Below are 65,660 nucleotides of genomic sequence, written 5' to 3' on the forward strand. Positions count from 1 at the left end.
TGACACTTCCGGCAAATGACGGATAAAACCTAATCGACGATCCCGGTTCAATGGACAAAGCCAATGCAATGTTACGCGACTCGGGTTCGCATACTTATTTTTTTTTGTTTTGGTAATCGATCTATTTCCAGTATCATGTAATATTTATCGTCATGAACATTGATGTTTTTACTTGCTGAACATTGGTTTCTCTTACATAAATTAAACATCTCTATACGTTTTGAAATTAATTTTATCTTTTGTTGGATTTGAACTTTGTCTTGTGTATTTTTTTACTTGTCCACGGGCAACCAAGACAAAAATAATTACTTGTCCGGTTGTTCAAATGTACGAGTCGGGCATAGCATTTCCACACCCCTGCCATGAGTACAGTAAATCTGTTAAAGAGAAAACCCCTCCTATCCCCCCCTCATTAAATGTAGGTCATTTATACACACCAGAATTGTACAAAAAACTTATGTCATGTTTCTGTATACCAAATTATCATGAAATTGAGCTGTTTCCTTCAACATATACAAATATGTAGAAATAATGTACATCGTTTTCATTAAGATACCAGATACGACTAAACATGTAAACAACCCCTGAACTACAATGTTATACGGAATCGTCCATAATGTAAACCCCTAATATACAATGTTGTATGGAATCGTCCAGGCGAAAGACAGAATTCGCGAATACACGGTTTCCGCTGTTAATGCCAGTGTTATCATGACTGACATTAGGGGATGAAATGCATATAGATGACTATAAACAGCTGATAAAGTATATTCAATAGTAACTTTTTTGTTCGTTGAAATGTGTGGGATTGTGCAGCACGTGTCATCATGACATGTGTCCCTTCGCGGCCTTTGTGTAAATGAAATGTGGAACTGTTTTAAAACAACAATAACAAAAGCAGTGAAAGATCACATCCCACATAAAACAGCAAAAACAAAGGACGGTCACCCATGGGTCACAATGGAAACAAAACGGCTCATTAGAAAAAGAGATAGACTCTATAAAAAATCAAAAAAATCTGGTAATACATCAATTGCTAAAAAATACAAAGAGGTTAAACACCAGGTGCAAAAAAGTATACGAAAATCATACTGGGAATACATTGAAAGCATCATATTACCACCACAAGATGAAACAAATTTTGGCACTATGAAAAAATTTTGGACCTACATTAAACATAAAAAAACTGATTATAGTGGAATTACTGAAATCAAACAAGATGGCAAACTCCTAACTGATCCACTACAAAAAGCTGGGGCACTTAATGCACAATTCCAGTCTGTATTCACACCAGCATCTAATATTTCTCATACAGAATTTGTCAAACAGTGTAATATGCCACAGAATACTCCTTTTCCACCCATATCAAAATTAATAATTAAAACAGAAGGTATACAAAAACTCTTACATAACTTAAATCCGAACAAAGCAGCAGGACCCGATGAAATTAAACCAAGATTTTTAAAAGAACTTTCACATGAAATTGCACCCATACTTACTATTATCTTTGAGAAGTCAATTAAAACAGGCGTTGTTCCAGATGACTGGAAAACTGCCCATGTCTCTCCTGTATACAAAAAAGGCCAAAAATATAACCCTGAAAACTACCGTTCTATATCACTTACATGTATTTGTTGCAAACTTTTAGAACATATTGTAGTTAAACACATCATGAACCATGCAGATAATCACAACATTTTATATCCCCTTCAGCATGGATTTCGCAGAGGTCGATCCTGCGAAACACAACTACTAGAATTTATAGACGATGTCTCACTAAACATGGAAAACGGTAAACAAACAGATATTTTGGTCATGGATTTTTCTAAAGCATTCGATAAGGTTTCACATTCTTTTTTAACTAATAAGCTTCATCATTACGGGATACAAGGGGAATTAAATTACTGGATACAAAATTTTCTTAGCAATCGCAAACAGGCAGTAGTTCTAGAGGGGGAAAAATCTGAGTATGTTGCAGTTGAGTCAGGGGTTCCACAGGGGTCAGTTCTTGGACCAAGTCTCTTCTTGTACTATATAAATGACATTCCAACTGGTCTAACATCTACAGTACGTTTATTTGCAGACGACACAATAGTTTATTTGGCAATAAAATCAAACTCCGATGCATTAACATTACAAAAAGATCTAGACAAACTGGCATCGTGGGAAACTACTTGGAAAATGGCATTCCACCCAGATAAGTGTAATGTAATTTCAGTCACCAGAAATAAAAAACCAATCACATTTAACTACACATTACACAATCATTCATTAGAACATGTAACAACAGCAAAATATCTGGGGGTCACCATCAGTTCCAACCTTAAATGGGATGTGCATATTAACAACATATGCAAGAAAGCTAATAGCACACTAGGCTTTCTAAGGAGGAACCTGAACATAAGTTCAACATCCATTAAAGAGCAAGCATATAAGTCCCTAGTAAGACCATCACTAGAGTATGCTTGCTCTGTTTGGGATCCATACTTACAACAAGACATAGATAGCATTGAAAAAGTTCAAAGGAGGGCTGCACGTTTTGTTACCAACAAATACAGAAACACCTCAAGCGTTGGTAACATGTTACAACATCTTGAATGGCGCAGTCTCTCTGACAGAAGAAAAGACTCCAGATTGGTAATGCTTTACAAAATTGAACACGAAAAGGTTGCAATTCCTAAAAATAATAAATTAATTCCTCAAAAAAGACAAACAAGACATTCTAATTCGAACAGCTTCCAAATTCCATCCTGCAAAACACAGTACAGAAAAGAATCATATTTTCCAAGAACTATTACCGACTGGAACAAACTACCAGATAACATTGTAAATTGCACTTCAGTAGACTCTTTCAAATCTTCAATCTCAAAGCATCAATATTAATTACAACATCTTACTTTATTATACAAAACACTTTATATTTTTAATTTTTCATATTTTTTTAAAAACTTGTACATTTTTTCAATCTATGTCTTGTTGTAAGTTTTCTCCTGTGACATAATCTTCAATTTGTTGAAGGCGGTCACTATATGGTAGAAGTAGAAGAAGTTCAGTTTAGATTATAGACTAGAGAAGAGACTAAATGCGTACAAACCTGATGTCAAATGAAGATATACGGAATTTAAATAACGTTGATCTTTTAAATGTACGAAACACAAACACATATGACAATTGTTCACATAAAATAGATAGTAATTTTTTTTCCAAATGAACGTCCATTAAAATTAAGTCTGTGATGAATATTTCCCGCGCAAATGTCATGGAATAGACCAAAACGAATTTTCGGTGTGTGTTGTCATTAAAACATTCGGGTCAATGAACACAGTTAGATTAAATATATAAATATGTTAACTATATTTATATTGGTTTTTCAGAAAAGTGACTTTACCAGATTTTTTTGGGTGGCAAACAACGGTAAATAGCCTATATCATCTTACATGACATATGAAAACCCCTTAAGCATAATGGTGTGTGTATGGAATAGTCCATGGAATTGTCCAAACCGATACAGGTGAAATACGTAGAATAATATTGCTGTGTCTATTGTGGGCACAGCAATAAAATCAGATATAAGATCCTTATGAGGCCGTAGTAAAGTAAAAAAACTGTAAAAAGCCTTATTTAATAAAATTTGCTCGATTAACCTTGAAGTGAAGACTAATAAAAATTGCGTGTATAGTGAACCCCCTAAATAAAATAATACTGTGTTCTAGACCACTTCCCCTTTCGGTGATCTACAGAAATGATTTTTTACTATATAGTATGTTAATAATGGTCTGTTTAATATTGAAATGTATTCATTTTTCATACAGAGATTTTTAATGTTAAACATAACATAAAACGATAACACTCCATGACAGGACTACAGAAAAAATAAATGCAAGAACATTACGGACAGAGAAATACACAAATAAACATAACAATAGGACATTTTGATATGCTAATAGTTATCAAAGGTACAAAGCTTATAATTTAATATACCATACTTGCGTTTCATTTAAATAAGACTCACCAGCGACGCCAAGATGAAAATAATTAAGAAAGCCAAACAAGTACAAAGTTGAAAGGCACTGATGACCCAAATTTACAAAAAGTTGCGCAAATACGGCTATGGTTATTTATGCCGTGGATTAAAAAATCCTTAGTAATTATAATAATTCGTACGTTTGCAAACAGTAAATATATAAAAATGACTATATAATTTATGTTCATGTCAACACCGATATAACGCAGTCATCTTGATTTCAAATATTTATTAAGCTTTGTTTATATTCCACCTGTCATTAATTTCGGTTGTGATTTACTAGTAGATAGAAAAAGGCCAAATCATTATAATAAATATGACCCATCGAAACAACATTTGGTACAAAAAATTTAACAATACTTTTAGATATTTAGATGATATATTGGCTCTCAATAATAACGACTTCAGTATGTATACTTAAGAAATTTATCCTTAAATACATTTGTAAAGCAAATACTAACAATGACCACAGCCCTTTCCTCGATCTTGATATATATATATATCACTAACGGGAAGCGCAATACAAAAATTTATGATAAAAGAGATGATTTTTCATTTCCTATCGTTAATTATTCATTTTCAGATGGTGACGTTCCCTTGTCACCATCTCATGGTGTTTATATATCTCAACTTGTACGATTCGCTCATGTATGTAACAACGTATTATGTTTAAGCGAGAGAATTTATGTATTACTGAAAAAATATTACACCAGGGTTTTCGATATCACAATCTAGTCAAAACATTTACTAAATGTTATCATCGGTACAAGGAACTCATTCGTAAATATAACTCAACATGCAGACATCTTATACGTTCAGGTATTTCACATCCACTCTTTTATGGTAATATTCTATAAAAAGCACAAAATTGTCAGTATTCACCTCAAAAGTTAACAAAACCTTTAAACAGATTTATTAAGAAGGGATATAGTTACAATACTGTTGTCAGGTCATTAAAGATTGCATATTTTGGCTTTAATATTGATTCCCTTATAGGGTCTTTTCATCGGAATTAAACACATTTATTCTAAAACCAGTTGTTGGCATGACACGGGTAATGTTCTTCTCATATATGTCATGATGGTATAATACTAATCCACTAACAAGCGGGATTGTGCCTGATATTCATATGACGAAGACATGATCTTTCAATCAGTTTAATTGAGGTCTGGAGCTGGCATGTCAGTAACTGCTAGTAGTCTGTTGTTATCTATGTATTATTGTCATTTGGTTTATTTTCTTTTGTTTCATATTCGGACATTGGACTCGGACTGAGTTTTACTGTTCGTATTGTTGTGCGTTTGTTTTTCCACATTGGCTAGAGGTATAGGGGTAGGGTTGAGATTTCAACATGTTTAACCCCGCCGCAATTTTGCGCCTGTCCCAAGTCAGGAGCCTCTGGCCTTTGTTAGTCTGGTATGATTTTTCATTTTAGTTTCTTGTGTATAAATCGGAGTTTAGTATGACGTTCATTATCACTGAACTAGAATGAATATTTGTTTAGGCAAGCTGAAGGACGCCTCCGGGTGCAGGAGTTTCTCGCTTTATTGAAGACTCATTTGTAGCCTTAGGCTTTTGTCTACTCTATGGTCGGGTTATTTTTCGCTTTGACACATTCTCCATTTCCATTCTAAATTTAATAAGATAAGGGGATACTTGATGTGCAATTAAACATAAACTAAGAATGATTTGTGAATCAGAAATGTATATAATTAAACAAGAAAATAGATATTTAATAGGCATATTTTAATTGAAAGAGAACAAATAATGTCATAGAATTGTGAAACTTTCAAGTCAAATAGAAAGTATTTGATCAAGATTCTTTGATAGACAGTCATTAAAATTAGCAATTAAAATGGAGAGAACATAATTTCAAAAATAAAATATCTCCATTTTATTGCAAAAGAGGTAACTTGTTTGGATCTAATCAACCTTACACAATCCTCAAACGAGAGCTCACTTTTGAAGTATATTTATAATTGGCTCCGTGTTGAAGACCGTTGTTTGACCGATAATGGTTTACTTTTACGGTCCATTGTTTTACGTACAAATGGCAGGTTTTTTATTATATGGTCAGTGCTTCCAAAGGCTATAATTATCAATATAGTCTTGATTTTCTAACACTGAATTGCAAAGGTACAACAAATAGTGTGTTAAATGTAGCTTTGAAACGGGTTAACTGAGTGTACACCAAGGAAGTGGTAGTTTAACATGCAAGATGGATGGATTTCTACAACAATGTTGTCTATATCGTACGCTCTCTCATATACCATACTTGACTGCATATAAATACATCCTCAAGACAAGCAGTCAATGTAGCCACATCTCATTGTTTTAACTAGCCCGGGGTTATCATATTTAAGAATAAATTACGTCATACACTTTTTGTACAAGATACTGCAAGAACTAGCTTAAAATCTAATATAGTATATAAGACCAGATTACCACTATAAACATGAGCCACATTATCAAGCTGAACATCTATTCCATTCATTTACTTTCAATCTTTACCTGTTTTTATTTGTCTCCTCAATGTTTATTTAAATTAACACACATTAGAGTAAATCATAATATCAGTAATGGGCTATATGTATAGCAAAAATAAGACGGTAAAAAATTGTCAGTAAGATTAAATTCAACCATAGAAATTCAAAAAAAAATGTACTACTAGTCAGCTGATTATCCCTCAAAAAAGGAAAGTTATTATCATTAAGCAATTTGCATATACAAAATTATATAATAGCAACGGATCACTTAAAATTTATTAAATAACCTAATGTTTCATCGTACATAATACATTTTGTTGACAATGGCATTTAGAGCTTCAGCAAAATTAAAATCGGATGTAGAGAGGATTTTGAGTAGAATAAACGATATTTCATTTATAATTTGTTAAGGTTTTAGGTTTAACATTGATTTAAACTAACTTGATAATAAATTTCCATTTTTACTGCAAACGAAAGATGTTCATTTACAGCATCAAGCTCTTATTTACGGAAATCAATTATGTTTGGCCTTATAGATTGTCAGATGATTTAACAAGGTCCACTCACCAATAACTCTATGTCGGGAAATCAAACGATCAAAACGAGCACCAGAAGGGATCTCAAATTGGACGAGTATTAAAATCATAGGAATGTTAAAGAATGAATCTGAGGCTAAATTAAGTTATACAAAATTATGATCCTAGTAACTATGATTAGTTTATTATATGTTTTTTGGAAAATTATACTTTGACATAGTAGATATATAATTATGTTGATAGGATATTCAGGAGCTAGCATTTCCTATCGGGATCTTCTTGATAGATGGTTGATGCTTTATACAAAAAAACTTTTAAATTAAGTTGTGAAGCTGAAGTTATTCCTTTTGAAAAAGTTTAGGACGCGAGTTTGGTGGCCGTAATGGAATATCTCTTCACAGAAGACGAAACATTTGTTTAAATTATCGTTACCACAATACGTCATATTTTCCTCAATTGTGACCAACCGAATATTAGACTTTAATTTCGTGTGTGTACATACATGAGCGACACTAAGTGACCATCATTACACATAACACCATAACACTACAACAAAAAATTCAAATCATTACAACATATACCATACACATAATTGATTAGTTTGTCGGGATCGTAGTAGTTCGAAAATGTTATCTCGTTTTTATACTGAATGCCATAAGAAACGTAACATCTACATGTATTTGCACTTAATAAATCTTTACCTGAAGGCTTGTGTTTGGATACTGACCAATCGTTATGAGATTATGAATACTTCTTAAAATATTCATTCAGAATTTATTTGCAGCAATATCAATAGCTTTTCTATTTTGTCAGAATTTATAAAGATTACAATAACAGGCTAGTGATAAAGTAGATGGTCAACGAAGACCGCTCGGCCACCGATGCCCTAACTAAACTCGTCGGTGAAAGACCAAACGGATACAGTAACTGGCATCCAAATATATGAAAATGCATCGAAAGAACATTTGTGTATTTTTATGAAAACATGTTCAAAATAGTTTGGAATACGACATGTTACGTTTCTATATACACTTAGTATATGGTATCATTCCAATAATGTGATGAACTTAAAAAAATCAGTTAGTTCCTTTTATTTTACACCCCAATTTTTTTATTGTTTCGTTTGTATTATTTAAGTCATTTTATCCCAATAAAAGGTAATTACTTGTTTTATAACTGCTGTGTAATTTTATTTACACACGACGAGCATTGAATTTTCTAAAAATAAATATTTGAAAAAGAATTTTATTTTCATTACCACAATCTTGTATCTGTTCGAGTTTGTCAGGTATATATAATGTATAAGTAACATTTTATGTACCAAGCATTAAAGGTCGTTGACGTAACTTATACATCAGCAAGCAGTCGAGTAAGGCTTCAGTCACATTCACTCTGCGTGAACTGTTTCCTTCACTTTAAACGCTCTAAAAAGTGTTGACTGCTTCCTGATGCTTACATCACCGACCTTTAATGCTTTAAATGTAATACTGTCCTCTATATTTTTTCTAATTAGGAAATGCCTGTAAGGAATACAACTGTTGGTTTGCAGCTGTTTTCCATTTGTTTGAATTTTAAATTGTAAAATAACAAAAATACCATCTCCGAGGAAAAGTCTAAACGGAAATTCCCTAGGGAAATGACAAAATCAAAAGCCTAAACACAGCAAACGAATGGATAACAATTTGTCATATTCCTGGTTTGATACAACCATTTTCTTATGTAGAAAACGGTAGATTAAAGCTGGTTTTAAAGCTAATTACACCTTTCCTTGTATGACAATTTTTGATCATTTAATGTTGCTACTTTTATTTTGATTTTTTCCATCTCCAAAACCGTCATCATAATATAGTTTGGAGAAACTAAAAACAAATATATTAAACCAGTTTGTGAAAAGCACAATTATAGAATGAATTGTAAGATGCTAACTTAAAGTTAATGTATTATATCCGTACTTCAGTGACGTTTGAAATCAAACACTGGAAATACGTTTTCAATTTGGTAGATGAATAAAGACTTAACTCCGAAACAGTGCTGACGTTGCTTTGCTAGTCTTAAAGGACAAATGAACATACCATAACGGAGGTAAGTTACCACGGTTTCTTAGTTGGAATAAGCACAAGCTATGAAACATCTGAAAAGTTAAATCGTTTTTGTATATTGAATTTACCCCCTTATAAATAACATCAAAGTGTGTCTTGTCAGTACAAAAGCTTTGAAAAAAACAATGATTTTAACTGCATATTTCGAAAAGAACTACCCGATATTATAAATTACTTCCAATAGCATCTGTGTCTTTAAATCTCATTGTGATCTCCCTTGACTTGACCGAACAGATTTTTAACATTTTGTGCACGGTGATAACTAGTTCAGTATTGTAGTTGACAAACATAATTATAACCAGTCTTGACTGAAAGAGGACTGAAAGATACCAGAGGGACATTCAAAATCATAGATCGAAAATAAACTGACAACATAATGGCTTAAAGAGAAAAAAAACGAACAGAAGGATAATAGTACACAAGACACAACAGCAAAAAATTAAGACTAAGCAAAACGAACCCCACAAAAAACTTGGGGTGGTCTCCGGTGCTCCGAAAGGGTAAGCAGAGCGATCTACATGTGGCACTCGTCGTGATACTTATGTTATTACAAACTCGGTAGGTCACATTCGTGGAAAGGAACCGAGATTGTAGTAACTAGTTGTCAAATGTACCAGGATTATAATTTATTACGTCAGACGCGCGTTTCATCACATAATTGATATTCATGTCAACACCGAAGTGATGACTACTGGGCTGGTGATACCCTCGGGGACGAAACGTCCACCAGCAGTGGCATCGACCCAGTGGTGTAAATAGTTATCAAAGGTACCAGGATTATAATTTATTACGTCAGATGCGCGTTTCGTCTACATAAGACTCATCAGTGACGCTCAGATCGAAATAGTTGTAATGCCAAACAAGTACAAAGTTGAAGAGCATTGAGGACCCAAAATTCCAAAAAGTTGTGCCAAATATGACATTAGGAACATATCCGATATCATTTGTGAAACGGTTATTCAGTAACGGTCAACCAACTCGTTATGACGTTCTTTAAATTTACGAAGTGATGATTGTAACTTCACCATTAGGAGTTCTTGGTTTAATAGCTTCCTTGTAAACAGCAACCCTCGTCTAAGGAAATATGTTTTGTCGGCCATTGTGAGTTATCTTTTGTTTGAAATTCATTTTTAGATTATCATGATAACATTAAACATTATAATAACCTAAGTTTTCTAGATGACAACAATTTTTCAAGTTGCTTAATGATAAAAATAGAAATTATTTGTATATCAATAACAGAGGTGGTTGTATTCTAACTTTGCATTCCCAATTTTCCGTAAAATTTAATGGTGGTGGTCTTTGATAAAAAGATGTTGGCACTCTAACCACGTCTTCATATATTTATTTGACAAACGAACTAGCAATAAGTTCGCATCATGCCGTAAATACAGTGTATTAGAATTGTAAGAAGAAAACAGGAGAAATAAATTAAAAAACGTGAATAGAAAGACAGTCAATACCATGATCAAAAGGCAAAATATCAAACAGATAACTTTACCTTTTAATCCAGAGGATGGTCTAAATATAAATAACAAGTGTTTTACGTTAAATGTTATATTTCACATGGCCATAAAAGAGGAAGGTTTGGCATGCCACAAACCCAGGTTTAACCCACCATTTTTTCCTTTAAAAATGTCATGTACCAAGTCAGGAATATGGCCATTGTTATAGTTCGCTTCTGTGTGTGTTACATTCTAACGATGTGTTTCCGTTGTGTCGTTTGTTTTCTCTTACTTTTGAGTGCGAATTCACATTACTATAAGACGTGTCGCGGTACTTATCTATCCCAAATTCATGTATTTGGTTTCGATGTTATATTTGTTATTCTCATAGGTTTTTGTCTAATGCTTAGTCCATTTCTGTGTGTGTTACATTTTAATGTTGTGTCGTTGTTCTCCTCTTATATTTAATGCGTTTCCCTCAGGTTTAGTTTGTTGCCCCGATTTTGTTTTTATGCCCCACCTACGATAGTAGAGGGGCATTATGTTTTCTGGTCTGTGCGTCCGTTCGTCCGTCCGTTCGTTCGTCTGTTCGTTCGTCCGTTTGTCCCGCTTCAGGTTAAAGTTTTTGGTCAAGGTAGTTTTTGATGAAGTTGAAGTCCAATCAACTTGAAACTAAGTACACATGTTCCTTATGATATGATCTTTCTAATTTTAAAGCCAAATTAAACTTTTGGCCCCAATTTCACGGTCCACTGAACATAGAAAATGAAAGTGCATGTTTCAGGTTAAAGTTTTTGGTCAAGGTAGTTTTTGATGAAGTTAAAGTCCAATCAACTTGAAACTTAGTACACATGTTCCCTATGATATTATCTTTCTAATTTTAATGCCTAATTATATTTTTTATCCAATTTCACGGACCATTGAACATTGAAAATGATAGTGCGAGTGGGGCATCCGTGTACTTAGGACACATTCTTGTTTGTCCATGGATTGATGAATTTTGAACAGCGGTTTACTACTGTTGCCTTTATTTACGTACAAATAACAGTTTTTGTCGTATGGTCAGTGCTTTCATTGAGTGTATTTATCATATAGACTTGCTTTTCTAACACATAAAAACAAAGGTACAGCAAATAGTGTCTCTAATGTAGCTTTGACACAGGTTTACTGATTACCCTGTTAGTTTGACATGCAAGATGAATGGATTTCAATAATGTTGTCTAAATTGTACCACTGTGTCTAAACCACACCGGCAAAAATAGCTCGGACTCGATGGTATCTAACATCCGGCACAATGACGGAACATCAATAGACTTAAGAAAGGTAGGTTTCTCCTTATTTTTTTATTTGTTTTATGATATCGAAGAAAATATATACATATACAACTATTTTCTATTGTGAGATGCAATATTTTCTACAACTGTTTTATATTAACGGAGAAATAAGTAAAAATGAATGTCAAAATGACGAATTAAGTGAACCTTGCCTCGAAATTGTTTAATTTCTCGTTAAATTGTTCACATTGTACGGAAAGTAATGTACGGGAAGATGGACACGGCGATTGCAAAACAAGTCATTATGAGCATCTCAATATTTGTATCTCTGTGAATGGAACGACAGAAATGGGTCATATGAAAATGGAACTGGCTGGTTTTGTCAATGTTTAACACCCGGTTTCGTCATAAATTTCACAATGCATAACCCGGTTTGGTGAAATAAAAAAATCATAATTGCATTACATTATAATTGATTATTTAACTTCAGCGTTGAAAGGAGTTTTGTGGGTCGTTGGAAAAACAAGTTCTTTCATCGGACAACGGCTTATTATTTATATGAGTCTCAGATTCAAATTAATAATAAGCAAACACTTGAATTCCTACTCTTATAGAACACAAATATTTTAATTTTACTTTGCATTCCGAATTTTTTTTAACAGCAGATTGAGGTTAAAACTCTCTTAATATGCATTTTCTATATGAGTTATGGGAAAATATGTTGAACATGTTTAAACTTGAAATTAAAGTTTACGGTCCTATTAATCGAAACACACAATTGATATGTGATTATCTCGCACAAAAGGATGGGAACTTTTTTTTTTAGAAAATGAATGCAGGGGCGGATCCAGCCATTAAAAAGGGGGGTCCCCAATCCAGGACAAAAAAAAAAGGGGGGGGGGGTGTTCCAACTATATGTCCCCATTCAAATGCATTGATCGGCAAAAAAAAGAAGCAGACAACAGCCGAAGGCCACCAATGGGTCTTCAATGAAGCGAGACACTCCCGCACCCCTTCTCCCAAATAAATCATCGAACTTTTTTCTCATTGTTTGAGGCATACGCTGACCTAAACTTGATTAATTCAGCATCATGTTTGTCTCTAAAAAAAAGTTGTCTCATTGGCAATTTTTATGGGATAAGTGGTTACCGTCACTTCTTCTAAATAAGACCTATCTATAAATGACGGTCATGTTTTGTAAACCAATTTTTATTCACATTGAAAATACAAAATTGTCAGATATTTTTTTCAAAAGTTATCTTGAAGTTTCATTTGAATTTGAATTCTAACAAAATTGAATTTGAACTGTAAAAATAATGTGAAAAACATACCTATGAAAATGAATGTGCCTACCAGAAACGGGGAGAAAGTTACAAATCTCACTGCTATGTTATGGATGCTTAAGTGTGAAAACTCGCGTTAGTGCGCGAGTAAGATAGTATATATAGTACCAGAAAATCTGGCAGGGCTGCATGCATGATTAATTTGTGCAGAATAGTATAGATTATAATCGGTTTGTGACTGTTCGTCAATGATTGAATGAATAAATGTATTAATAATTGATAGTAAATATTGTAAATTAAGTGTATAGTATAGTAAATTAACATTATGGCACAATCAAAACACATCCTTTTATTTTTACATACTACTATAAAAAACAAAGAAAATATAATAATGTTATAAAATAATTAGATACCAGTGTTTACTATTGAGTATTTATATTCCATTTAAAATTAGTTTGAAGTTAAGTGAAATAAGGGATACGCCTTTCATTAGGAAAATGTGTATTACCATAATTACCTATGTCCAAAAGTGCCCCTTTAACATAGATTTTAACACGCCAAGTTTACTTTACAATAACTATGTATTTAAATTCTCCAAAGACAATGTTCAGATCCGTGTCAACGTTGCTTTTCATAAATTGTTTGTTTAAATAAAAACCCGGGTGATATATATAGACGAAACCAGGTGATTGTGTAGTAAACAATATTGACGAAACCGGTTTATTTTAATTTGACATGACCCTTTTCTTTCGTTCCATACACAGAAATACCAGTATTGAGATGCTCATTATAACTAAATTTGCAATATCCGTGTCAGTATCTATCTTCCCGTACCTTTCTTTCCGTACAATTTGAACAATTTAACGAGAAATTAAACAACTTCGAGGCAAGGTTCACCCAATTCGTCATTTTGACATGCATTTTTACTTATTTCTCCGTTAATATAGAACGGTTGTAGAAAATATTGCATCTCACAATAGAAAATAGTTGTATATGTATATATATTCTTCGATATCATAAAAAAGAATAGAAAAAATAAGGAGAAACCGACTTTTTTTTAGTCTATTGATGTTCCGTCATTGTGCCGGATGTTAGATACCATCGAGTCCGAGCAATTTTTGCCGGTGTGGTTTAGGCACAGTGTGTACGCTCTCTCATATACATAACGTGACTGCATATAATACATCATACACGACAAGCGGTCAATGCAGCCATTCGTTTGACTACCATGGGCTATCGTATTCGAGAAAAAAACCAATGTTATACACTTTCTGTACTGACAGAACTGGTATTGAATCAATTTAAGTACTTACCATTAGAAACATTAGACACATTAACAATCTGAATATCTATTCATATCATTCACTTAAAATCTTTTCCTGCTTTTTATTTTTCTTTTCAATATTGTATAATATATCAGCACAGATTACAAGAATAAGTAATGGGCTACATAATAAGACGGCAAAAAAATGTCAGTAAGATTAAATTCAAGCATAGAAATTCAAATAAGAGTGTAATACTAAGTAGCTGATTATCTCTGAAAAAAAAAGGAAAGTTATTAGCATTAAGCAATTTACATATAAAAAATTATATAATAGCAACGGATCACTTAAAATTGATTAAATACCATGATGATACATCATACATACTATATGTTGATGACAATGGCATTTAGAGCTTCAGCAAAATTAAAATCGGATGTATAGAGGATTCTGAATAAACGATATTTCATCCAATCTTAGTTTAGATTTAAGGTTTAAAATTGATTTAAACAAATAGCATCAATTCCAAACTAAGCACCAAAAGAAAAGAGATAAACCCAGCTTAAATTATCAAAGAAAACTTTAAATTGTACAAAACCAAAAGTCATAAATGTGTGTTACAAAATTATATCAGTTAAACTGTACTGATTGAAATATATACATATCATTAATATATATTACTGTATGTCTTGAAAAATTGTTACACGAGTGCCGCAAGAAGTGTCGGATATGCTTATTTTTCTTGACCAGATGGAATCACCCAAACTTTTTTTGTGGGGCTCGTGTTGTTCAGTTATAAGTTTTTGTAAGCAGTGCTTTATATATTTCCATCACAATCCAGTCACGTCTAAGTCATTACAGCTGAATGGACGTGCTGGGCCAGCTCTCCTTTACCCGCTATCTTCTATGAGGGTTTACAGTTAGATGATCAACGACTTGCTACTTTAGATGAAAGTAACCAATCCAACGCCGTACAGTAAACGCAGTAGTTGGACCGTCTCCCGCGTTAACATGCACTCCAAAACCCATTGTATCATGGGGGAGTGTTATGCCGATTAACGTCCGAGGACTGTATCCTAGGTGTTAGATGATTGACCTTCATTTCACTGCCTCACGACTTTGGTCCTGATAACCCTCTTGTCATCTTTCAAAGTACCACTACGACTTATCTACCAGTACTCCATTATTGAGGCTAGCGGGCTGCCAAGCTGACCAAACTGGCCCTGAAAGCAGTCGTTGTAAAGAAATAACAACCAAAGTAGGAAACAAACCAAAAAGAACTCACAAAACCAAGATGGCGACCTCCAAAATGGCGACCACCACTCGTTCCTGACCGATGGCACAAAATTATTCAAACGCTCATCAGTCAAGGTCGTTAAACACTTCCATTTGTTTGTTGTATATTTGTTTGTCTTTCCGTCGACTTTCGTTTTGTGGTATGTCGTTCGACTTATGAATTTTCCCATGGTATCCTCAGCATACTTTTATTTGATTAAGTTCGTAAGTCAATGTAGACTGCTGAACCCCTATTTTTGACATTTTAACCAATTATGTATTATAGCAATGCAAATTCGCACTCAGCAAAACAGATGAAATTTATCTTTCATTATCGATATCCTCCATATCATATCAATTAGTATTTAACATTTAACATCGCCATTAAAGTGCGAGGTTTGGCATGCCACAAAACCAGATTCAACCCACCATTTTTTCCTTTAAAAATGTCCTGTACCAAGTCAGGAATATGGCCATTGTTATATTATAGTTCGTTGGTTTTCTCTTATTTTTGAGTGTAAATTGACATTGCGATAAGACGTGTCACGGTACTTGTCTATCCCAAATTCATGTATTTGGTTTTGATGTTATATTTGTTATTCTCGTGGGATTTTGTCTGATGCTTGGTCCGTTTCTGTGTGTGTTAGTTACATTGTAGTGTTGTGTCGTTGTTCTTCTCTTATATTTATGCGTTTCCGTCAGTTTTAGTTTGTTTCCCCGATTTTGTTTTTTGTCCATGGATTTATGAGTTTGAACAGCGGTATACTACTGTTGCCTTTATTTAGTATGAACCTGTTTTGTGTATCACAGATTATTTGATTCGAATTTCCATTATAGCTCAAGAAGTAAAGCAAAAACCGATTCCTTAAAGGTTTAACAAAACTTATTATTGTTATGTTGGTTACTTTCAATAGTAGATATCGGTTTAAAAGGGGTTTGTATTTTTAACAAAATATACCGAACTCCGAGGAAAATTCGAAACTGAAGGTCCCTAATCCAATGGCAAAATCAAAATCCAAAAAAAACATCTCAAATGTATTACAATGGCACCACATTCCCTTTGTATTGACAACGACGCGTAAATAAACCAAACAACAACATGATCGGAAAAAATTTCTAAAGACAGTTGAAGTTGGTACATTGCTAGAAATGAATAATTTCAAAATAGTCTCATTGGCAATTGAAAATTTCAAAAAATATACCTATCACATCTCATCGAAATGTAACTAAAAAACACACGCTTTTAAAAGCATTATAAAGTCAGCTATCTTCTTACACCGGAACAAATGTTTTGTTAACTTTTCTTAAATTTTCATAAAAAAGTACAAACATGTCTTTTTGGATTCAGAGGCATGTTTAAATGACCACGTGATACAAACACAACTAGTTTCTCCTTTTATTCCTAACATCCCCTTTTCATAAAAAGGTGGGAAAATGTGTTTTTTAAAAAAGTCATGTTAGTTTGCTTATAACACAACAATTCACTTGTTTCGTTGTTTTGACTGTTTTGAAAAAATATCGAATCGATCACAACAGACAATGAAAGGAATTAAAATAAAATTGTTTTGCATGCTTTCAAAAATAAAATGTCACAATTAGAAAGATTCCCACTAGAGTCCAAATTAATTGGAAGTTATCGATTACATGTCGTCGAACGGATTCCAACAATGGGGAAAACTCATACCACAATGCAAACTATAAAAAAAAACCAGCCATGACAAATGTTATATAATTCAAAAGAGAAAGCAAGTCTTTTGACTTTAATGCAATAATCAATGGTAACATTCCCAAGTTACGTCACGTCAACGAAACAAAAGATCTATGAATATTATATATCTCCTTAAGATAGGCGTGGCTTGTAAAACAGATGAATTTACAAAGTGCAGCATTTATTTTCCACAAATCGTATCATTTCATTTAAGTTTAGTGTGTTGTCTTTGATGGATAAAATAATGCAAACAAAATAAAAACTTGCAAATGATTTTAAAGATGGAGAAAAAGACTGTAATGTGCGTACTATGTATAATCTATACAACAAATACTATTTTGAATTCATTTGAATTGAGACAACAAAGTTATGAGATAGAGATAAATACAAAATTTGTACCTTTACCTACGACTAAGATCGTGGAAACGAGCTTTGGTGCTTGCGCATCGAGTTGTCTCTCAAATGGTGTCTGCTGTGCGGCTAGTTATCACATATCTTCGAAGGAATGCTATCTTGTTGGCACGGATTATTGTTATAATAAAACAGAAATAAAAAGTGACTGGAAAATCCTTCGTATAAAACTATGTAAGTAATTTTGTGTTTTACAATGCATTAAATCATAATAAATATGTCTTGTTTACATTTATGTACCAAATTGACTAAAATTCATATGATCTGATCATGTTTGTCTCTACGAAAAAATACTTTAAATTTTATTCTGTTTTGGGGGCAATATTCTGCCTTTTAAAGATGGTTATTGCTAAAAGCATACTCAACTTTGAAAACATTTTTTAATTTAAATGATTTTTTTGTTACTAGCTTAAACGTATCAACAATAAATCATAATCAACAACTCGTCAAGGGCTTTTATGGCCTTATTCGTAAATTAAGTAACTCGTCGGATTTAGGTTTATCTTAATCAATAGTCTCTCCGTTTGAATACGCTTCTTCCAAAAAGATTTAAATCACAGGTTTTTTATCGATTGTTAAGGAAGAAGGAGTTGGGGTCTAAATTTCAATTTACGGTACATTTCAATGATGCTAAAAGGTTCTTTATAACAGTTGAATCAAACAAATAATATTCAATAGTTGTAAAAAGAATTTTTCAAATACCATATTAAAAATTTTGTCATTTATACAAATAGTTGTTCAAACGATTTAAATTCATCCTCTCAGAAATTGCATGTTTCATTACTTTCTAGACCACTTAATTTCTGCTATATTACAATGCAAGCTCACGGAAGCCATTCAATTAACATTAAAACATAATGTCTAGGGAAAAAATCACTGGATGCTATAGTCACACAATTTAATAAAACAATTTAATATATAACAACAATTAAAAACTGAATTGGAGGATTACCTTGCTATAAAATTAGTTTTAATCCAGTATTTGTTAGATTTTATGGACTTCTACCTTTTTGATTTTACCTTGGTATTTGGTATTTTGGTTAACACATATTTCTTTATATTTGGAAGTTTACAACGAAGTCAATTACTCATACAAGGCTCGCAAGATTGATATTGTTTTAAAGGACTGCAAAGGTCATCAATGAGCTCTTCTTGTTATGAAAGCCAGACAGGGATTGATTCGTTGTGGTTGAAATACCAGTTCTGTTATAATTCTAGTTTTGAAATGAAATTTGATATAAAACTAAACAAAATGTCGATGTTTTTGGTTTTCTGTCTGGGCATATGAAATATACATGATATTGAATTTATTCAAAGAGAAGACTTTTCCTTTAATTTCACAACTGATATGTTTTTGCAGTCTGCGTATCTTTTCAAGTCTAATTGTTTTATGTGAAGATGATTTAGTCATATCTCTGATTGGATTGTGATACTTTGATAACGGGGTATACACCGATTGCAGAGGGAATAAAAACCAGTTCCTTTTGGAGATCATGCGTTTTCTTCATTTTTTTGATTGGCTTTATTTTTAACAATATTGAGAAGATTTAAACATCCGCAAAGTTGACTCTTAAGTAGACATAATTACAAAAATTGAATCATAACTCAAAGTGAAACAGAATTTTGATAATCAAGCAATTTCTAATATGAATTAAACAAAGATTAGTGTAATGATATAGGATTAAACACATTTTTTTCTAGAGGTTATTGACGTGTAAACCGGGTCGGTTAACTCAAAAACTGAATAAAAGTCCGAAGGATTTTTATGTCAAACTTGTAAGTAATAACCCCGGTTTACACATCAATAACTTTTTGTGTTTTATCCTTATAATTCTTAAGCCAAATAATCGCGATTTTGAATAAACATTTTTTTTTGGTGTAAAAACTACAATAAATTACCATCAAATGCACAATTGACAGGTCGTAACTAAGGAATTGGCCGCTATATTGACATTCCAAAATCCATATATGTTCTATAAATGCAACTGAATTTTAAATGAAATAGCACTTACTTAAAAAAAACTTATCTTTATGAGATATTATCAGAATTTGAAGGGTACAGGAAACGAAAAATCTTTCGCTTGAAAGTTTTTGCCTTCGTATGACGTCGTGTTTTGCCATGACGTAAATAAATTCATCATAGATATCAGGACTGAAATTTTAACGCCAAACAGGTGTTGAAGTTGAAGAGCATTGAGGACCAAAAATTCCAAAAAGTTTTGCCAAATACAACTCAGGTAATCTATTCCTGAGGTAGAAAAGCATAAGTATTTCAAAATTTCAAAGTTTTGTTAACAGTTAATTTATAATTATGAACATACCAATCATAAGTCAAGTCAACACAGAAGTGCTGACTACTGGGGTGGTACTTCCCTTTGGGGAATTAAAACTCCACCAGCAGTGACATCAACCCAGTGACTGTAAATAAATTCATCACAGATATCAGGACTGAAATTTTATATTCACACAGGACGCGTGTTTTGTCTATAAAAGACTCATCAGTGACGCTCGAATAAAAAAAATGTTTAAAAGGCCAAATATAGTACGAATTTCGCTTAATCATTCATGTATTTTTGCGGAATTTTATTCTAATTTAAATTTCATACATTTTGAAGCTTTAAAGCATTATTTCCGTTTTGTTATATATGCATTACAACAGAAACAATTGTAATGTAGATTTTTTTCATTTTCAATTTGCTGGAAATCACTAAATCCCTACATACATATGAATAGTGAAGAGTACGAAAGTACTTTTTGATACATGGTTTATTGAAGTGTAAAAGAAGGAACAAAATCTAATTGACTAATCCAATTTAAGTATTCATAGATATGCAAATCATATAAGACTTATTACTAATTAAAGTTAATCTTACGAACTATATATATAGATATGTATATTTCGTCACTACAAATTACATAAACCGCTGTCAATTTCAATTTTCTAATATGATAATTCAGTCTAATTTATCGGTAGCAACGTTTTATCCTTTCTTCATCGGGGTAAGAAACCCATGACTCTGTGGCATATTATGTTAAGTCCATATATGTTGTGCATCGTAAATGGTCGTATTTTCATTTGAATGAAAAACCTTGTAGATACGAAAATGAATGATTGTCAGTCGTAAAAAAAGTGCAACGGTATTTTGTTTTTTCATTTTGAAAGTCAATGAATATGGTCTAACTCCAAGAAACACATTTTTCAAAACCAATAAACGGTTATCTGAAATTTAGTCATCAATGTTAGATCTGAAACTTTCGGAGCAGTTTTTATATTGTCATCAGACTTTTTAAATCTCGCATATAGTCTTTAAGTTGATATGCATAATTAATATTAAAAACGTTTACAACAAATAAAGGCAACAGTAGTATATCGCTTAACGAAAGTCATTAACCGATTGACAGAAAACAAATCTGCATAGGTTACAAACTAAAACTAAGGGAAACACATCAACCATTAGAGGAAAACAAGGAAACAACAAAAACACTGAAGTGTAACAAAATACAAACGACAATGCAACATACATAGGAACAAACTATTAGATAACAACTGCCATGCTTCTGACTTAATACAGAACATTTTAAGAGACAATGGTGGATTGAATCTGAGTTTAAGACTAGCCAAACATCGCGCTGTATGGTTATGTTAAATATACAGCTTAAATGAAAACAGTTCATGAAAGGTATACAGTAAAATAAAAGCAGAAATACATAGGGCAGAGATACACATAAATAAATAATATACAGTACATTGAGATATGTTAATCATAGAATAACATCGAATGCCTAATATTAATTTAGTACAGTACACATCATAATATAATTACGAACTGTGTGTCACACATATATATCAACGCCATAAAAAATGACATCAAAGGTACATTTTAAAAATTTGATATAAATTGAGATTAGGTTTGTTATTATGTTATTTGATGTATTTTATAACAATTACAAGAATATCAATATGAAATATGTTACGTACATTGCTATACGGGTCTATTAAATATTTCAAAACATTTCAGGTTTTCAAATTTCTATCTCATTTTCAAACAAGTGCAGGTAATGTAAACGTTTTGTTATATTTATTTTCAGTACAAAAAGAATACTTTGAAATGAAGAAGACATGGAATGAAGCTAAGGTATATTTACCGTATTGTAGTATTTCAAATTAATATATAATGTTATGAACCGTCAACTTGTTATACGCTACTGGAAAAATAAAGTTTGATGGCGTTTATTCTCCTTATTACCTTTATCTTTTTTTTGCTGGTGAACCAGTCCTCACCATACGAGTAATTTTTCAATGATGTCCTCAAGTTATTGAAAAAACCAGGACAAATTACATACCGAATAAACTCATCATAGATACCAGGATCATAGAATTGTGTGTTTGCTCTGCACTTTCTAGCAAATGTACCTATGCACTATTTAAGTACAGGATTAAATTCTAAGCTTCTTTACCACTTCATACGTTATTTGACAGTGTTTTTGATTTACTCATTATTGTATTCTATTGTTTTGCCAATGACTTATTTTGTTTTGAGCGCCACTGGTGAGAATTTGGAAGACGAAACCTGCGTCTTGTGTACACACATATAAGCTTTGTATCTTTAACAAATTTTGTTTTGTTTTTCCACTAGTCGATATTAAAAAAGAGAGATTCATCGTACTGCAGCTGTATGATACATGATGAACAATAAAATTAACGGTACTAATTTTCTTGCACCAGATGCGCATTTCGACAAAACATGTCTCTTCAGTGATGCTCGTGGCCAAAATATTTGAAATCCAAAGCTTATATAAAAGATGAAGATCTATAATCCAAAAGGTCCAAAAAGTATAACCAAATCCGTGAAAGGAATCAGAGCTTTGCATGAGGGAGATACATTCCTTAATTTATAATAATTCTATCATTTTATAACAGCAAATTTTAATAACACAAAAAATCCGTATTTTCATGCCAGTACCGAAGTACTGACTACTAGGCTGGTGATACCTATTCATGTACCTCATTATGTATTAGCTCTTTGTCTATAGTTGTCAAGTTTTCATTTCAGATAAGATATATAATTGTTTATAATAACAAACAGGAAAGACTTACAGTTCTTGAGTATTTCAGTTAAATGTTGATTTTCAGCTTCTTTATTTTATTAAGTTTATTTCATATTATCTAAATATAACTTCTTCTATATTTAAAAAGGCGGTTCCATTTTTGTCCATAAATATTTGATTTGATTTAGAAGAAGATTATTTTTAAAAAGGTATGTGACACAAACAACCTGTGAGTATTTCCATCTAAGTCAAGTTGCTAAGATACAAACGACTTTTGAATTAAATTCTCTCTTCTAAATAATTTGCAAACATTACTTCAAGATAGGAAAAACAAAATCTATAATGTTGCTTACATACTGTGTATGATAAAGGGTCCCTCATTGACCCTTGATCTTGATTTCACGGAAATTGCACCGTACGACTTGTTATTTACCACGGAGAAAAAAACAAAAGAACAAAAAGAAGAGATCATAAGCTTCCGAATGATACATTATATAACCTTGTGTATAGAAGGTGCATTTACTGGTTAAGGTCAGTCTACTGAAACCATATCTAACAGATAAATGTCTTAGTTTAACTGATGATTAAATGGTAACCACACTAGCAAATGACACAAACAATTAATATCGAAAGACATCTGATGAGCAAGTGTAGGTTAAAAGGTTTAGAATATCTTCAGATTAACGTAATGACGGGCAATTACTAGTGAGTTTTCATGCTATTTTATTCAACATTTCAACATTTGCAGGAGTTTTGTGAGACATGGGGAGGAAGATTGGCGACAGTTTCAAGTATTTCTGAGAATGAGTATATGATCAGACGGCTTGGTGGTAAGTTACTCTCACGAAGCACTTTCGATTAAAACAGAGACGATTTCAGCTTCGGTATTGTGAACGTTCCATTTCTATGTAGCATCCCGACAGGGCCTGTATACGGAGAACATATCCCCCATGTAATAAGATATTCCCCGGCTTGTATTACCTTTAATAGTTTATTTGATAGAGAGTTCCTGCTTATAATGAAGAAATTAAACCAAGAGTTCCAAATGGTGCAATTGAAATCCTCCCTTCGTAAATTTTACTGACGCCATTACGAGTTGGTTGACCATTATGGAATATCAGTTTCACAGATGATATCGGATATGTGACCTACCGAGTTAGGATTTTTACCATGTTTGTAATAACATGAGCAACACGATGGGTGCCGAATATGAACAAGATCTGCTTACACATCCGGAGCACCTGAGATAACCCCAGGACGAGATCTGCTTACACATCCGGAGCACCTGAGATAACCCCAAGGACGAGATCTGCTTACACATCCGGAGCACCTGAGATAACCCCCAGGACGAGATCTGCTTACACATCCGGAGCACCTGAGATAACCCCCAGGACGAGATCTGCTTACACATCCGGAGCACCTGAGATAACCCCCAGGACGAGATCTGCTTACACATCCGGAGCACCTGAGATAACCCCAAGGACGAGATCTGCTTACACATCCGGAGCACCTGAGATAACCCCCAGGACGAGATCTGCTTACACATCCGGAGCACCTGAGATAACCCTCAGGACGAGATCTGCTTACACATCCGGAGCACCTGAGATAACCCCCAGTTTTTGGTTTGATCTTGTTGCTTAATCTTATATGTTTCCTATATTGTGTTTTGTGTACTATTATTTTTCTGTTTGTCTTTGTCTTTGTCTATTTTTTTTTAGTTAAAGCGTTTATATTTGATCTACGAGTCTGAATGTCCCTCTTGTATCTTTCGCCCCTCTTTTCTTATCGTTAAAGAACTATTGGTGTCACCAAGTAACTAACATCTAACATCATTTAGTCTTTGCTGGTCAACTATCTCCTTATTAACCAGTTGAGCTCAAAGTTTGTTGCATTTGTTTTTAATTTTTGTTTGGCTGCAAGAGTGTTATCTGCCGAATTCAACATGTGAATATTTTTAATCATTTCATTTTATTTCTTTTCTCCAAAGGGCATACATGAATATACAATGATAATTTAATAATCCTTTTAGATAGTATTGACAATCGTTTCTTTTGACCTTTTCAATCGTTGTTTTCTATTCATTCATTGTGTATTGATTTTTCCATTTGATAAAGGACTCACCGTTGGGAATTGTACTCGAAGATCGGTATTTTTGATATTTTTCTTTTTCAATAGATATATGATACATAGATATGTTTTACATACTAAATTATTAAGATAGACTATCAAATGTTTAATGATTCATAACAAGTATATTTTGAGACGTTCCACTCTCATGGCAATACATGGAATTGACTTGTACAAGAGTATCATTCATTGCATCATATTAGGTATACAATTGCAAAAAAGAATGAAACCTGAGGAATATTGTCCAAAGATGTACCTTAACCCTTTCAGTAATTGTTAACGTTTCGTAACATTAGAAAATGTCTATACCAAGTCAGGAATATGACAGATGCTATCCATTCGTTTGATGTGTTTAAGCTTTTGAGATGGCCATTTGCTTAGGAACTTTCCGTTTAAAATTTCACTCGTAGTTAGGTTTTTTTGTTATTTTACTTATCTAATATTTAAAGCATACGTTCTATTTATGCAAATGGAATATAGATATGTATGCAACAAAAATTATTTGAAAGACAATAATTATTATTCTGAGACTTTTCATGTTCAATATCAGTTACAAAGTTTGCAAATGTGTTTCGATTTTACTGAGTAAGTCTTATTATTGGCTTAATAAATTCTTAAAAAAGATACAAGTATTATATTTTAGTTTGCGCATTTTTTGTCGGACATTATTTAACATTTCCATACGGCTTATTTGATCATAAATTATTTTGATTTCTTAAACATTGAATGAAGGTTCCAGTATCTATTCTGATAAATCTTTTTTTTTACGTTGAAATAATAAAAAAAACACAAAACCTTTAACATTTTAGCTTTTTATGACTATTTTCTAGACTGTTTTTTGGAACATAATTCTATTAGCTTCTATTTAAAAAAAAAAAGTTATACTGTGAAATTGAAAAATGTTTTCAAAACATGTATAACTGCCACTGCATTGAATTATATATACTTTTGGTCAATTTATTTTGTCATTTTATTATGTAAAGAATAGCTTGTAGGAAAACGAGTTCGTATACGTGTTAGCGCTGTCTATAGGTAACGTCATGGTATCTATATGTAATTGTCATTGTTTTCTAGCACTAAATCATCCATTTGTATAGACGTGTTTTGAAATACATAAACACAACGCATTCTTCAATATACGACCACGAGATTGGTGCCATGACCAGGATACAAAATGGATTCGACGATAGTATATTCGAACTGTAATAGAGCCGCCGTCACCAAATTGATCAAGCAACTAGATTAGTTGAACATCAAGCCAGACGGAAAGGAAAGCCTAACAAAATCGGTCTTTAGAGATTCGGACAAGAATGTTCGTCACATAAATAAGACCACAGTATTCTAAGAAGCAGACTTAGGGAGAAAAATGCCTTTACAGTCATTTATTGATTGTACCTACTATAGCTGCGCCGTTCCAGAATAAAGCCAGGTGCATTTCACAGCCACTACATTATTTGAAGGGTCTAAAACTAGCACAACCTTTGTCAGAGGAAAATAGCTTTGAAATTTCATTACTCATTGAAGCAGACCACTTCTGGGATTTACACATGATCCATGTATTAACAAGTCACAAAGGAAAGGATCATGATATTAGAAGGTTTGAGAAATTAGAGTCCCTTGAAAGAAAAGTTATGGAAAAACCCGACGAAAATCCACAGCGCATTCACAACATTCCGTATCAACCCGTCACGAAAGATTCTACACAGATTAAAAATGTTTCTGATTGCCGTTCCAAAAAATAATACAAAGATTCCGAGTTTGAACGACTCTCTACACTTATATATATATCAACTTGAAATGAATACAGGGACCTCCTTGACACTAGAATAATACTACAACACTTCCAGACGAGTTAAAAGAAGGATTACAATTTCAAACGCAACTTGATTCAGTGATAAATTTATGTGTGATTCATATAAAATTTTCTTAATTAATACATTGCTCATTGAGACTTTTATTGCATAGGCTCGCGGCCTCGAGTATGTTGAGGATTAATAGAAACTATCACAGTATCAATCGGAAATTATACTTGTACTTATACGCGTTAGCACTGTCTTTATGTTACGTCATGGTATCTATGTGTAAACGTCATTGTTTTCCATCGTTTAGGTGGTATGGGTGTAATTCGCCATCTTGGATTATAAAAAAAGAGATGCTAAGGTCCAGATTTTCAATCAAACTAGAAAATTTGATGCAGGAATGCTGATAACAAATGTGAATTTTCATTGAAAAGAACCAATTTATAAGGATATACCTTATAAATATTAATATTTTTACAAGTGTATATTATTTTGATTGGTTTTTTTTAATTGGTATTTTAAGGGGAGGTAACAATGCATTTTCTGAAGGAATCTACATGGAATATTCCATTTTTGTATTTTAGCCGGAAAAAAATGTATGTTGACCCTATCTTTTCTTTTGAAATTCTCAAAGCCTTGTCTAAAAGCTATCTTTTCGTAATTTTTTTTCATTGTATTAGATATGAATGTCTTTTTTATAATCGTTTGAGAAGGGAGTTCTACGATGAAAAAAAATTCAGTTGTAAATACTTCGAAGCGTTAAACACAAGTGCCAAGTTCAATTGATCTTTTGTTAAACAAACTTGTGGGTATTGAAAATTATTTGATCACATTAGTAAATATTTAGAACTATAATATAGTACAAAACATATTTAAATGTAACCAATGCAGAATATGTGTCTGTTAATATTTTAAAGAATATGTTTTAATATGCTTATGAGTTGGTCAAACTGTGACTGTCTCTCAAGTATAGAAAAAATGATTGGTATAAAGTTTTTGCACATCACGTACCCTTTAATTGGAATAGAAATATATTTATTGTAGCTATTACATTTCAGATGCAACCTCAATATGGCTAGGAGGAACCGACTTGAAATCTGAAGGTACATGGGTGTGGAACAATTATTCGCAAGAAGAAACAGAAAAGCTGATTCAACCAACTTTTTGGGGACCGAACCAACCAAACAATTATTATCAAGATCAACACTGCCTGGCATTTTTTAAGTTTTATAATGACGGCTCCGTATGGACTTTAGACGGCTATGCATGGGATGATGAGCAATGCCACCTACAATTTCAATTTATGTGTGAGAAGTGACTTATAACTATCTTATCTACTAGTACTTCATCTGTTGCTCAGTATATATATTTTATGTTTGTACTATTGTTTTCTATTGGTCTTTTTCTTTTTTAGAACTGGCTTTGTCAGTTTATTTTCGACATATTAGTTTGTATGTCCCACTGGTATCTTTCTCCCTTCTTTTATCAATTCTCTGGTTTTGTATCTGTATGAGTACGCTGGGATACCAATATCGGCTTTAATACTACGATATCGGTGCGCACATAATAGTGTTTTTTTTAAATATTCATCTGGCTCTATAGGATGATTATTTGATGGTATTAATGGATTTCTCATGAATCTTCTTTTTGTATATATAAAAAACCTCAAAAACACCGAAGTTGAATTAAAAAAAAATAAAAAATTCTCACAATCATAGGCACTTTACTTTTATTTCCATGCTATTTTCCCCATTTCTAGATCTATCTTTTATCTTTAGAGAAATATTTATTCTCGGTAACTGATCGATCGAAGTTTAATTATGACGTCAAATTGTTTTGTTTTCTTGTGGATGTTCTATTGTGACGTCATGACAAATAGCGACCATGCATGATGACGTCACATATTCTTGACATCTTTGAAAAGGAAGAATAAGCTTTGTTTCGACATCTTCTAAAAATTATGAGAGAAAATGATTTTACCACTATATCTTGAATAACGTAATTTCTCCATTTTCAATATTTAAATTGTATCGTGAAGGTACCAAAATTGTACATTTATCGATAATCAAGAAAAAAGTTTCCATTATAAGTTTATTTTGTAGATTTATCATTATTATTGTTTTAGTTCAGTCAATTTAATTTTGATTCCATAGTCATTTACTTACGGAAGCGTATTAGGGACATAGTAAAAAAACTAAAATTGGCATTGAACTTTTTTTTTCAAAGTCGAAATTTTGACACTTCAAATCTCGAAATTTTGACTTAAACTTGAAATTGTGACTTTTCAACTCTCGAAATGTTGACTTAAACTTGAAATTTTGACTTTCTACTACATGTATCTTAAAATTTCGACTTTAAACTCAAAATTTCGACTTTTTTTAAACTCAAAATTTCGAATTTTTTAAAACTCAAAATTTTGACTTTAGGTTAACTCAAAGTTTCGACTTTTTTTAAACTCGAAATTTCGAAAATCTCGGAATTTTTATTTTAAAGTTGACATTTTTTTCTAAGTATTTTTAAAACTATGTTGTTAGTATTCAAACACAGTTATTATAATTTTAGAAGGAGTAGACATGTAGACATGGACGCAAATTATTAAAGCGTCATTTACACATTTTGGCAATTTATATTAAGAAATTGGTTTTATTCTTAAATTAAGAAATAGATTTACATTAATTTTGATATTGAAGAATTTCATTCGGAAAGAACATGCATGTTGAGAGAAAAAAAATATTTACCCATATTCCATGTTTTAGTTTCGACGACGCTGTCATATGATCGTCAGATCTGAGGACATTTAGCATCCTATGTTTTATAGTTGGTTTCAAAGGCCTGTTTGGTTTCCCAATAGCAAGTCACTGACTTTGCCTTGTTTGCACAACGGTAAATCAAGTGGCAAATATGCCATGCATATTCAGGACGACTCATTATCTGCTCAGTTTTCTAGTTTTGGAATTTTGAAATGTTTTTTTTTTTTTCTGGAACATTGATTAAACTCTAAAAGTTGGCATTCTTATGACACTACTATTAACCCTTGTCTTTATACATAAGACTGTTGAATAAAAGTATGGCGTAATATAGGTGTGTCGGAATAACGGGATTGTCTTTGATACACATATATGAAGTTCAGACTTGAAATATATATTTGTACGTGACACATATTCCATTTATTCTTCCGCAAAAACAAGATTTTCTTTCTAAAATAACCTCTTTAAAATAATTAAGTTTATTTATATATGTATGCTTATTTCGTATGTTGTACTGTTATACCACTGTCCCAGGTTAGGGGGAGGGTTGGGACCCCACTAACATGTTTAACCCCGCCACATTATTTATGTATGTGCCTGTCCCAAGTCAGGAGCCTGTAATTCAGTGGTTGTCGTTTGTTTATGTGTTACATATTTGTTTTTCGTTCATTTTTTTTTATCTAAATAAGGCCGTTAGTTTTCTTGTTTGAATTGTTTTACATTGTCATATCGGGGCCTTTTATAGCTGACTATGCGGTATGGGCTTTGCTCATTGTTGACGGCCGTATGGTGACCTATAGTTGTTAATGTCTGTGTCATTTTGGTCTCGTGAACAGTTGTCTCATTTGCAATCATACCACATCTTCTTTTTTTATATTATCAAGTTTATGATATATATGGTTCTCCGCTTGCTGATATAAATGACTGTGAATGTGATAATTGCAAACGTATAAATACCGAGGAAAATCGAAATTTTCAATTTTAAAAAAGTTAAAATTTTGAGTTTAAAAGAAGTCAAAATTTTGAGTTTAAAGTCGAAATTTCGACTTTGTATAAAGACGAAATTTCGAGTTTTAAAAAAGTCATAATTTCGACTTTTAAAATAGTCGAAATTTCAAGATTATAGAGAGTCAAAATTTCGAGATTAGAAAAGTTAAAATTTCGAGTTAAAGTCGAAATTTTAAGATTTGAAATTTCGACTTTAACTCGAAATTTTAACTTTTCTAATCTCGAAATTTTGACTCCTTATAATCTTGAAATTTCGACTTTTTTAAAGATTCGAAATGTCAAAATTTCGACTTTGAAAAAAAAAGTTCAATGCCAATTTTATTTTTACTATGTCCCTAATACTCTTTCGTATTTACTTCAAGTAATACGCAAATAAATATTGCTATGTAGAAACGCAAACACTATTTATACGGTAGCAAAATTCCCTAGTCGTAATAAAGTGTTCAATTATTTGTCAACATGCTTAGGGGGAGTTTATCCACCTTGTATTTCTTTTTTGTTGATTTGTTGTTTAATATACTGTCTGTTTGGTTAATCATTCTCTGGGTTTAATCAATTTCAACATATATAATTTACTAAATGACGAGGAATCCTAAATAGCATTTGTCTATGGGGCCGAGAGTATTTTTTTAAAAATAGTTTCTTCTTGTTTGATTGTATATTATATACATGATATATTTATGTTGATTTACAAGTCACTTTAATAAACAATTTACTTGTGGTACGTTTTCAATTCAATATTTGGCTTTTTACATACCAAATACTAAACTAAGGGATGATAGTAATTTTACAAAATATTGCGTACAGGAGTTCAATAGTTCACTGATAATTACAAAATTTCAAGTATGCTGAAAATATCAAGTTGGGTTAATTAATATATCTGATGTTCAAAGTTTATAACAATCGCTAACATACAAATGATAAGAACCAGAATCAGAATCAGAATGACTTATTATAGTGTCACATACCGATATACAATGAATGTTTAATTACATAATATACAATTAGATACCCAAAATATGTTAAATATTGCTACCCAGCCACATAACTGACTTAAAAGACACTTTAGAAATAACACATTAAAAAACAATTTAAACTTAAGCTAGATTCAAACTGCCGATCAGATCACATCGATGATTCCGTAAGTCAAGATTTTCACGACCAAACGTAATCAAATTCTTGATCGGGCCTGTTTACGATTTCTACCCGACTGATAACCGACTGTACGCAACTTAAACCCGACCATTTACAACTCCTTATTGACTCTACCACAACTGCAACCCGAAAACTTATCAAATACATATATGATTATTCAGACCATCTCACGAATTCTAGATTATCTTTACTTAAGTAGCTCGATCAAATCACCTTTACTCGATCTGAGCTCGATCTCGACCAGACCAGATCTAACTGATCGTAGAGGAGTCATTGGGATTGTCGGAAATTGGTCGGGTATGTACAATTTCAGTATAAGAAAACGTCTGAATGTGTTATGCCACTCCCCAGCATTAAGTATTACCCTTTTCCGTCCGTACATACTTCCCAACAGTTGGTTTCCGTTCTCTAAACTTTTTTTGTCTCAACCAAATGTTATGAACCGTATACACAATGCTTATTACCATAAACAGAAATCAATTGTGAAGGTGGGTGGCGTCACTTTTGCCATTCTTGAGTAATGAACCTTTATAACGTTATATGCAAGCGTGGGCATTATCTGTGGCAAATGGACACATCCAATTATTTGGGCTCGATTCAGAATTACCCAGAAGGGTTTCAGTAAAATCAAAAGTATCTATCTGGAAATAAAACAGTTTGAATTGTGGTTAGTACTTCAGAACGAAAGGTTAATTGCTGAGACGGACCATGAAGAGAGCGTAGCAGACAAACCAGAAGGCGTATATAGCAATGGGTGCCGTGACGTCTATTGACACGACGACAACGGTATGGGCAGAAAGAGAGACTTACAGGAGCTCAACAAAGAAGATCCCAATGGTTATAAAAACTTCATTAGAGTTGACGCTGAGATGTTATGGCAGTTTTCACTACTCTTGTCTTAAAATTGACACCACCAAATGAGATTTTGATCGGATTGGTGCTTACGCTAGATAGCAATATACATAAATTTTGCCATCCCTTTTCCCCTTACAAATTACTGTAAACCAAGTTATTTTCGCGAGTAGAAAATCAACGCGAATATAAATCGTCGCAAACTTACGAAAGCCGAGAAGGCTCATCTATAATTCAGAATTCAGCATTCAGAATTCGGCATTCAGAATTCGGAATTCAGAATTCAGAATGCGGAATTCAGAATTGGGAAATCATTTTTATCAAATGTTATAACATACATATTTTAATAATTGATATATGTTTTAGTTGTGATATGAAAATTGTATGAGTGTCTTTATGTTAACTACTCCACCTTATATAATTAGTTTATATCTATTTTGTTGTCCATAACATAATCTATAGTGGGGGTTGCTTTTCGTCATATCTTTGTGCTTTTTCCGTTTTGGAATCTACCCCTGTAAGTCTCTGGTTCCTAATGTCCCTCTCATCACCGTCCTAACATACACTCCTACGGTGTTTTTCAATCCTAGCTTCAAAGTCTATTAACTCAATATGTCCATTACACGATAATACAAATACTACCTATTCCCACCCCCGAATGTATAATGTTCGAAAAAAAGAAGAAGCAAACAACCGTTTAACGTCATATTAATCAGTTCTTCTTCACTATAGGTGCGAATCCAGGTAGATATCTTCACGGTAAAACGAAAAAGATGCGAATCAGATAAAGATATTTTTTTTACAGTACTGACTTTAGATCAAGCATCACTTTATCGGACTCGTATCTAAAACTATCCCTCTGTATTTTGTTGCAGATTTCATACTCCCCAAGTAATTAACCCTCTTCAAAAGTCAACACATTGATGTTGACTCGAATTCATCCGACAAAATTTCCAGCAATTGTTTATAAGACTAAGGTAGCTCTTAAGTCATAATCAAAGGTAATACAAAGTTTTTGTAAAGATGACGAGAAGTGTTAATTACAATTAGATCTACTGAACATATGAAAAGAAGAGATGACAAAACAAAACATGAGGCTTTTGTGTCGCTCACCTTGATCTATGTGCTGCAGTGCATATTAAACAAAGGACACTCAAGAACTATATAGGCAAGAATATAAAGAATAAAACTGCCAAATGTCCTAAAAATTACCAATGCAGGGAAATAATGAAACAGCAGGTTGTCCGATGCGTGTGAAAATTTCAACGGTAGATAGATCTTGATGATTAAGTTTCAGAGATATAAGCTTCACTGCTTTTTAGCCATGGCGGCCATCTTGGTTGATGGGCGAGGTTTTTAGATAAATTTTGCTAAAAAAACATTCCCTGAGGATGGTTCAGGCTAAGTTTGGTTTAATTTGGCCCTGAAGTTTCTAAGGATAAAAGATTACAAAAGTGTACAAAAAATTGCCAAAAAATGACCTCAAAGGGTATTAATCCTTATGGGGTCAATTAATAAGAAAGTGTATCTCCAAGAAACTGAGACAAATATCCATCAAATATCCAACATTAGGCGAATAATGGGAATAAAAACGAACAAATACAAAAAATATGGAGAATGGAGTTGGTTATTTTAGAGAAACTTAACCCATAAAGTTATGGCAGATGCATTGTCGGTAAAATGAGCTGTCGGAATAATGAGCTGTCGGAGTAATGGCTGTCGGAATGATTGGATGTCGGAATAATAGTTGTAGGACTAACGCGACGTCACCATGCCGGCTCCTATCAGGCAAACTATAATGCAATTAAGGTTGCACGGATGTTTTAAAGTCAAAAAATTTTTTTTGAGTTATAATGTCCGAAGTGTGGACGACGGACGGACGGACAACGGTTATACAACAATACCGTAATAGGTTTTTTTTTAAACGCACATATACAAATATTTGATCCTTTAAAATCTAATTTCTTCAATTTCTTCAGCTATTTCAATTTCAACTATTGAAATCTATCATCGTTTTTGTGGAATCTAAATTTTACATTTTTGAAGATATTTTTAAGAAATTCTGATACATGTATAAAATACCTATTTGGTATTGATACTCATATGGTTCAGCTGGTAAATGTCCTACCGTACGTGTATGACCCGGATTTGATCAATATACAGACCGACTATGACAACATACAACTATGTAAAGTCGGAAGTTAATAAAATAATGCATTCTCAAGACGCATTGCGACATGTGAAATAATAAAATTTCATCCAAAAGTCTGCAGACCTTAATATCACAATAACAACTGTGTAAAGTGTTAAGCCAATTATAACACCAGGCTCAAGCTAGCAGCCACTCGCCAGCAGCCACTACGCTAGTAGCCATTTTTCGAAAATGTCTATGAACCCAAAACTTGCATAAGAATCAAACGTACTCAAAAATGTTTTTATTAATATATAAACACTATATTATCAATTTTTTTATACACAATTATATTAAGCAATCGAAGTCACTATTCAATGAATTTAAAAGAAAATTCTAGTCCTGTTCAATAATTTAAAGACACATTTATACCAAACAGGATGCTGCACGTTTTTACTTTAAATAGTCAACAGCTTTGAGTGTATATACAATTGAAAATAGTTATAAAATTATTGAAATGCTTGTACAATTGCTTGTCAGATTCTGTCATCAGATTTTTTTTGGTGTTATTGCGCTAAATAGCTTTCCATATTCTCGGCATCCTGTCAAATAGTTCCTATCAAGTTACAATTGTTCTGCATTACAAGAATAGAAAGTTGCGCTCGTGCTTTAATATTTATTTACTCAGACAAATCTGTTTCAAAGAAATTTCTTTTTCTATAGCAGAGGTTACCGCTTACTTTTGATTAGCCGAAATCTTTATTTTTTTGTACACAAAGTATGGTGGGCAAGAAAATTATTTATTCTCTATTCAAAAACAACTATATGCTATACCCAAACTTAGAATTATGGACCCCAACTTTGGACCAAATTTAAAAAAAAAACTAAGCCGAACCACACCCTGGATTTTTTCTCAAGTAGACTTTGGGTATTCAGCTTCCCATTGCACCTAGTGGCGAAAAAATTATTGCCGTAGAACATTTTTTATTAACATTTCCGTAAGGGTGGGGCAGGGTGTCCGACCCCAACTTTGGACCAAATTGAAAAAAAAAACTAAACCGAACCACACCCTGGATTTTTTCTCAAGTAGACCTTGGGTATTCAGCTTCCCATTGCACCTAGTGGCGAAAAAAGTATTGCCGTAGAATATTTTTTATTAACATGTCCGTAAGGGTGGGGTAGTGTATCCGACCCCAACTTTGGACCAAATTTTAAAAAAAAAGTAAGCCGAACCACACCCTGGATTTTTTCTCAAGTAGACCTTGAGTATTCAGCTTCCCATTGCACCTAGTGACAAAAAAGAATTGCCGTAGAACTTTTTTTATTAACATTTCCGTAAGGGTGGGGTAGGGTCTGACCCGAACTTTGGACCAAATTTAAAAAAAAGCTAAGCCGAACCACACCCTTGATTTTTTCTCAAGTAGACCTTGGGTATTCAGCTTCCTATTGTACCTAGTGGCGAAAAAAGTATTGCGTAGAACATTTTTTATTAACATTTCCGCAAGGGTTGGGTAGTGTGTCCGACCCCAACTTTGGACCAAATTTAAAAAAAAAACCAAGCCGAACCACATCCTGGATATTTTCTCAAGTAGACCTTGGGTATTCAGCTTCCCATTGCACCTAGTGGCGAAAAAAGTATTGCCATAGAACATTTTTTATTAACATTTCCGTAAGGGTGGGGTAGGGTGTCCGACCCCAACTTTGGACCAAATTTAAAAAAAAAAAGGTAAGCCGAACCACACCCTGGATTTTTTCTCAAGTAGACCTTGGGTATTCAGCTTCCCATTGCACCTTGTGGCGAAAAAAGTATTGCCGTAGAACATTTTGTATTAACATTTCCGTAAGGGTTGGGTAGTCCGACCCCAACTTTGGACCAAATCTTAAAAAAAACTAAGCCGAACCACACCCTGGATTTTTTCTCAAGTCGACCTTAGGTATTCAGCTTCCCATTGCACCTAGTGGCGAAAAAAGTATTGCCGTAAAACATTTTTTATTAACATTTCCGTAAGGGTGGGGTAGAGTGTCCGACCCCAATTTTTTTCTCTCAATTTCTTTTCAATAACTTACCGTTATGTTGATGATATTTTTTCGTTTTATGAAGAATTATCTTAATATACTACCAAAATGAAAATAAATCAAACCAGGTTAAACGATACTAATTGTCCTTTCCTATATCAATATATTTCGGTTATACACGGGAAACTCCACACTAAAAAATACGACAAAAGTGACAATTATTCGTTCGGTATTGTTTATTTTCCCTTGTTAGATGGTGAGGTTCTTCTGGTACCATCTTAAAGTGTATATGTGACAGCTTATTCGCTATGCCCATGTATGTTGTGACGTTTTACATGTTAACGAATGTAATCTATGTATTACTGGTAAATCATTAAGTATTTACTAAATTCTTCCATAGATATAAATTTACTTTTGAAGTTTGGATTTACCTGTAGAAAACTTCAAACGGGATAACACATTCTCATTTTTATGGTAATGGTGTCTACTGAGCACAGAAATTTAGAAATGATCCTGGTAAACTTATTGATTCTAATTCTAAAAGGTTTTCAATTGAACACTGTGGTTCGATCATTGAATAGTGTTTGTAATGGTATTAAGATAGATTTTGTTTATATTTGTTATCAGTGAATTAAAAGCTAACTGAATATAATTGTTATAAACATATACACTTTCATGGATATACACTCTGTCGATACCTGTATCTTGGCATTGCACAAGGTCATGTTTTTCTCTGGCTGTTTATGACGTCTTTCGAAAAATTTAAAATAACTGTTATAATAGTTGATTTGTAATGAAGACCATATCAATTATAAATCATTTAAACACAGAGAGAAGAAATGTCAGATACCAAGATTGAAAATGTGGTGTAGACCGTTCTAAGAGTAGTCATAAACTCTGCATTTTGAGTAAAAAAAAACGACATAGGTTTGATTTTTTAAAAGGGGAAATAAAAGCATTGACGGATGGATTTAAAAAGAATTGATACGGATTCAGCTATACCAAATCCCAATATTTAACGTATAGTGTATAACCTATGTAGTCCTTCCACCTGCATTGTTTGGTCCAGGAGACCCGATGTCAGCGTGTTTAATTTTCATCATATAAGGATCAAAATGTTGTACAAGGAAACGTTAAAAAAAAATTGATGGTAAGGGGTTGGTAACCTCAGGCCCCGATTTGTATTCTATGAGATGTAAATCTTCTTTTGTTTTTCCCACCTGGACCGTTTTGTCGATAAAACGTTATAGCTTACCTTTCATATGCACGTAGTCCGATTACCCGTCCTGCCATTTGGGATATTTTAGATTTAAATTAAGCCATAGGAAGGAGGTGTGCTTTTTGTTTATACCTCGATGTTGGATCTGTAATGAGATTTATCTTAGATTTTCCCCGTGTCTTTTGGTCAAGAACACATTAGGCCTGTAGTATAGACTTGACAGTTCAGCCGCACAAAAACAAAGCACCGGTTTTTAAAATATAAACCCGTAACCCTGACCATAAACCATTACAAACAATAGTCCAGTACGAAAGAACCATGACCTGATAGGATAATGATTAAATAAAAAAAAATTTAATGCATCACCAAGGTTACTAAGCTGTATAGTTTGATGAAAATCCAAGTTGATTTAAAAAAATTATTAAAAAGACATTTTCTATCTGAATATAGTCCAAACTACAAATTCTAGTTCTTTTTACCTAAATTAATTTGATTTTTAAATTTGAAAGCAATACATCAAACTTATAACAATGTGATTCGATAAGATTAATATATCACTAAATTAGCTGTATAGTTTGATGAAAATCCAAGTTGATTTGAAAAAATTATTAAAAAATTTAAAGTGTACTATCTGAATTTTGTCAATATTTGCAAATCCTAGCTTTTTTACGTAGATTAATCTTAAATCTTAAATTTGATAGCAATACATCAAACTAAATAATGACCGGGGATTCAGTAAGCTTAGTATATATCTAAGATAGCTGCTTAGTTTGATGAAAATCCAAGTTGATTTGAAAAAACTATTAAAAAAATTAAAGTGTACTATCTCTATTTTGTCCGAAATAGCAAATCCTAGCTTTTTTACCTAGATTTATTTTATTCTTAAATTTGACAGCGATACACCAAACTACATATGACCGGAGATTAAGTAAGTTTCATATGTATCTAAGACAGCTGCATAAATCCAAGTTGATTTGAAAAAGTTATTTAAAATTTAAATTATACTATCTCTATTTTGACCAAAAAAAATAAAAAAATTGTACTATCTCTATTTTGACCAAAAAAAAAATAAAAAATTGTACTATCTCTATTTTGACAAAATGTCCTGTACCAAGTCAGAAATATGGCCATTGTTATATTATAGTTTGTTTCTGTGTGTGTGTTACATTTTAACGTTAATTTCCGTTGTGTCGTTTGTTTTACTCTCTTTTTTTAGTGTGAATTCACATTACTATAAGACGTGTCACGGTACTTTTCTATCCCAAATTCATGTATTTGATTTTGATGTTATATTTGTTATTCTCATAGGATTTTGTCTCATGCTTAGTCCGCTTCTGTGTGTGTTACATTTTAATGGTGTGTCTTTGTTCTCCTCTTATATTAAATGCGTTTCCCTCAGTTTTAGTTTGTTACCCCGATTTTGTTTTTTGTCCATTGATTTATGACTTTTGAACAGCAGTATACTACTGTTGCTTTTATTTGCCTGAAATTCCAAATCCTAGCCTTTTTTACCTAGATTAATTTAATTCTTAAATTTGATAGCAATACACCAAACTACATAATGACCGGGGATTCAGTAAGCTTAATATTTATCTAAGATAACTGCATAGTTTGATGAAAATCCAAGTTTATTTGAAAAAAAATGTAAAAAAGATTAAAGATGCCTGTCTGAATTTAATTATTTTTATTTTTATGTTTATACTGTAATAATCCAAAAAGTTATGTTTGATTATAGGCGAATTTATTGAATATATTTAGTCAGTTTTTGTTATATCTATTTTGCGTGACTGTATTTATGCATCCCGTCATACTTTGAACGACAAAATTATTTCATGTCTACCTGTGCGAATTTCAAACGCGCAATTTTACACTCACGTTGTACTCAAAACCCTCCTTCCTTGATGGGTGCATTTTACATAGACAAATAAAATCGTAAAATATAATCAAAATGAAGATGTTAATTAGATGTGTGCTTCTTCGTTACATTTGTTGTTTTTATAGGGATTAATATGATAGCACAATGTTGACTGCTGTACCCCTATTTTTGACATTTTTAACTATTGTGTCTGTTTGTTTTGTTCAAGCATCGGTGACAATATAATGAAATGTGAAACGACTGTCATACAAGTGAGAGGTTTAGCTAGCTATAAAACCAGGTTCAATCCACCATTTGCTACATTTGAAAATGCCTGTACCAAGTCAGGAATATGACAGTTCTTGTCCATTCGTTTTTTATGCGTTTTGTTATTTGATTCTGCCATGTGATTATGGACTTTCCGAATTGATTTTCCTCTGAGTTCAGTATTTTTGTGATTTTACTTTTTATTATATCTATAATACTTAATGGTATATGTAGTCACTAGTCTTTTATACTTTTGTACACACTAGCTCTTTATATTACACCTATCATCAAACAAAAAATTCTCTGAAACCGATATTATCAAGATGCTTGATTTCTTGATTGACAACATATTTGTTACGTTCGGAGGACGTGTTTTTCAACAGACTGTCGGCATCCCAATGGGAACAAACTGTGCCCCTGTACTTGCCGACTTGTTTCTTTATTATTATGAGGCTGACTTCATGCAGGAACTTCTTAGGAAGAAAGATAAGAAGTTAGCAATATCCTTTAACTCTACTTTCCGCTATATAGATGATGTTCTTTCACTAAACAATTCAAAATTTGGTGACTATATGGAACGCATCTATCCCATCGAATTGGAGATAAAGGATACTACAGATACAGTTAAGTCGGCTTCATATCTTGACTTACATCTAGAAATTGACAATGAGGGTCGGTTGAAAACAAAACTTTACGACAAAAGAGATGATTTCAGCTTTCCAATTGTGAACTTTCCATTTCTAAGTAGCAACATTCCAGCAGCACCTGCATACGGGGTATATATCTCTCAATTGATACGATATTCCCGTGCTTGCATTTCTATCATGATTTTCTTGATAGAGGGTTACTGCTCACAAGGAAGCTATTAAACGAAGAGTTCCAAATGGTGAAGTTGAAATCACCCCTTCGTAAATTTTACGGACGCCATCACGAGTTGGTTGACCGTTATGGAATAACCGTTTCACAAATGATATCGGATATGTTTCTTACGTCGTAACTACAATCCCCTTCCCTTTTATGAATGTGACCTACCGAATTAGACTATTTACTGGATTTGTAATCACATAAGCAACACGACGGGTGCCACATGTGGATCAGGATCTGCTTACCCTTCCGGAGCACCTGAGATCACCCCAAGTTTTTTGGTGGGGTTCGTGTTGTTTATTCTTTAGTTTGCTATGTTGTGTCATGTGTACTATTGTTTTTCTGTTTTTCTGTTTGTCTTTTTCATTTGTAGCCATGGCGTTGTCAGTTTGTTTTAGATTTATGAGTTTGACTGTCCCTTTGGTATCTTTCGTCCCTCTTTTTGCACTGAATGATTTTTTTAGCATATATTATACCATGTATTTTAAAGATAATACTTTATTGGAATATTTAATTGAACTAATAAAATGTTGAAATCAATGATGAGGACCAAGTAATGACGAGATCGATGTTAGGTCGTTTGAAGTTGTTACAGTTGATGAAATAGTTTATAAATAATATATTTGCATTATCACTTAATGAAAATTTTCATCATATATTTCATCATATATTATATATACCATGTACATGATGTATTTTAAAGATAATTAAAACTGGAATATTTAATTTAACTGATAAATTATTAATTAATTGATGTTGAAATCAATGATGAGGACCAAGTAATGATGACATGTATGTGTTGTCGTTTGAAGTTGTTACAGTCGATAAAATAGTTTGTAAATAATATATCATGACGGCACGTTTTATATTTCGACCAAAATGTAGTTAGTACACCATGAAAAACATTTTGATGTATATGTAATAATTTCTTGAACGGAAACAAATTATCTAGATATACAGGAATATATTGATTTGGAATTATTCAAAAAGTCTCTGTATTAACAAATTGCAAGCTAACATTACTTTATTAAAAAATGTGGGTTATTATAAAAACCAAATGTTTCATGAATAAATGACTCGTAGTGCTTCTGGGAATATCTGATCATTTAACACGATGATTTGCAGAAGAACATACGACATATCTGTTAGAGATTTGTATTTGTTTGGCTTTATAGATATTTTGATATGAGGGTCACCGATGAGTTTTATGTAGACGAAACGCGCGTCTGGCGTACTAAATTATAATCCTGGTACCTTTGATAACTATTTACAAGTATCCATTTGAAAAATAATGAAGATTAAGCATGGACTAATATCAAATTGTTCAAAATATTTGAAGAAATTAAACAAAAGCTCTGTTATTAGACTTTTGACGCTGTGAATTTAAACATGGATGCAATTTGGGTACTCCTCATTTCAGAATCATTGATGGTTTGGAGGTCAGTTTAGACCAATTTTTCTATGATTCCATATGGAATAAAAATCAAATTGGTGTACCTTTATAATAAAGAAGGATACGGCTACAAAATAAACACAGAATGGACATTTTTGTCTTTTTCATAAAAAAAAACGTAGATGACAAAACTGTCAAAATAGGTGCAATTTGGGTTAAGTATATTGAAGGACTTTTTGTCTTATTTTAAAAATATTCTTTAAATTGTAAAAATATTCGAATTAGTTCTCGCCGCGATATAGCCTTTTTGTGTTAATGCGGCGTAAAGCAACCAACAATCAATCAATCAATCTATTCAGGAAATAGAAAATCAACTAGTCATTCAATTCAAATCCAAATGTGGTGACATGTCCGACAGAAATGTTTTTCTTGATGTTTGTCTTATAGACTTTATATACGTCTGTGTTCATTTATTTGGCATTGTAATTGCTGTCAAAATAATGTTTTTTCTGGGATTTATTTTTGCTAATTGAAACTTCAGATTGAAAAAAAATCTTTGGATCTTGGTTGATGTGGTTTCTGTTTGACACATTCCCTGTTTCTATTCTCTATAAAACAATGCATGGCCTTTTCTTATTGTTGAAGGCCATGCAGTTACCAATAATTGCTCACATCCACTTCATTTGAACTTGTGTGGATAGTTGTCTTATTGACATTCAAATGGCACCCCCTTATCTGTATAATGTTGACATTTGGGTACTATTATCCGCACTTTTTGATTGAAACAAAATGATGACCTCTTGATGTCTACCTTTGGTTATTTATGTTATTTGCTTCACCGGTTGCTTTCTCAATGACACCTACTCTTATTGTTGCTGAATCCGTTTTTTTACTGTTTATTATTATCGCCCCTGACAACATTTATTTTCATGTATAAACTTTTTGTTTGTGAGAAAAAATTATTTTAATAAAAAAGAAAAAGGTATTTTTCAATTTTAAGTTGATCGGTTTAGACATGACATTTAATCTTAAAATTTAGATAGTGAAATATGAATTAAACAAAATTAATTTTCATAACATTTTTTGTTTTTTTGAATAAATACCTGTTTTTTTCCAAACATTTTCTGTTTACAATTTCCTTAGTTGCCCAAAATGCAAACTAAAGTTTCCCTTTTTCGATCTGAGCGTCACAGATGAGTCTTATGTAGAAGAAACGCGCGTTTGGTGTATTAAATTATAATCCTGGTAACTTTGATATCTATTTACATTTAAAACCAACTGTCTGGGAAGCAGGAGGTTGAAAAAAAGTACCCTCTATTACCAGAAAAAGTAGTATAATAAAAAATAATACTTACTATTCTTTTATATGACAATGGACGAAAAAGAACATATTTTTTTAATGTAATAAATAATACAACATTATGACATAAGTGAGTGCACCTCAACACCATGGATGACCTAATACAAATTAAAGAGACATAAAATGCACATAACATCGTGACTGTTATCTTCTACAAGGTTTGTAATTATTATAAAAAATAACTGAATTGTTTATTTTTTCTTTGTTTATAGTATTATTGGATAAATAACGGTACAGATTTCAGATTGGTTATTATGTATGCTGAATACAAAAATTTATGATAAAAGAGATGATTTTTCATTTCCTAACGTTAATTATCAATTTCTAGATGGTGACGTTCCCTTGTCACCATCTTACGGTGTTTATATATCTCAACTTGTACGATTCGCTCGTGTTTGTAACAATGTTTTAGATTTTAACGAGAGAAATTTATGTATTACTGAAAAATTATTACACCAGGGTTTTCGATATCATAAACTAGTCAAAACATTTACTAAATTTTATCATCGGTATAAGGACATCATTCGTAAATATAGCTCAACATGCAGACTTCTTATACGTTCAGGTATTTCATATCCAATTTTTTAAAGAAATATTCTTTATAAAGCACAAAGGCGTCATGACGTATTCACCTCAAAAACTAACAAAACCTTTGAAAAGACTTATTAAGAAGGGATATAGTTACGATACTGTTGTTAGGTCATTAAAGATTGCATATTTTGGCGTTAATATTGATTCACTTATAGAGTCTTTGCATCGGAACTAAACACATTTATTAAATAAACAGCTGCGCCACGAGCGCATGATACGCCCGACGTCTTATGTAGAAGTCTTATGCAATAATCATAAATAGTTTATGAGAAAGTTTTAAGCAATAACCATATATTGTTTTTGAGACACGGCGGGACATGTGAAACCCCCCACCCTGTTTTTTTTTTACAAAAACTAAATATTACCAAAATAAAATTTTGAATCAAAACCAAAAAGTATACAGATCTTTAGATTAATATATCAAAGAAGTGTGTAAATTTTTAAGCAATAATCATAACTTATTTTTGAGATACGGCGCGACATGTAAAAAACCCTCCCCTGTTTTACAAAATACTCAATAACTCAAAAATGAAATTTTGAATAATCACCAAAAAGTATACAGATCTTTAGATTAATAAAACAAAGAAGTGTGTAAAGTTTTAAGCAATAATCATAAATCGTTTTTGAGATACGGCACAACATGTAAAAAAAAACCTCCCCCTTTTTTACAAAATACTAATAACTCAAAAATGAAATTTTGAATCATCACCAAAAAGTATACAGATATTGAGATTAATATAACAAAGACATGTGTAAAGTTTTAAGCAATAATCATAAATAGTTTTTGAGATATGGCGCGACATGTAAAAAAACCCTCCCCCTTTTTTACAAAATACTCAATAACTCAAAAATGAAATTTTGAATCATCACCAAAAAGTATACAGATATTGAGATTAATATAACTAAGAAGTGTTTAAAGTTTTAAGTCATAATCAAGAATCGTTTTTGAGATACAGTGCGACATGTGAAAAAAAACCACACCCCTGTTTTAGTTATAAAGTGCCGTAACTAAAAAAGTTTAAATCTTATTCTCACCAAAAAGTATACAGATCATTTGACCATCATAAGAAACAACTATATTAAGTTTCATGAAATTTGGATAAGTCGTTCTCAAGTTACAGTGCGACATGTTTACGCCGGACAGACGGACAGACGGACAGACGGACAGACGGACGGACAGACAGACGGACGGACACTGGACATTTGTATACCATAATACGTCCCGTCAAAATTTTGACGGGCGTATAAAAACCAGTTGTTGGCATGACATAGGTTATGTTCTTCTCATATATGTTATGATGGTATGATACTAAACCCCTAACAGGAAGGATTAATCATAAAATCATAATCTTTCAGTCAGTTTAATTGAAGTCTGGAGCTGGCATGTCAGTTAACTGCTAGTAGTATGTTGTTATTTATGTATTATTGTCATTTTGTTTATTTTCTTTGGTTACATCTTCTGACATCAGACTCGGACTTCTCTTGAACTGAATTTTAATGTGCGTATATTTATGCGTTTACTTTTCTACATTGGCTAGAGGTATAAGGGGGGGGGGGGTTGAGATCTCACAAACATGTTTAACTCCGCCGCATTTTTGCGCCTGTCCCAAGTCAGGAGCCTCTGGCCTTTGTTAGTCTTGTATTATTTTAATTTTAGTTTCTTGTGTACAATTTGGAAATAAGTATGGCGTTCATTATCACTGGACTAGTATATATTTGATTAGGGGCCAGCTGAAGGACGCCTCCGGGTGCGGGAATTTCTCGCTACATTGAAGACCTGTTGGTGACCTTCTGCTGTTGTTTTTTCTATGGTCGGGTTGTTGTCTCTTTGGCGCATTCCCCATGGCCATTTCTGTTCTCAATTTTATTTTTTACAGAGTTTGTCTTTAGTGCCGTGTGGAGGCAGTAGAGTGCCTCCCCGTGCTTCAGGTTTATGCTCTTATAATATACTAGATTATAGAGTGTGTGTCCGAGCGAGAACTGCTCTAGTTCATTACTTTGGGAATATTTATCAAAAAGTAGTATTTCAATATCTAGCTCCATTCTACTATTTAGTCAGCCATCAGTCCTTCCCTGATATACTCCATCTTTTTTGGGTAATTAATACTGATAGCGTTTGACATTTTTAGCCGAACAGATTTATCAATTTTACATAACTTAAATTGTTGTATGCTGGTTCATATTCTGGACGCCAGTCTTTGCTCCTTTATTATATAATTCACTAACAAAAAACAATTATGAAGCTTAGAAATGGAAAAATATTAAATACTAAACTTGTTCAAAGAGTATCTACACGTCTCAATCCTCAAAATCGGTTATCTAAAAATACTACCATCGCTAACATTTTTAACAATAAAAATCGTGGTTAACCTTCTATCAATAAGTGTCATGCCAAAAAATTACTTACATGTCCCCGTCTTTCCACCAACAATACGGTAAGGTCCACGTTTAATGGTCGCACATTTTCTTTGAATTTTGAAACTGATATAACTTGAAAAAGAAACAGTATTATTTATTTACTCACATGAAACAAACCGGGATGTGGTATTCAGTACGTAGGAGAAACTGGACGATATTTATCTAAACGCACCCAAGAACATCTGTATCGTTTTAAAAGACCCAATAAATTCAAAAGTATCATTTACCAACACCTTAAGAAGCACAACCATCCTTTTAAATATTTAGCAGTTCAACCTTTAGAAGTAGTAAATAAGCAGCCTGGTGAATCTCATTTAAAGTTTGTACGATCACGGAAAATAATTGAATTAAATTGGACTACAAAATTACAGACAGTCTACCCTCTCGGTCTTAATGATAATATCATGGAAATTAGTAATATATCTAGAACCGATTCCGTTAACATTTTGGATATATAAAACTGTTCGTAAAAACCGTTCTCACTGTCGTAGAACAAGTCGCAATCGAAGACAATTCCGGACCAATCATACCAATATTTCGGACCTAATTTCTATTTCAAAAAACAACGGCAGACATTATCTGTTAACAAAACTCTGTTCATTACCGGTTAATAAGTTTAATAAAATTTTGGAGGATTGCAACACAATTTCATATAGCAGTCCTAAGTATGAAATTGTTCAAATTATTATGGCATATTGTTATTCTAAACAATTTCCCAAAATTGATCGCCCTGAAGATCATAAAAAAACATTTTATTAAAATAAAGTATGTCAATAAAGGTTTTGATTTTGTAACTATTGCCGGTATATTTAACGAACATTCTGTTAAAGAACAAATTCCTGGATATTTTAACAATACTGAGCTACCTCTTATTTGTTATTTTTACAAGAAATCTACCCGGAAATTTGTGTTTAATTATAGTCAATTGTGTAATGATTTTAATATCAGTGAAAATACACCTACTTCATGTAATTGTAGTACCTCTGAGTATATTTATGGACCCATTTCCCATGTTATAACAGGAGATCTTAACATCGTTCAAGACCGAGAGTTAAAATCATTCCTCAGTAAAGAACCTAAATATCGTCCCCCGTCAATTATTAATTGGAATGAGTGTCGTAATATCACACACGACTCACTCCATACTTACTGTATAAAATGGATAAAACGGGAAAAAGCTGACAAAAAATCTTTGGACTCTTTTTTTTAATTCAGTAATGAAGATAGTTGATATACGTATTCAACATTTTAAAGAACATTTTACTATTAACAATAACCACAAAAACCCTATTTCTCGTATCAAACATTAACTAAAAGAACTAGCCAATAAATTTGTTTTTGTCCCGGCCGATAAAGCTGCTAATAATATTATTATTGTTTGACGTAAATTTTACATTGAGGTTCTGAAAAAAGAAATCACCAATTCACCAAATTCCAACTGACTCCATTTTCAGAAAACGACATCTGTAACAAACATAAACTTTTAGCTACCGCTTTACAAGCAGAGCCAAATACAATGAAAGTCCCAACTATGCATTGGCTTCCGAAGCTACACAAAACACCTTACAAATATAGATTTATTTCGTCTTTAAGCCATTGTTCCACTACTTAAGTGTCTATTCTTCTTACCAGCACACTTGGTACTATTAAAAACCTGATAATAAATTGTTCAAATAAGGCCTTCGAAAATAGTGCAATTAATTACTTTTGGAGTGTTAAGAACTCGTTGGAAGTACTTGATAAATTGCATGCTTATATTGGTGATTTTGAATCTGTTCAAAGTTTTGATTTTTCTACCCTGTATACCACATTGCCTCACATTCTCATTAAGAAAAATTCACACACCTAATCAAATGGGCATTTAAAAAGTCAGAATGTGAATACATATGTTCAAACTCTTTTAGGTCATTTTTTAGTAGCAATAAACAAAAAAACTATGTCAATTGGGCATGCTTTGATACTATATATGCCCTTGGCATATAGATTTATTTCGTCTTCAAGCCATTGTTCCACAACTTAATTGTCTATTCTTCCTACCAGCACACTTGGTACTATTAAAAACCTGATAATAAATTGTTCAAATAATTCAAATAATTATTCCGATTTGTTCCGTTTTTTCAAGTTAGCGGTGAAACGGTAATTTTAGTTTCTTGTGTACAATTTGGAAATTAGTATGGCGTTTATTATGACTAGTATATATTTGTTTAGGGGCCAGCTGAAGGACGCCTCCGAGTGCGGAAATTTCTCGCTACATTGAAGACCTGTTGGTGACCTTCTGCTGTTGTTTTTTTCTATGGTCGGGTTGTTGTCTCTTTCGCACATTCCCCATTTCCATTCTCAATTTTATGGTTTCAAAAAATTCAAAATATCTGTAGATGACGTTTTTTTATCTCATTATATCTGATTTTGCTTCTTATTTTCTCCAAAGACCATTATGTCAAAAAGAGATTTACAAGTAAAGTGTGGTTCGATTGACCACTGATATTTCCCAAAAGCAAAAAATGTTTTAATTGTTCATCATTTCCGTTTGACAATTACATTTTTTTAAGTCTACTTTTCATATTTATGATATTGTGAATGCTTTTCCATTGAAATTCTTTTATTTTATTGGTGATATTAACTTTTGTTTTAGATTGTACCATACTATTTCCCAGTTAGATGCGTACCCAAATTTTTTCTTGCCATTTGTTTTGACATTTTGGAAATATATTCTTAATACTCATGTCTCGAATATATTTTAGTTTCAATTCTGTAGGTTAGATTTGTTTTCATTTCTATCTAATATGAACATTTCATCAGAAAGTTTCAATTCTTTGGGGATTTTTCTTCATTAATTGTATTACCTATTTCTAAAATTTGTGAGAAGTCGATTGGTATTGAGCTGTTAATTCTTGAAAATTCCGATATACCGTTATTTTTATCCATAGGATTTTCAAATATAGAATTACAACTGTGAAAATTCGTTGGTTTCTTCATTCCATATGGCTATGATATATTTCATTTTACTTTAAAAAAAAATTAGAAAAGAAGAAAAAAACAATGACTTATTTTGGAACGAAAGTTTTGAAATATCAAATAGTCTCAAATTAAGAACCTCCTTCTTTGTTATGGATTATCAAATCTTTAGACCATGTATAAATCATTTTTTGATAAAATAAAGAAATATTTTTAAGATTTAGTCCTTTAATGTTTGAACACTTAAATAAAATAATACTTGTCATTATATTGTCGAAGCCAATACTTGCCAATCGCATTCCAGCTTTCTAACGGTCCATGAAGAATGCGATCGGTAAAGAGACTTTATTTGCTTACTTCTAATGAATAAGTCTATACTAATCATGCCCAGTCCCCCTTTCTTATATCAAGACAGCAAACCTGTTTTCTATTTGGTTAACTCTTACATCCCATATGAAATTCCAAATAATATTGTTTATTTCTTTTCAATATTTTATCAAGAATTCCACGCTTTTCAATTTCATTAATGCACATCGGGAATATAAAATATGTTAATATTTAAGTTTTACCACTATATGAACGTTTCCTTTTGTACACGTGGACATAGTTTAAAATCTACTCTATAATGTAAGTAGATGATTCACCGTGTAGAACGCCACATGCAGGGTGTCGGCTATGTTTGACATGGGGTGGCAATTTTGAAGCGACGAAAAAGTAACAAGGTAAGTTCAAGCATCAAAATTCCTATTTTTAGAAATCTCAGTACCATATAATGTATTGCACGGAAGGAACCGCAAAATAATCTATTTCCTGAAACCAGATGCAGTCGTTTTCAGTGCTCAGTTTTCTCAAACACCTCGCCCTAGTTTTCCGTGTTGCAGATTTTGAGCCTTTATATGCAAATTTCGGTATAAAAAACTACTATACACAGCTACCCTCCGTATCATTTATATAGAATTGTATTCCTCTCATTGACTTAAACCAAATACCAGTTTCTTAGTTAAAATTAATTGGTTTTAAAAACTGTTATTCATCAAAATATAAAGTGTCGCTCGGAGTGTCAGATTTTGCGTCGCAAGGGGTAGAGGCTTGTTATAAAAAACACATTTGCATGTAAATTAGTCTTCATACGATACATTTTATTTCAAACACATCTACTTTACCATGACAAAACAAGGATTTTTCATTTTGACTGTTTTTGGTCTTATAAAATATATGCTTTTGATTTCATTCACATCTACTTTACCATGACAAAATAAGGTTTTTTTCATTTTGCCTGGTTTTTGGTCTTATAAAACATGTGCTTTTGATTTCATTCATAGTAAAAACTGGCTCAAAATATTTAGTTTTCAAGCTGGTAAACGATTTCTTTTCCTTTTTAGTCACTATATATATCATGGTAAAAAAAAAGTCAAGGCTATGGCTCAATAAACCAAAACATGGTGGAAAATCACAAAATACGTTTATGCTTTTACATAATGTCTAAACAACAATTAATCTATTTGGGCGTCGATCAGTTTGGGAAAATAAACTGATACAGTTACTAAATAAAATTATATAAAATCATTTACGATCTCAAATATACATTTGCATTTACGAAATTGAAAAAAATATCATGGAAATATTTAAGATTTATATGTTCATGGCATTTAATTAAGTTTATTCCTATTCAACTCAATTTAAATCATTAATGATTTGATAATTAATCGGGTACACACCCTTCTTCATTCATACGTGTAATTTTCATATTCTTACGTCCATTTGTCAATATTTTTGTATTTCAAAGGTATAATATAAAACAAACAACATTACACTTCTATTCATATCCAATTATTTTTCTACTTTGAGGCTTTATTTGCTATGTTTATCAATAAAAATGCACATTACTTAAAAGACTAAAATATGGATCAAATGACATACCTTAAGTTTGTAATTTGTCATCATAACAGTGTAGGTGTGTTTGAATTAAAAAGTATCAGATAGAGATCGATTTATAAGAAAATTTATTCTTTTTTATGACAAGCCTCTACCCCGTGTGACGCAAAATCTGACACCCCGAGCGACACTTTATATTTTGATGAATAACAGTTTTAAAACCAACTGATTTTAACTAAGAAACTGGTATTTGGTATAAGTCAATGAGAGGAATACAATTCTATATAAATGATACAAAGGGTAGCAGTGTAAAATAGTTTTTTATACCGAAATTTGCATATAAAGGCTCAAAATCTGCAACACGGAAAACTAGGGCGAGGTGTTTGAGAAAACTGAGCACTGAAGACGACTGCTTCTGATTTCAGGAAATAGATTATTTGCGGTTCCTTCCGTGCAATACATTATATGGTACTGAGAGATCTAAAAATAAGAAATTTTGATGCTTGAACTTACCTTGTTACTTTTTCGTCGCTTCAAAATTGCCACCCCATGTCAAACATAGCCGACACCCCCAATGTGGCGTTCTACACAGTGTTATTTCATATCCGTGATTTACTCCCAGGGTTTTTACATTACCTGTTATCCATTTAATTTTATTAAATAATAGATTTTCCCTTTTAAGAGATCCTATAAGTATATCTTTTGTTCAGTCAAAATTAATTTTAGATCCCGAAGCTTTTTCATATAGCGTTAGGACATCGAACGATTGTTTTACTGATTTCTTATTTTTATTTAAAAGCCGAGTGTCATCAGCAAACATTCATAATTTGTACTTGTTCTCTTTATATCGAATCAATATCATATATATACTCATCCGTTTTTGTTTTTATACGATTCCAAAATTTGTTTTTACCATTTTTCTTTTCTAACTTAAAAAAAACAACATTTCGTACATTTCAGAATATATATTAACGGACAATATTAAAAATGTTTGTTGTTAATCAATTAAGTACCGAAGTACTGACTACTGAGCTGATGATATCATCGGGGACTGACAGTCCTCCGTCAAAACGTTTACTCAACAAAGATTTTGAATGTGTTACCCCTGACGTTCGAGTTGTCTATTAAAGACAGGAACTACTTGACAAGGAATTCTGAAATTTGGTTTCAGGGTTTATATAAGTCAGTTATACCGTGTGACAACTTCCTGTTTACCGATATATTTCGGCGGGGGTATCAACAGTGAGCAGTAGCTCACAGTTTTACTTGTTGTTTTTTCTTTGTAAACATAAAGATTTTGTGTTTATTGTTGTTAAAGTGATTAAGATAATAACATTATGTTGACTGCTGTTACTGCCATATTCCTGACTTGGTACAGGACATTTTTAAAGGAAAAAATGGTGGGTTGAACCTGGTTTTGTGGCATACCAAACCTCGCACTTTAATGGCAATGTTAAATATAACATTGAAATGACAACATAATATTACAGGACTACAATACAAAAAAATAGGAGAACGTATTAGACAAAGAAACACATGATTAATGGAAAACAAAAAGCATCAGGATTAAAATTCAATACGCCAAAAACGCGCCTCGTCCACACAAGTCTCACCAGTGACGCCCAGACATAAAAGATCGAAAGTGAAAAAAAAGTACAAAGTTGTACAGCACTGAAGATCAAAAGTTGAAAAAGGTGGTGTCATATACGGCTATGTTTTATGCTTGGGATAAGAACATCCTGTTTATTTAGAACAATTAATGCTATTGCAAACAGTAAATTTTATTAAATGAATATAAAAGATATACATAATGAAACTGAAGTATTAACTAATTACAGAAAACAAACACGAATACGTAATGCAAAGACCAACTCAGAATAGACACACCCGACTCAGTCCAGGCCGCAACGCAGTAAATCATAAAAATTACGTCACATACGATGGTGAAAAGGCACAAAAATTATGTCACATTTGAATTTATGAAATTTCTGAAACAGCAGAAAAATGACGTCACATATGAAAAACTATATTTCAAAAGTTAGATAGAATTAGGATTAATTTAAGATTATAATAGAACTAAATACTGATATTGCATTTAAACACAATGCATATTGCAATACTTATTAATAGCAATTAACTATAATATATATATATATATATGTCCAGTTTGTTATGAATCCAACTTCAAACGTAAATTATCCTACAGATTACGTTTAACAAAATTAAATCTAATAAATGAAGGCGGTGATTAATTTTTCTTTCCATAACATATAAACATAATAGAAAAGACTTCAACACATTTGACAAAATCCGATGAGAATAACAAACGTTGGTCTAATATTTTCAGGTTCTCTTTGGATTGCCAAATAATATTATAATCACCTAATTGAATGTTCTTTTGCAGCGATGTTCTGTGTGGAAGGAAGACTGTCATAAAATCCAACAGTTCCGGATGGTCCTTTCAACTAATTGCTTGACATCAATAACGATGTAAGATTCAAGTGTCTGATCCAGCACAAGTTTAGCCAGGTTTTCCTTGTAATTGTGGCAGAAAAACAACTAGACAGTGTCTGGAATTGAACGGGAACCAAACGGATGTTTTATGGAATGATTTTCACGTACATCATTTGTACATATGACAATCATATGCATAGGAATGTGTATAGCTAGTCTGTTTCATGCAGCAATTTTTAATTTCCAATATAAACTCCGATAAGACAAGAGCATAGAAATGTACATCAATGAGAAACATTCTTTGTGAATAAAATCATCCCAAAACTTAAATGTGTTATTAGTGTTGCATTGTTTATCAGTAGAGATAATTAGATTCCAGTAAGATTGCCTAACTGAAGGTTTTTATTGGTTATGTTTTGTAAATTTTGGCTGTTTTGCAAGACAAGCTGGGCCGTGCAGGTTGCCCGGCCTCCCCTTTTAGTGTGAGACAATATTTTGTTTATTATATACGAAATCACTATCGCAAGACTGGAGCGGGCCCCCTTTTAGGCAGGTAGTGCGAATCCCCTTAGGTTTCGTCCATTACAGAGGGGGCAAGGGATTAATAACTGTTATGCTGTTATGGGGTAATTAAATTCTTTGTTACTAGTATCTGTTATTGTCTTATTCCTTGTTAGTTGTTATAGGACTATTATTTTTATTTTTATCTGTTATTGTGCGATTGTATTTTCAGTTAACTGTTATTAAAATTGGAATGTTAGCATTTTGACAGCCAATCTTAAGTAGAATTTGACGAAAATTGAACATTGTGACTTGGATGGAGAGTTGTCTCTTTGGCTCTCATATCACATCTTCTTACATCTATTTGGGTCTTTCTATTGGTGATATGGGGATCATGTATTTGCAGAAAGATTCCAGTAACCTACATCACATAAACATATTAAAAACAGTCTGGTCTAGGACCATTTCAGTCTACATTATTATTATTATTCGTAATAAATTCCATTGTCTGTGACCATTTTTTTTATGTATAATTTTGTAACAATTATAATATGTACAAATAATGTGTTCAAATTGAAGTTTGTATTGACTTTGTACACATTTTTCTTACTTACAACTATTTATTGTATTTTGACTTTTTAATCAGTTTTTGTACAAATTATAATTCACTTACAACTTTTAGAATAACTTATCGTATGGATTTTGTTATAAAAAAACATTGGTACACCGTATAAAATTATAATTCAATGAGCACATAATATACCTTATGTTATACTGTTACACCACTGTCCAAGGTTAGGGGAGGGTCGGGCTCCAACTAACATGTTTAACGCCACCACACTCTGTATGTGCCTATCCCAAGTCAGGAGCCTGTAATTCAGTGGTTGTTATTTGTTGCTAAGTTTTTCGTTCAGTAATTTGTAGATAAATTAGGCCGTTAATTTCTCGTTTGAATTGTTTTTCGTTTGTCATTTCAAGGCCTTTTATATCTGACTATGCTGTATGGGTATGCTCATAGTTGAAGGCAGTATGATGAGCTATAATTTGTACATATTTTTGGTACAAATCATAATTTGTACAAAATCAAAACTTGTACACAATATATATATAAGGTGTTCCTGTTAAGGTCGTATATGGTCGTATTGACCTAGACCTATCCCCATCCTAGCCATATGTTTTCCTTTTTTGTGTTTTGAATTTGACATATAATTGAAGATAATGTTCCTTGTACCCCCATGCGTACATGTATATTTATTTCAAATCAATTATTAAAATAACTAAAAGGAAAACATATGACCAAGGATACCTGATGAGGATCAGTGGCGTAGCTTGCCTTCTGTTTATACCGAGGCAGGTGGTCAGGGGGGCGCAGCCACCCTGAAGCTATCAAGGTTTTTACAATTTGAACAAGAAAGAATCGTTAAAAATAGTTGCTGTTCAATGTTAGTTCATGATAATAATGTAAATTATATGTCTTACTATCTATACTCAAAGCTATAAAAATAACAAAATACGTGAAGGTATCACATTAGACAACCAATGAAAAGTCAGTTTCCTGACTTGCTAGCAGTTACAGAAAGCAGGAACATATATATTGACATACTGTTCCCAGCAGAAAGCCAGATCAAATGCCTAATGGCTCCCAATATAATTCCAAGCCGTAGTACACTCTAATATAATTAGCTGTACCTCACTGTGACATGAGTTAACGTCATATCACAAGAAATCATGACCTTGCTCGGTGGATAGAAGAAACCTGTACAAAATGCTCAATACAGAAAAAACAAACGCAAATATTAAGGTTTATTTGTAATAAGTTTTGTGATGATCATTGATTTGGTCTTAGGTCACGAATTATTGATAAATGGATAATAGTTAAAATGAATATATATGTCTCTGTTAAGACATAGATAGGTCCATACAACCAGTTATATAATAAAATCTACTGTATTGGTCCTGAACCGGACTGATTTTAAGATTTTATTTACTGTTATCTGTTATCTGTTATTGTCCCTTTTCAATTCCTTGTTATCTGTTTTAATGTAAATCAATTTACCGTTTTGCTGCTATTGGAACCCCCCTTTGCCCCCCTCATTACTTGCAAAACGAGGGGAGGGGGAAGGTTTTTTTTCCGAGTCAAACATTTTTCATAATAATAATACATTGAGATTTAACATATACTTTCCTATATGTAGTGTTTGTATTGAAGTATGACAACAAAATTCTTCAAATTTGGGATCATGTAAATATTGTTTAAGGGAAAAAAAACTTACCCACTGTACATCATAAAAGTGCGAAGTCTTCTTTAACACACATGCATGGTTAATTCGGATCATATATTTTCTATTCAGATATTATAAGAATTTGAAGGTTCATATCATTTACAATATCATTCAACATTTTTCTGTGATTTTTATTTTACTATCAACGTTGAATCTCGAGGTCACATTGTAGTAAAAAAAATCCAAATAATATGAATCGTTAAAATCTTATATAATTATATACTAATATAAATGTGTTGATCAACTATGTTATGATGATTTTAATAAACTTCACATTAGGTAATTTGTCACGTATATTGATTACATTATATTGAGTTGTCTCAACGATACACTTGTCGGTGTGCTCGATCATACGTATTTACCGACATTCTCATAGATTAAAATTGACACTCAGTAAATTTTATGGACACCATCACGAATGGGTGGATCCATACGATGTATCTTTGACCAAACTAGCTTAGGACATTTTTATCACATGGTAGATTGTTGTTTGTCATTATGTCGTCTAATCCTTTAATTACCAAACGTGACTTATTCCCGATTGTGACTGTTTTGCTGAGTGTGAATTCGCATTACTATAAGACGTTTTACGGTACTTGTCTATTCCAAATTCATGTATTTAGTTTAAATGTTTAATGTTATATTTGTAATTCTCATCGGATTTTGTCAAATGTGTTGACGTCTTTTCTATTATATATTTACGTGTTATGGTAAATAATATTAATCACCGCATTCATTTATTAGATTTCATTTTGTTCAACGTAATCAGTACGATATTTTACGTTTGAAGTAAGATTCAAAACAAACCGGACATATCTTTATATTATAGTTAATTGTTACCTTAGTTTGCTATTAATAAATATTAAAAGGTGCATTGTTATTAAATGCAATATCAGTATTTAGTTCAAATATAATCTTAAATCAATCATAATTCTATCTTATTCATTCAAATGACGACATTTTTCATTTTTTGATGATCTGTTTTACAAATTCAAATGACGTCATCTTTTTTTTGTCATTTTTTTTCAATTTCAAATATGACGTCACTTGGCGTTGAGGTTTAAACTTATTCGGATGTGTCTACATTTTTTGATGCAAATGTCTAGTTATGTAATGTATTTCAGTTGTTTCTTGTAATTAGTTAATATTTCAGTTCTATCATGTACAGCTTTTGTTTAGTAATTTTATAAATATACTGTTTGCAAAAGTATAAATTATTCTAAATAATAAAGATGTTCTGGTAACTAACAGAAAACCCTGGCCGTTTTGGCACAACTTTTTGGATCTTTTGGTCCTCGATGCTGTTCGACTTTATGCTTGTTTCGGCTTTCAAACTTTTGTATCTGGGCATCACTAGTAGATCTTGTGTGGATAGAATGCACTTCTGGCGTATTAAAATTTTCAACTTGTTGCCTTTTGTTGGCTGTTGTTCGTGTGTTTCTTTGTCAATTGTATTCTCCAATTTATTCATATTGTAGTCCTGTGGTGTTGAGTTGTCATTTTAATGTTATATTTTACATGGCTATAAAAGGGGAGGTTTGGCATGCCACAAAACCAGGTTCAACCCGACATTTTTTCCTTTAAAAATGTCTTGTACCAAGTCAGGAATATGGCCTTTGTTATATTATAGTTTTCTCTTATTTTTGAGTGTTAATTCACATTGCGATAAGACGTGTCACGGAACTTGTCTATCCCAAATTCATGTATTTGGTTTTGATGTTATATTTGTTATTCTCGTGGGATTTTGTCTGATGCTTGGTCCGTTTCTGTGTGTGTTACATTGTCGTGTATTGTCATTGTTCTCCTCTTATATTTAATGCGTTTCCCTCAGTTTTAGTTTGTTACCCCGATTTTGTTTTTTGTCCATGGATTTATGAGTTTGAACAGCGGTATACTACTGTTGCCTTTATTCATAGACAAAATGACCTAACTTAGAAAAATTCTTGTGACGAAACTACATTTCGGAACACGGTAAAAATTCGATAATCAGAAACCTACATTGTTAAGGTTTGATATATATTTTTTTCAAAAAGGAGAAAAATATGCAGTCAAATCTGGCAGTTTTTTACACGCCCCTATGTTGAACAATAGATTGTTCAATTAACAGCATGTTTGGCAATTAAAACATCATATATTAACAAATGTAGCTTTAACATATACTTTACTTATAGTGGTTGTATAAAAGTTATATAATGGTTTTGTGTTGTAAGAGATATTCATCACTATGCATATCGGTTTTTATGCGTAAATTGTCTCTCCTTTTTTTTTTTTTATCTTTTCTATCTTTTTCATAAGAAGAGTGACTTTTCTTTTGTTCTAGTGTCACTGGAATTCCCAGTGTTTTAACATAAGAAAGCGCCTGTACCATTCAGGCATAAATCAGTTGTTATCCATTCGCTTGATGTGTTTGAGCTTTTGATTTGGCCATTTGATTAAGGATTTTCCGTTTTAAATCTTCTTCGGAGTTCGGTATTTTTTTTTATTTTACTTTTTAATCTCTCTTCTAAAAGTTTTCCTGATTTGCAAAAATAATTTCAATATAGGAAAGACAAAATCTACCATACTGCTGAAATCTTAATACAATGACAGTGTCTGTCCTTGACCCTTTATCTTAATTGCAACGTTAAATTTGATGTTTTCTTACTACGGAGAAAACAAACAGAACGGAATGCAGAGAATCAGATTTCAAATCAGACATTATATAGCCGTGTGTAAAGACATTGCATTAAACATTAAATTTAATGGTTTATGCCACTCCATATTGACCGATATCTGATTGACTTGGGTTTCTGTGATATTTTTTTTTTATCAATTATGATTAAATGGTAACGAAACAAACAGACGACAAAATAAAAATGATATAACTAAACTCAACATAGACACCAGGATTGAAATTTTGTATTTGCACCAGATGCGCGTTTTGTCTTCCTTAAGCTCATCAGTGACGCTTAAATGAAAAATGTTAAAAGGGCCAAATAATGTACGAAGTTGAAGAGCATTGAGGGCCCAAATTCCAAAAGCGTTGCCAAAAACAGCTAATGTAATATATTCCTGAAGAAGACAAGCCTTATTATTTCAAAAATTCAAAGTTTGGTAAACAGCTAAATTATAATTATGACCATATCAATGATAATTCATGTCAACACAGTACATCTGATGAACAAGTGCAGGTAACGTATTAAAAATATATTCAGATTAACAAAATCAGGGACAGTGACTGTTAATTTGCATGATTATTCATACCTCATTTCAACATTTGCAGAAGTTTTGTGAGACATAGGGAGGCAGCTTGGTTACAGTTTCGAGTTTTTCTGAGAATGAGAATATGATCAGACGGCTTGTTGGTGTGGTTTAAAGGGTTTTGCATTTATCTTTAATACTTTCTGTCTGCAAGAGTGTTATCTACCTATTATAACTTTTGAATATTTATAATCATTCCATTTTGAATATATGTGTTATCCCCAGGGCATACGGTATCCGGTCGTTCCGGCCCCAAACCGATCCGGCCCCAAGTCAATCCGGCCCAAAGTCGATCCGGCCCAAGTCGATCCGGCCCACGTCGATCCGTCCCCAAGTCGATCCGGCCCCATAATAAAATATGAATTAACTAGATTTTGGAGGAATCTGTCACAAACTTTAACAGTATAAATGGAATTTGAAAAAAGTGTCCGATCGATGATGGTGACAACAGGTCAGTGAAGTATTGGAGTACCAATTAACGAACTATTTTAAATCCATACGAAAATTAGTGTTATTGTGTCTGGTTGTATCGCAGTTTCTACATTTTTAAATTATGAAGTTATTTTCACTGATAACTTTTACTTTGAATTTCATGGCGATTTTAATTTATTAAGTTCACACACAGAATAGCTAAATAAATATTTACAGTCCAATGGAACTTATAAAATTTAACGCATAATAATGACTTATTTAATCAAATCATTAGTCTATAATTGGTTTGTTTATTCAACAATTGTCTGATGATTGTGAACTAAGGTAATGCCACTCGTAATCACTTAATTCAGTCCAATGCTGATTAATAAAAGTTACGTAATCTGTTTTTCAACAAGAAAATGCTAATTACTGCTGATTAATGTTGATGCCTGAATTCTTTTATATACGTTTTAATATAATTATACCCAATTATCTTGAAAACTTGTAATAAAGACATAATCAACCTATTTGTTTTATACTCATCTAAAGAACATATTTTTCAAAGGCCTTTTAAACTTTTTTTTACCGTACATCTTTAACATTATAATAAAAATAATAAACATTTCTGAATTACAATTAATATATATATTTATTTTTATTCCTTAGAAATATTTTTTCTTATTGGGGCCGGATCGACTTTACATGTGGGCCGGATTGACGTGGGGCCGGTTCGACGTGGGACGGATCGACTTGGGCCGGATCGACGTGGGGCCGGATCGACCCGAAAGCGGGCATACAGGGAAATGCAAAGATATTTGTATACTTCTCCAATTGAAGTGGAAAATGTTTTCTGACTTTTTCAATTGTTTGAAAAAATAATATAAATCACATCACGTACCCTTTAATTGTTTTCTATTCGTTATTTTTGGTATTTTAATTTTCAGTACATTTATCAAATAGAGAGATTTTTACATACTAAATTATCAAAATAGACTTTTTTGATAATCCATAATAAGTATATTCTAATGAATTTCATTGTATTCGAATAGTTATATGCAAAAGGCTTGAACAAGAGTATCATTTATTGAACCATAACTATCAATATAGTACAGAAAGTGTTTATTTGAAATTATTTAAGAATATTTTTCTGTACTAGCTACGAGATATGAACAAAAATATAATAATATTTCATTTGGTATTATCCTTAATTAAAGTAAAATAAAGAAATAATAATTCGTTTTTAGCAGCCAATTTGGTTCAATTTTGTCAAAGTAAGCAAAACATATCGCTGATGAATTATTCACTTGTAAGTATTTAATTCAATCTCACAATTTATGTATTATTGTAACCTTCAATTTAACCCATTAAAACAAGGATCAACCATATCGTTGACTGATTCGATCAACTAAAAATCTTCTTATTCAGGTAAAAACGTAAATAAGCTTAATTTACAACCTATAACATGAAATAAAATAGACCTATAATAATTCCAAATGCACGAGCTCGCTATCTCTTCATTTTTTATGTTCATGTATATATCGGGTTATGTGATCGTCTGCACTTTTCAGAGGTCATCTCGTTAGTGGACTAATCGTTATTTCTATATTCGTTTTTGTGTGTTATAAATCAAACATTATAATATGAGTCAAATTGGTGAACATTTTTTGGACAACTAGTGCCCCTTTAATATTTTATAGAATCTGTTTGGTGAAACTGTGGCCTAAGATCTTAAAATTAAGTTGATAATATTCAAATTATTCTAAGATTGTATTATGAAATTATTTAAGTCTCTCAATTATGAACAAAAGTAAATGAAATAATTTGTTTGCACATCATCTGTGTGTAGCTATTTTATTTCAGATACAAACGTAATTAGGATAGGAGGAACCGACTTGCAATCTGAAAGTACATGGGTGTGGACCAATTATTCACAAGAGGAAAAGATGATTCAACCAACTTTCTGGGGACCGAACCAACCAAACAACTATAACGATCAACACTGCTTGTCATTCTATAAGTTTTATGACGGCTACGCATGGGATGATGAAGAATGTCCGTTTCAATTTCATTTCATGTGCGAGAAGTGATACATTAATATCTTATCGACTTTATCTGTTGATCAATGGTTAGTTTTTTATGTAGTGTTTTGTGTAATATTGTTTGTCTATTGGTCCTTTTTTTTTAGACCCGACGTTGTCTGCTTATTTTGGACATATACGTTTGAATCTCTCTATGGTATCTTTCTCTCCTCTTTAATTAATCTGTCGGTTTTGTATAAGTATTAGCACGTTGTGGAACCAAAACTGACTTTAATACAACGGTATCGATGCAAGTGTTGGTAAGTTGGTTCAACTCGATCACTTGTATTCTTACAAAAAAAGCTTGAATATTGTGGTAGTTTGCCTTTTTGAATCTTAATTCATTTTCTGTTGTTCTTCGTTTGTTGTTTTTTCACATTATCTATTGTCTGGTAGTTGTCAATTTTCTTGGCAGTAAATGTTCATTTCGGTCATGTTTTTTAATATCCATTTGGCTCGAACGTGTTATATTAATATATTTCACTTGATTTTCTTTTTGTATAAAAACAAAACAACACCAAAGTAAAAAAGAAATAAGTGTCACAACCATAGAAACATTTTTCTTATTTCCATATTATTTTCACATTTCCACATGAGTGTGAGAAAAATATTTCTTAAGGGCATATGTTACAGTTACAGGGGAGGTAATGACGTTATGTTATTTTTGCGATATCAAAATGTGATTTATCGGGAAAAGATGCATTTTTCTACTGATTTTTATCATTCAAACTGATTTAACTTTTAAACGAGTTCATGGCCCCTGTTTTAAAATGACATCCGGTTTGATTACGTATGAAGATTTTTTTTTGTACCAAATTTCATGAAGAATTCAATGATGCAATTTTTTTTTAATTTGATAAACTATACAGCAAAAAATGAAGTTTTTATTTCTATATTCATGAACATTTGATAAATTTTAGTTATTTTTAAACATAATATTTTATAAATTTATATGATACTTATATAAAGAGAACTTATGAAAAATTTAACAAAAAACAGCTTGTGTAACTATCTTTTAAAACAAAAAAATTAAGCATTTCTGTCGGGAGGAAAAATACGTCCACTAATCCGAATTTTTACCAAATATTTTAAATTTCGACCTCATTGAACTCAAAAAGTAGCACATCAAGGTAAATGTTTTTTATTACATATATTTGATTTAAGCAGGTAAAAATAGCCTATATATATCTTAAAAGAAAAAAAATATCACCGTCAATAATAAACTGTTGGATATGCCCTAACCTCTAGAGAAAACTTTATACTCAGTAAATTATCGATCGATGTTCAATTATGACGTCAAATGTTTTTGTTTTCTTGTGGATATTTAATTGTGACGTCTTGACCATAGGCGACCAAGTCTGAAAACGTCACATAAAAAGAACTTTTTGCACTTTCAAAAGTTAAATAGTATCGTGGAGGTATCCAAATTGTACATTTTTTTAAGATCAAGACAAAAGTTTGTAGATATATTCCTATTTACTATTTTGTTCCACCAATTTAATTTTGAATCCATATCGAATCAATGAAAAATAGATTTGAGCCGACCTCCATACGTGTCACTATTAAGTAGTGAGGAGTACCCAAATTACATCAATACTTTAATTTACATCCTTAAAAATCGTATTTCTTAAAAAAGATAAGAAAATTCGATATTAGTCCATGCTTAATATTCTTTTTATTTAAATGAATGATTGCTACATATTTTATTTGCCGACGTTTCCATAGATTTGACTTCTTTCAGTAAATACCTCATCTTTTGAAAATACTGTGAAAGTTGTGTGCATATCTTCATTTAAGTATATAATAAGCTCATAATTTTAATAATATGTTAAAGGAGGTGCATAATGTCAAATCTTAAAATTATTAAGTTGTTTTTTTTTTAAAACTATAAGGTTTCAGCTGCTTTTTTTGTTTAAAAGGTGCAATTTGGGAACTGTCCCGTTAATAATCTAAAAACCTCGACCAGCCTCGCGTTTTAAATTTTAAAATTCAATTGTTTTAGAGACAAATGCCTTTGGTTACAAATGTTATTTCAAAGTGCAGGACTTGGTTCTGTGACAGTTTGTCGGTGTCCAGCGATTTTATAAATAGAATCTAAAAGGAAAACCTTCAAATAATACGAGCAGTGGCGTAGCTTGCATGTATGCTCAGATGCTCAAGCATCCACATCATTTTGACAGGAAAAAAAATATAAAAAAAGATATGTTCGCAGCAGTTAAACTCGGAGGTATCCGTATGTTAGAAGGGTTAAGATATGAGGATAACATCCAATTATATTCCGATGAAGTATGCGTGGTCTTTTATTAAGGATAATTTAGTTCATGTAATAAAACAAGATTGATAAATCGCAGAAAAGTGTTCTCGATTTTTTTTCGTAAAAAGATTACGTCGTCGGCTACGGCAAGTGCAGAGGACGATGCACAGATCCTCGGACATGTTTCATCTGAAATTGAGCCTAGCGGAGCGATGGCTTCTACAACTGACTAACAACATAACTGACAACTAAACCACTATATCCTGATATCGTTTCCTGTGACATGAAAGACGACGTGAAAAAAAAACTAATCTGTAATAGAGTGTGATCATTCCTAGGCTTATCAGTAATACCAGTTTCTATCTATTTTATTTTCAATAAAAGAACAAAGTTCCTACGTCCCCTGTATTGCACATATTTTATGTAACCAAGGAACAAGGGCAATAACAAATAGAAAATAATGTTTTTCCTTTTCCTTTTATTTTTAATGGAGAAATAAAAGCTTTAGAGAAAATGCAATAATATTTCCGTTATAATTTATATTTCAAAAGGTCAAAGCTTAGGACTTATTTTCGAAATTGTCATTGCTGATGATATAAAAATCTGACAAGAATTGTACACATGAGAGTGCAAACAAGACCGGATGGACGGACACCAGGAATTTCAATGATGTCCCCTACGACGCGTTAATGGAATCACTTCAGTTTCTGTATTCCGAAGTGCCGCTGTGATGGGGCCGTTTTTTTGAGAAATGCTAGGAAAGGGGATCACTTCAATTCCTTTATACAGAAGTGCCGCTGTGATGGGGCCGTTTATGAGATGTCAAAAATAAGATTGGTGGGAAACCTTTACATCAAATAAATAAATTATGAATTGCATTCAATTTCGAGAATTTCGAGAAAACATCAAAATTTTGTTTGAAAATAATTATATGAATTGGTGGGTATTATGAA

At 32.2% G+C, this 65,660-nt stretch overlaps 1 protein-coding gene across 1 annotated transcript; it reads left to right on the forward strand.

Annotated features, from left to right (window-relative positions):
- Positions 1-17,538: 17,538 nt before the first annotated feature.
- On the forward strand, positions 17,539-28,493 carry LOC139510454 (C-type lectin mosGCTL-7-like). The gene is made up of 4 exons (XM_071297036.1): positions 17,539-17,977; positions 21,893-21,939; positions 23,601-23,682; positions 27,837-28,493. The coding sequence occupies exons 1-4, from the start codon at positions 17,662-17,664 to the stop codon at positions 28,094-28,096; spliced, it is 705 nt and encodes a 234-aa protein (XP_071153137.1). The 5' UTR covers positions 17,539-17,661; the 3' UTR covers positions 28,097-28,493.
- Positions 28,494-65,660: the final 37,167 nt, after the last annotated feature.

The sequence above is a fragment of the Mytilus edulis genome, chromosome 2 (assembly GCF_963676685.1).
Source record: "Mytilus edulis chromosome 2, xbMytEdul2.2, whole genome shotgun sequence".
In the NCBI taxonomy this organism is placed as follows: Eukaryota; Metazoa; Mollusca; class Bivalvia; order Mytilida; family Mytilidae; genus Mytilus; species Mytilus edulis.

Excerpts from the sequence above, each read along its gene's own strand:
- LOC139510454 (XM_071297036.1), top strand. The coding sequence starts at position 17,662 with ATGATTTTAAAGATGGAGAAAAAGACTGTAATGTGCGTACTATGTATA. Across the intron at positions 21,940-23,600 it reads AGACATGGAATGAAGCTAAG|GAGTTTTGTGAGACATGGGG; the intron begins GTATATTTACCG and ends CAACATTTGCAG. Across the intron at positions 23,683-27,836 it reads TATGATCAGACGGCTTGGTG|ATGCAACCTCAATATGGCTA; the intron begins GTAAGTTACTCT and ends ATTACATTTCAG.